The 72,089-nt window shown below is 40.6% G+C and overlaps 2 protein-coding genes across 2 annotated transcripts; one reads left to right on the plus strand and one right to left on the minus strand.

Moving 5' to 3' along the window:
• Positions 1–2,949: 2,949 nt before the first annotated feature.
• Positions 2,950–8,945, minus strand: LOC140232252 (alpha-2A adrenergic receptor-like). The gene is made up of 4 exons (XM_072312385.1): positions 8,840–8,945; positions 6,093–6,490; positions 4,373–5,084; positions 2,950–3,222 (listed from the first exon to the last, which is right to left on the minus strand). Exons 1-4 carry the CDS (start codon positions 8,943–8,945, stop codon positions 2,957–2,959), a joined length of 1,482 nt encoding a protein of 493 aa, XP_072168486.1. The 3' UTR covers positions 2,950–2,956.
• Positions 8,946–9,698: 753 nt separating this feature from the next.
• LOC140231552 (enoyl-CoA delta isomerase 1, mitochondrial-like) lies at positions 9,699–32,037 on the plus strand. Its single transcript, XM_072311689.1, has 8 exons — positions 9,699–9,774; positions 18,175–18,306; positions 19,405–19,532; positions 21,110–21,256; positions 23,303–23,401; positions 24,851–24,932; positions 28,364–28,480; positions 30,306–32,037. Exons 1-8 carry the CDS (start codon positions 9,750–9,752, stop codon positions 30,464–30,466), a joined length of 891 nt encoding a protein of 296 aa, XP_072167790.1. The 5' UTR covers positions 9,699–9,749; the 3' UTR covers positions 30,467–32,037.
• Positions 32,038–72,089: the final 40,052 nt, after the last annotated feature.

Below are 72,089 nucleotides of genomic sequence, written 5' to 3' on the forward strand. Positions count from 1 at the left end.
GTCTGTGGTCACTCCTTCCCCCTTCATCGATTATCCTTCCCTGTTATCACCGAGATTAGAGCCCTTGACCATGGTATACTGGTCTGTTATGTGGTCACTCCTTCCGCCTTCATCGATTATCCTTCCCTGTTATCACCGAGATTAGAGCCCTTGACCATGGTATACTGGTCTGTGGTCACTCCTTCCCCCTTCATCGATAATCCTTCCCTGTTATCACCGAGATTAGAACCCTTGACCATGGTATACTGGTCTGTTATGTGGTCACTCCTTCCCCCTTCATCGATTATCCTTCCCTGTTATCACCGAGATTAGAACCCTTGACCATGGTATACTGGTCTGTTATGTGGTCACTCCTTCCCCCTTCATCGATTATCCTTCCCTGTTATCACCGAGATTAGAGCCCTTGACCATGGTATACTGGTCTGTTATGTGGTCACTCCTTCCCCTTTCATCGATTATCCTTCCCTGTTATCACCGAGATTAGAGCCCTTGACCATGGTATACTGGTCTGTGGTCACTCCTTCCCCCTTCATCGATAATCCTTCCCTGTTATCACCGAGATTAGAACCCTTGACCATGGTATACTGGTCTGTTATGTGGTCACTCCTTCCCCTTTCATCGATTATCCTTCCCTGTTATCACCGAGATTAGAACCCTTGACCATGGTATACTGGTCTGTTATGTGGTCACTCCTTCCCCCTTCATCGATTATCCTTCCCTGTTATCACCGAGATTAGAGCCCTTGACCATATGGTATACTGGTCTGTTATGTGGTCACTAATTCCCCCTTCATCGATTATCCTTCCCTGTTATCACCGAGATTAGAGCCCTTGACCATGGTATACTGGTCTGTTATGTGGTCACTCCTTCCCCTTTCATCGATTATCCTTCCCTGTTATCACCGAGATTAGAACCCTTGACCATGGTATACTGGTCTGTTATGTGGTCACTCCTTCCCCCTTCATCGATTATCCTTCCCTGTTATCACCGAGATTAGAGCCCTTGACCATGGTATACTGGTCTGTTATGTGGTCACTAATTCCCCCTTCATCGATTATCCTTCCCTGTTATCACCGAGATTAGAGCCCTTGACCATGGTATACTGGTCTGTTATGTGGTCACTCCTTCCCCTTTCATCGATTATCCTTCCCTGTTATCACCGAGATTAGAACCCTTGACCATGGTATACTGGTCTGTTATGTGGTCACTCCTTCCCCCTTCATCGATTATCCTTCCCTGTTATCACCGAGATTAGAGCCCTTGACCATGGTATACTGGTCTGTTATGTGGTCACTCCTTCCCCCTTCATCGATTATCCTTCCCTGTTATCACCGAGATTAGAGCCCTTGACCATGGTATACTGGTCTGTTATGTGGTTACTCCTTCCCCCTTCATCGATTATCCTTCCCTGTTATCACCGAGATTAGAGCCCTTGACCATGGTATACTGGTCTGTTATGTGGTCACTCCTTCCCCTTTCATCGATTATCCTTCCCTGTTATCACCGAGATTAGAGCCCTTGACCATGGTATACTGGTCTGTGGTCACTCCTTCCACCTTCATCGATAATCCTTCCCTGTTATCACCGAGATTAGAACCCTTGACCATGGTATACTGGTCTGTTATGTGGTCACTCCTTCCCCCTTCATCGATTATCCTTCCCTGTTATCACCGAGATTAGAGCCCTTGACCATGGTATACTGGTCTGTGGTCGCCAGTCGTTTCTTTATGAAATCATAAAAAGTGCCGCAAAGCTTGTCAATAAAAAGGGTATTCGAAACAAGTTATTCATACTTTTGACCATGGAATAGGCACTGAGCTGAGCTGAGCTGAGCTGAGCTGAGCTGAGCTGAGCTGATAACGTTCTATTCATTTTTTATTTTACGAAAAGCAAACGAACACTGGAAATAGCAACAATCTTAACCTAGTAAAACAAATAAATGAATTTGAAACTAATCAGAACACTCATCGACATTAAAGTGTGCTAAGCATTAAATTAGTGTTGTATCAGTCTGTTATAGGCAACCTGTCTGGAGTATAGGTACGCAACATTGAAAGGTATTGATAGAGGTGGAGCTCCAGAGACATTGAAACAGTTAAAAAAAACAACAACAACAAAAGCAAAAATAAAAATAAAGAGAGGAACCATTTCATCATTGCAACATGGGGAAACTTGAGCAAAATGAACTGTAACACTCGAAGAGAGAGAGAGAGAGAGAGAGGGAGAGAAAAAAATATCGAAATCAAACCAGACCAAAGCTAATCTTTATAGCTTTTCATCTTTAAATTCTATATAAAATGATTATGTTCCCAGTATATGTACATTACAAATATATAATAACCTATATGTATAACTTGTTATTGAGATGGCACGTATTTGTTCATTAAACAGGTTAAACTAATTTAGTTAGCATAATAGTTAAAATCAGCATCTTGGTATATTTAATCAACATAAATTCGCAGTTAATATCTTATGCACTGATGCCTTCATTTCTATACTTCAATATCTATACAATTCCAAGCAACGTTTACACAATATGAGTAATAATAACACACAACGACAGTAATAAAGCAATTCATCACAGCTTTTTTGTTATTCCAAAATTATAATTAAAAAAAAATTAATAATAATTTCTTTCTCTCTTATACACATCTGATGGATGAGCCGCGTCGCTAGTGACAGAAATCAAGCAAACAAACAAAACAACTCAGCAAACACGTTCACGGGCAGAAAATATACTTTTTTGCCAGAGGCTGTATATTACATGCGAACAGATTCACACAGCTTTGTACTTTGTTGATGATCATAACCATTCGCAGAAAATGGAATTTTTTTCAATCCAAAGTATAAAGGAATATTATATGGGTCTTCTGCAATTATCTGAGATTATGAGCCTCAGTTCTTATTTGGCGGATTCACCGCAAGGAAACAGCCTCGTGGTTTGTGGGCTCAGTCCTCAGTTGGTGGATCTATCACTGGAAACCAGCCGACTGGGCGCGCGTGAAGTGCAGTCCACGCGGCAGCAGCCGATGAGAGCTCGGTAACGGGCGCGGACCTGGCGATTCATGAAGGAGTAGATGAGTGGGTCGAGGAGGGAATCGACGTAGCCCAACCACATGCTCGCCACGCCCAACCAGTGCGGGATGCAGATGGTGATAAAGCAAGAGTGGATGATGGAGTACGGTGCCCAGCATACGATGGTCGTCATAACCAAGAGAAGTCCTGCAAATGGAATCGGATAATTATTCGTGACTTTGATAAAGGAACATTACATGCTGCTTTGTGTAGGAAAGTGGATCAGGGATAATAAAACATTTAATGCATGAAATAAAGTTATGGTTTTATAGTGTTAGACGAATTAGTAACTCTGTGTGATCTTGGTGGTGAGCAGCTCAGAATTTACTAATTTTCATTTTTCTCCAGAAAAAAAAAAAATCTTCAAACTTGTTCTTGGCATGAGAATATACGTTTTGTCTGAGAGGATGAGTTTTGTCCGTGTCAAAGTACATGAGAAGTTTGATAAAAATATAGAAATCTATGTGCAGGACGGTAAAGCTGCTCAACACCAAAAATGCACAGAGCTGCCAATTAGTCTTACTCTATAGACGCTCACAATTCTTGATTTTTCTATGTGTCTGATTTTCCCACATTTTTACTGATCTTCTCTGATTTTTCTGATTTCATACAAAAGCAACTTAACTTCAGGATGAAATTTACCCTTTAACCTTCAATAATAATTATTGATATGCAACAATGTGCATGCGTGCGTTAAAATGTGTGAGAGTGTTGTTGGATTATAAATTGATATTTCCATGTAGACAAAGGTTCTTTTACACACTTCCTTCAATATTTTATGATAAATTATTCTTTTTATGTACATCTGTGCAATTCGACTGTAACGTTAGTCGCCAAATCAGATTTTGATAAAGACCTTTCAATCAATCAATTACTCAAACATAAGAATTGGGTAAAACTTTGTACGAAGTAAATTATAGTAATATGAAATATTTATATTATTTGATTATTATCTAAACTTTTTCTAGACATTATGGTCAGACATAAAATTTGGAAAGATTGTGCCACAATTTATAAATCATATATACTCATATGTTTTCTGACGGTGATCAAGAAATGTCCATTCCGAAGTGGCATGAATTTGTTGATTAGAAACAAAAGAATGTGGATTTATTTTCAAGATTATAAGGCCCGCTCTATTCCAAAGTTTTGAAAGGCTGACAGAGAACCATGTGGAGCGGAATACCACACGATATGACAGGTTATGCACGTCACAGCGTTTCAGAATCTCCCCATTTCTATTCAAAGACAAAATCAATATTCGAAATTCATGTATATAGGCCTATAACCATCTTACCAATGAGTGTGACTCTCTTCTCCGCGCTCAGCCGGTCGAGGCTCGTCGACGACAGCTTCGACCTGATCCTCTCGCTCTTCCGTCGACTGTTGACCCTCTCACCAATACTCTTCTTCTTCACCTTTACAGATGCTTCTTCCTCCGCGGGAGCGTTCTGCGACAAACTGCAGCCACCGATCCAGACTCCGTCCGAAGTGTAGCTGCTTGGCTGAGTCGTGGTCTTAGCAGCTGTCCTTTTCGAAAAGCCGACCCCGTCGGCCATGGCGAGGTTGATGATTCCCCCGAGCGACATTCGCCTGCCCGACGCCGACGCGGAACCGACGCTCTTGTCGTTAGCATCTCCGACGTAGCGATTGAGTTGAGCCTCCCTCTGTCTAATAGCGCGAATGACGCAGACGTAACACATCGTCATTATGGGGACTGTGATGCAGAAGATGAATACGAACCAAACGAGGAAGTAGACACGGTGGCCCCAGTCAGGAGAACAGTGGTGAGTGTTGTAACTGAATTCGAAGCCGGACACGAGATCGAAGGTTGCCGGGGTTACATAGAGAGCCGGGACAACCCAACAGAAGACGATGAAGCCAATAATACGACGTCGCGAGGAAGGAAACCGCGTGGAGTGCACGACGGTCAGAAAGCGATCGAACGAAATCACCATTATAGTCGTGAAGTTTCCGAAAGTGAAGAATAGTGCGCCTGAACCATTTATCTGAGATATCAAGCAAAATGCATCAATATTGATATCTTTAGTACAGTGAACATCGCTCGTTGGGTTGGTAACTTATCTGATTTTATAATGAACTTCATCCCCCATCCCCCCCCCAAAAAAAAAAAAAAAAAATGTGCCGACGATCCTAACTTGGACGCTAATGTTATAGTAACAGTAGTATTTCCTACTTAATGATTTTATGTAAAGCACAATATTCAGTATCATTTAGTCTATATCAATGGTTCCATGTCATTTGCCCCTGCAACAATATTGCTCCAGTGAAATATCTGCACGCTATTAAAAGCAAAACATAAGTTTTACCCACAAATGTAGGCCTAACCCTAACCCCCAATCCTAATCCTCACATTGAACAACAACTCTAACCCTATAAGTCCTCGGAAAAAATAAGACCGTAGCAGTTGTCGCAGGAGCCAATAAAAAAAAAATGTCGCCTCACCATTATTAATATCTGTCACGTTGGCTGTTTAAAACGGATACAAAAATTATTCATTAATCCTGAAACAGAGAGTATAAACTTATTCATGTGTTTGGAAATCTCTCTCTTGAGAAATATATGATGGTATGATAAGTGAACGTTCCACTTGCCTTGATAAGCAAGGCCCCATTGATCATTTTTTGTCTTTAACCCTCCCTTTCTTTGATTTCCTCTTCAATCTTGATTTCTTGATGTCTTTATCATCCAGAGATCCTACACTATGAATCCTTTCATAATAACTATTACTTCACTAGGTCGTTCTTGCCCATTAAAAATCATATCGGAAAGATATGTTTAGGCCTAAATAAGTGTTCAAAGATATTTAAGAAAGAAACATTGGCATGAAATAAATATAAATCAGTGACACAAGGCTTATATCAAACCTGACGAACATTACTTGGCGAGATTTTGAAATAAACTACGGGTTTTTGTTTAGATGACGCAACAGGACACGAACACAATATTCATAGAAAAAGAAAAACACAAGACTGCATCCACAGTGAACATCTTACTTTGCACAAGAGTTGGTTATTCGAAAGGAGGATACCGTTGTCGTAGATAGACCAGATGGAGAAAGGCATACTCGAGATCGTCACGCCCATGTCCATGATCGTCAGGTTCAAGATGAGGAGGTTATGACAGTTGGATCTCAGTCCCCTGTCTCCCAGGATCGTAGTCATCGCCATGAGATTGGCGAAGAAAGCACCGACGAATATGATGGCCAGAGCCACACCGTCCACCATGACGGAAAGAGACGTCGGGTCGTGGTCATCGTGATATAGACTCGACGAGCACAACGGTGTTGACGTATTGGAGGTGGTGATGAAGTCCGATGTCGTTGCTGCAGATGCCACTGACATGTTCTCCACGTGTGAGCCAAGAGACGTCGTCATGGGTTTATAGTTCGAGGCTGCGGAAAAGAAACACAAACATGAAAGTAAGAACATCTCATCTTGCATGTCTTGTTTTCTTAAATTCAGTGTGGTTTCCTTTTGTTTTCGGCAAATGGATATCACTAACAAGCCTATAATTATACCAATCTCACTAGTTATTAATCACAGAATGAGGTGTATACCTTAAACGCTGAAAATTCACACTCCCATGTCAAGGATAACAATAATTGAGTGTTCAGGACTTTGTGCTGATGTGCTAAATGCTTGAAAACAGCACTGTCCCTCCCAGTGAGATAAAAAGGGAACCTCTTTTCCCATCAGTTATTGTAGAAAGGGACAGACATACGCAATTCAAGCGATGGAGCGTCTTTAGTAAGGCTTGGATGTGAAACAGTACTGTTGTGACTCATCGCACAAATACTAATGTTGTTGCACTTACATGCAGGAAAAACACAAAACACCAAAACGTGAAATGTACGATGAGTGTAGGAGTTTTTCGTCCCAAAACACCGAGTCCTCTGCTCACGGAAGAGCTATGTCGAATCATAAATATAGTGATTGTGGTTATGCCGTAAATTTTTACAGATGAGCTTTCATTGTCATCACTGTGGTAATGATTTATAAGGATCGAGTCGTATGATTTCGTTATAATAATCTGTTTGTGCCTTTCATTCGCGAGGGCGCTATATTTTGATAGTTACTTTCGATTCCATTTCATTGCAATGAATCAGTAACAGGGGCGGATCCAGAGAGGACAGCAACCGGCGCACGCCCCCCCCTTTATTTTTTGTTGAAACAAAAGAAATAAAAAGAAAACATGGGGAGGAGTGCGTGCGCCCCCCTTTAATTTTGTAAACACGCCCCCTCTTTACGGAATTCCTGGATCCGCCCCTGAGTAATCATAACTTGTAACTGTCTCGCGCCGAACCCTTTGACATACATCATAAAGGCTTAGACCTGACTGACAAATATGAATCATAACTCACCGGAAAGAACGTTTATCTCTCTTTAAAAACGATGGCATCATTCTCGTGTCGTCGTGTTTCAATACTAACTTGACGGTTAAAAGAAAAGAAAAAAAAACACACACTTTATTTTCACGGGTATTAAAAAAGGAGCCAGACGCCCCAAGACAAGTAAATAACATCTTAAAACAGCCAGAAACATTTTTAAAATGTTATTTGCTTCTCCCAACTATAATCACGCGTTGAATGATCAAAATTATGTTATATCATTTCGCTTCTATCCAAAGCCCCTAATTCAGAGTATGGATTGTAATAAGATGAAAACTTACGGCGACATGGAAAGGTAGATAAGAAGTAGCCTGGGGTATTGGACAAAATATGTGAAATAGAATTAAGGCGGCAGATGGGATGAGAAGAAAAAGAAACTGAAGAATATGAAAAAGGCGATGATGAAGGAGAGAAAGAAGTGAAATATCAGAAGGAGCTCAAAAAGAAGAGGAAGATTAAGACGAAGAATAGGAAGAAGACGAAGAAGAATTGAAGAAGAAGAAGAAGAAGAAGATGATGATGATAATGAGGAGGAGGAGGAGGAAGAAGAAGCAGAAGAAGAAAGCGAAGCTGAAGAAGGTGACGACGTTAAAGCAGAAGGGGAGAGAAGAAACTTTGTGATAGTATGATTATATCAGTGTATTCTCTCAAAATATGAAAAAGAAGTGAGCGAATAAGACAGGTAGTAGGACTTCGGACATCAGGCCTCCCACCAAAAACAAAACAAAACGAAACAAAACTATTTCATCTATTCATTCATTCATTTATTTATTTTATGATTATAATTATTATCAGTAATAATAATAATAATAATATTATTATTATCATTATTATTGTTATTATTAATTAATAATAATAATAATGAAATTATTGATAATAATAATAATAATAATAATAATAATAATAATAATAATAATATTATTATTATTATTATTATTATTATTATTATTATTATTATTATATACAATGACCCACAAAAGAGGAATGGATCGAGAGGGAGAAAAAAAAAGGGGGGGGGGGGAGGGGGTTCTTACGTATCAAAAGACCAGCTTTTGTTGACACAACATTTAGGCTACCTACGTGCAAAGATCCGAATGATGATACTGAAGTAAGACGATTTTGGTTGTGATACCGTCCTGGTTGTGACAAGTTCGGCTGCTTTATCTCGTTTAGATCTTGAAAATCATTTTGTCTTTTGAAGGAGACATGAAGGTTACTAGTGCTCAGCAAAGCTGTGTCATCATTGAAAATGATTTACTAGTACCCTGTTTTTGCTTGATAGTTTCCTACGACCCAAGATCGCTGAAAGTCGTGACGTCACGAAATGCATATGCATACTGGTAGCTCGCTCACTCCCTGGGCCAGCGCTCACCTCCCTGCTCCCAGCCAGGGAGGCGTGTAGAACTTCCCTGATCCAACTGGGTGTTGTGCACGGTGATTTCGACCGATTTCGAGGCATTCTTACTTGCTTCTTCGCTTTAATATTTTCTGTCTGTCTGACAAGTAATACCTGCTTTATTCAATGTCACACTCCATGACCGCGATAACATTGAGACCACATAGACGACGAAGAAGAAACTGGCGCTAATGCTGGTGATGATGATGATGATGACATAAATGATATCTAAGGTTGACTGCGGACAGAGGATGGAGACATTATCAACAGGCCCAATGTTTCATTTACTAATGAAGCTTATATTCATTGGATCATATCTATTGCTACAGTCATCGTCATGATGATTGTATAATCTTAAATTAACAGTCATCATATAAGCTCCGTATCGTCCTATCATCAGCTTGACTGATCAATCCAGGGGCAGACGCAGGATTTCCGTAAAGGGGATCGAGGTGCCTTTACAAAATTAAAGGGTAAGAGCCCCCCCCCCCCCATATTTTTCTCTTTTTTTATTTTGTATTAACAAATATACGCCCCCGTGCGCCCCCTCTGGTTCTGCCACTGCAATCTATGCTCAAATAGGGGAAAGTTTAGAGAAAAGAATTAATGATGTTGATGTTGATAGGTCATGTACATACATACATTCATTAATTTGACCCGATCTGTTGGGAAACCATGGAAAATTCAAGGGTAGGCACCCAACTTTTTTTTTTTCTCCCTCATTTCTTTCGCCCCGTTTCCGAACACAGAACTGACTGGGGGCGGGGCTAACTACTGAATATTCAGTTTTTATACATCCGATTTCGCGAGGTAGGAAAAAAGATCGACGGGTACGTAGTGTGGTGTGAAAGGATCAAGGGGCCAAATATGTCGCGCATTCTTCGTTTTTTAAGTAAGTTTGTATTCTTTTATGTATGTCTTTTTTTATGTATGTAGTCACATACTGTCCTACAGAATTTTGTCTATGTCTTTGATATCCTGTATCTGACAGATTGTTTCGCAAGTACAAGTGGAAGTATGACTGTTGATGTTGTGCAACTCGAGGCGACGAAAGACGTCGGCCCCACGTGTTAATTTTTGTGTTCGTGACTGCTACCTGTGTGTAGCGTGCATGCATTTGTATGTCTAAACCCTATGTGCACTTTTCTCGCAACGACCCTTCTTCTTCTTCTTCTTCTTCTTCGTCTGATCCTTCTAAGTTCTATTAAGAATTGAAATTTACATCTAGTAAGTCCGAAAAAGATAGAGCGCAGACGTCCTAGCTGTGGTATTCCCATTTTAGTATCTCTATTTTCAGTCACTCGGCTCTGCTCTGCTCTGAGGTCTGTAGAGATCTTGTTCTAATCTCCAACTCTTGGACATACAGATGACCAATACAGAAGTAATGTTGAGTTACTCATGCTGTGGCATAGCTGTTTATTCTGTAGCATTGTGCTACACGTCTGCTCATGTCTGCAGTCTGCTTGCAACTGAGTGGTCATGGTGTGTGTGTGTACACACTGCATGCATTACTACATAAGTGATGGCAATACATTAATAAACACATGTATGCATTGATCACAATGTACTAGGTTGCTGTAGTCTTACAAATTCAGACCTACATCACTACATCTCCCTTTCCACCAAAGAAGTAGCATTGATTGATCATTGTCTACTGATCTAAAAAACTTTTCTTTGTATCCGTTATTACAGTACAACTGCTTCACCATGTTCATACTGTCGCACGTGGGTAATGAGTTTTGTTGTTGCCATGCCTCATATTGTCGATAACCCTTCGTATAACTCAAAACTCTATGGAAACTTTCCAACCTCAACTTACATAACAGTAGCCAACGCATGCAACTTGGCTTGGCTTATTATGAGCCATGTTTAAATTCAACTTGTCTTGTTACACTGTCACTTCAATCAATACAAACATGCCCTAATAAAACTGTACTCACATTAACCTTCGAAACTTCTTACACACTGTCGCTTAACCCCACAAAACTACATCATAACTGATTGAACGAAATGTGCACTTGTCAATATTGATATACCGGTACATTAATACACATTATGTCTGTGAAACTGCTACTTGATGTGTTTCCATTTGTACCATATCAGTAATGCTATCCAATTCTTGTCCCCCATTCACCATATACACAATACTTGTATAAAACTCCAAAAATTTGCAAACCAATGTAAAAGGCTGTAGGCCCCTGCCTTTCCTAATAATTCAAAATAATCTACGACAAGAGTATCCGTGTACCAAATACGAATAACACGATACAATAAATCATGAGCTATCTATCTGATTTACTGTTACTTTATATCATACCCATTTTTTTTTTTTTTAATCAAACTGTTGCCATCATAGTGTCTTTATGATGGGCGTAATGCTTACCATTCATACAAAACTGGCAAGTATAACAATAAACGTTTCAAAACCAAGCAAACATGCATGCATCTGCCGTATACACAGAGTACATATCTGCATGTTAACCAGATAAAAAAAGAACATTCATCACTATTTTGCACAAGACCATGAACACATCTTTCTTGTCTTTTTTTTTTTAAACACACACACAAAAAAAAAAACAAAAACAAAATCTCTGAAACTCTTTTCATTGTTCATCGAGTCTCATAAGATTCATAACTGTGAGTCTTTGCAGTTCATCATCATAACAGCTCAAATAAGAGGGGAGAGGTTCCAGAACATACACCCTCATCCTAGGTCTTTACCACCTAGGTTCCCTATTCCCCTATTCTATAGCTGGTGTCATCCACCCTCGACTGGCTGGCCTTTGCGGAATAGTGCTGTATTGAGTGTGTTGTCGCGAAGTCCGCTTCAGGATTGCTGGCGGTTGAATGATGTGACGTGCTCAATACAGATGAAGCATGCTCCTTCGTCATTCACATATTATGGTACAATGTCAAATACGCTCAATACATGTATGTCACGTAATTGTCACATAATCATGTAACATACACATCATGTCAAATGTTAGATTGATCTATAAAGACTCATTTGTGTACATATGCACATATCAAACGCAACTGGCTTTCTATCCAAATAATGATCCCTCAACTCTAATCATGCGACCATATTATGCGAAAACATTTCCCAGACTCCTCACAATTATTGTTTCTTTCACGAAAAAACTTTCTTATTCATTTGGAACATGTCTGAAAATAAAATTCCTGTGTTAACAATTTGGGTGATGCATATCGACTCACTTCTGCACATCTTCATAAAAAAAAAGAAAAACTACTCAGGAATCCATGTGTGACTTAACACATTTGGAAACACCATGTTACACATAATGCTTTGATTTCTGAATCCTGCATAGATCACTATTTCAAATCATGACATGGTTACATCATAATATGGATCACCTAGCTTAGATCCTCGCATGAATTTTACATTTTGTAATCCTTGAACCTGGCTGGTAGACGGGTTTCACGCTGTGGGCGGGTTTGCTGTTGCCATGACGATGGTTTGTCAGCTCCTGCGGTCACAGCTGCTGGGCTGGTTGCACCATGGCGATGAGATGATGCTGCATGGCCAACTTCTGGTTGACGTTGTCTCCTTGGACTGCGAGCTGCACTCGCAGGGATCTGGTTGCCAGGCAACGGGGTACTTGCTTCTGCGCTGGATCTGCTTATGGTCACAGGCCTGCTATCAGTCTGGTTAGTGTAGTCTGGCCTGATATGCTGCCTGTTACGTCTGAATAATCTTCCGTTGGGGCTCTGGAGGACGTATGAGCGTGGTTCTTCTGCTCTGGAATGCACTGTTGCTGGCTCCCAGCATTTGTTTACTGGATGCTGTACCCTCACTGGTTGACCATTGTACAGCGGTGGGAGTCCCACTGGCCTGGCATGCTGATCGAACTGCTGTTTCTGCTCTTTCTGGCGTTGCTGGAGATGCTGCCGTATGTTGTCAGCATTGGGGTTACTGTTCACGGCTCTGGTAGGAAGGTCACATTGGAGCTTGCGACCCATTAGCAGCTCTGCTGGGCTAGGCAGGTTTTCGTTGATCGGCGTCATTCTCCAGTGTAGGAGGGCTAGAGGTAGATTGGTTTTTTTTTCATCATGTTTTTCACTGTTCGTATCTGCCTTTCGATGAAGCCATTTCCTTGGGGGCGTCGTGGAGAAGATGTTTTGTGGTTGAAATTCCACGTCCTGGCAAACTCCTGGAACTGGTGGCTGGCATAGTGTGGTCCATTATCGCTCACTACCACACGTGGAACGCCATGTTCTGAGAATATGCCTTTCATCTTTGTTACAACCGCACTGCTTGGGGCTGGTTCAGGTAGTGTCCTGATGATAGGAAATTTGCTGTAGTAGTCTGCTACGATAAGGTACTGGGTGTTGTTGAACTCAAACAAATCAGTCGCCACGATTTCCCATGGCTTGGAGGGGATTTCATGCTGCATCAGAGGCTCAGATGTCTGCGATGCTTGATACTGACACTTTTCACATGACTGGACCAGTTTGTCAATGTCCCTGTTGATGTTGACCCAATACACACTGTTTCTCGCGAGTAATTTAGTCTTCTGCTGACCTAGGTGACTGATGTGCAGTTTCGCTAAGATGTATGGCTGCATGTGCTTGGGAATAAGCACGCGGTTGTCCTTGAAGATAAGGCCGTCTCCCACGGTGAGATCATTACGGATGTTCCAGTACGGTCTCAGGTCTGTTGGCAGGTCCTGGATGGTGTTCGGCCATCCAGTGATCATCACTTCCATCAGGCTGCTTAGGATTGGATCCTGTCGTGTTGCTTGTTTCAGCTCGTCTGCTCTCTCTGTGGAGAATTGAACCAGGTCCACCCGCACATCTAGGTTGATGGTTTCTGCGTTCTGTTCGTTTGGCATACGTGAGAGCCCATCTGCGAGGGTGTTGTCCTGTCCTCGTTGGTATGCTACATCAAAGTTGTAGCCCTGAAGACGAATAAGCATTCGTTGGAGACGTGCTGGTGCCACTGTTAGTGGTTTCTGTGTCACTTGGATCAAGGGTTTGTGATCTGTTATGATGTGGAATCCTCGTCCATACAGGTAAGTATGAAACCTTTCCACACCAAACACTATGGCTAGCAGCTCTCTCTCAATACAGGAGTACCTTTGCTCGGTTGGTGAGAGTGTCTTGCTTGCAAAGGCAATTGGTCGTAGGTGCTGTTGATCATCGCGTTGTAGGAGTGCTGCCCCTAGACCACGCATACTAGCATCACACTGCAGATATACTGGGGCTTGGGTATCATAATACTGCAGAACTGAAGTCGTTGATACTTCATCCTTCAGGCTCTCGAAGGCTTGTTGATGGTGAACTTCCCACAGAAAGTCTGCGTTCTTCTTCAGCAGGTCTCTTAGCTCGGCTGACTTAGTGCTGAAGTCCTTGATGAACGGCGACAGATACGTCATCATGCCTAGGAAGTGCTGGAGTTCAGTCTTGCACGTCGGTGCTGGCACGGACTGAAGATCAGAGACCTTTTCCGGGTCTGGTTTGATGCCATCCTTGGTGTACACATTACCAAAGAAGGTGACCCTATTTTGCTTGATGTTGCACTTCGACGAGTTGAATGTCAGGCCATGCTTCTTGGCTGCGTTCATGAGGTGTAGCAGGTTGCGATCATGTTCTGCTTCAGTGGCTCCGTATACCACAATGTCGTCTGCAATACACACAGTACCAGGACATCCTTCTAGGACACGGTCCATCTCAAGCTGGAAGATGTCTTGGCTTACGTTGAGTCCAAATGGTAGTCTCATGAATGCATATCGTCCGAATGGTGTTTGAAAGGTCGTCAGTTTTTGACTTTCAACGTCCAACTTCACCGACCAGTACCCTGACTTCGCATCAAGTTTTGAGAATGTCTGTGCTCCGTGGAATTTGTGGTTCAGCTCCTCTAATGTTGCGTGAGGATAGTTTGGTCTGATCAGCGCCTTGTTTAGGTGTCGTGGATCAAGGCATATCCGGATTGACCCATCTTTCTTCGTCACATACGTCAAGGAGTTGACCCACTCTGTTGGCTCGGTGATCTTTCTGATTACACTTTGTGCCACCATTCTGTGGAGTTCATGCTTGACCTTGTCTGCTAGTGCGATAGGCATCTTTCTCGGAGCATCTTTATGGCTTGGGATGTTAGGGTCGACGACTAAATGTTGCTCTCCTTCGAATTCTCCTACACGGTCAAATTGCTCTGGGTAGGCTGTTTTCAATGAGTTGACATCTGCTACAGGCGTATCAATGCTCACGGGGCAGTGGAGCGTGATAAGACCAAAGTGCAGTGAGGTGTGAAGGCCAAAAATCACAGGTCCGTCTGATTCTACGACATAAAATGTTGTCTCCACCCACGGTCCATTCGCATGTTGGCATGGAATTGTTGTTGTTCCATACTGTTTGATTGGGGTGCCATTGTAGGCCGTCAAATTTGATGTGCATGTGGTGAGGCATCCTAAATCTGGTGTTCCTGCAGCTGTCATTTTCTCAGGAAACATCCTGCTGAAGGTTCGTAGTGGCAAGGTGTTGACTTGTGCGCCAGTGTCAACTTTACCGTTTAGTGTGCAGCAAACTCCAGGGTGGTTGTGGAGTCTAATGTTCAAGCTTGTGATGACTTCATCTTGCTTAGATGCATTTGAATTCGTCTTTGGTTTGTTGATCACGTCAAACGTCTTGTCATCAAGCTGTCGAGTATCCTGAGCAGAAGCAAATTCATCATATTCACTCATGTTATGTACTGCTTGTCCACGGCGATCATCTCGACGATCATCACGACGCACGTTGTTAGCTCCACCACGTGATGAACTACGCTTGTAATTGCCTCTGAATTTCACTTTGTTTGCAGTAGGTTTCTTTGACGACAGGCACATTTTGGCGTAATGCCCCACTTTTCCACAGCTATAACAGGTGATGTGTGCCGCTGGACAGTGTTGTTTGTCTTTAATGTGGCTACCTCCACAGTTCTTGCATGTGGTAGCTGGGACTGTTTCCCTCTGAACCTGCTTGTGTTTCAGGCCCATCGACGCAATGTTTGCTGCTGTCAGCGTTGAAGAGGCTTCAGCTTCCAGTGACTGCAATGCTTGAATATGCGCCTGTGATGCCTCATACGTGCGCCCAAGCTGTAATGCCTGGTGCAATGTGAACTGCTTGCTCTTAGTCAATAGCTCTTTTTGATATTCTGGGATTGGCGTGCTGTTAATAATCAGTTCAATCAAGCGCTCATTCATTTCAGGCTCAGCAAAGTCACACTTCGACGCAACAACTCTGCATCTATTCACAAAGTCATCCAGCTTTTCGTTCAGATTTTGCTTCAATTTCGATAATTTCAGTCTACACACACGAAAGTTCTCTTGTGGCTCAAGTTGCTCCTCAAACTTACCAAGTATGGTGTTGATGTCAGCTTGCTGCTGTTCGGATAAATTCCAGCAATTGAAGCGTTTCAAACCTTGCTCGCCGACTGATAACAGCAATGTGGGCACTCTGTCCCTTTCAGGAGTGTGTTTCACTTGAAAGTACAGTTGCAGCCTTTGTTTGAACAGTCTAAAGTTCTCTGCTACATTTGGGCCTTCCCAATCCATCCTGGGCATTTGATCAGCCATGTTTGTTAGTTGAGATCCCACTTGTTGCCACCATGTAGAGATCTTGTTCTAATCTCCAACTCTTGGACATACAGATGACCAATACAGAAGTAATGTTGAGTTACTCATGCTGTGGCATAGCTGTTTATTCTGTAGCATTGTGCTACACGTCTGCTCATGTCTGCAGTCTGCTTGCAACTGAGTGGTCATGGTGTGTGTGTGTACACACTGCATGCATTACTACATAAGTGATGGCAATACATTAATAAACACATGTATGCATTGATCACAATGTACTAGGTTGCTGTAGTCTTACAAATTCAGACCTACATCACTACAAGGTCGTGAGCTGCTGTGCTGTGGCTTCATGGAAGTTTTGTTGTTGTTGTTGTTGTTCATTTTCCATCTGTGAAGATGGCTGGATAGCCCATATTCAGCTACACTAAGATGGTCTTCCAGGGGGTCCAGTTGGATGTGGGGTACGACCACTTCACCGGGTTAGCAGACACCCTGCTCTTTGCGATGAATGAATGAAGCGGGATCTTTTACGTGCATGAGCTGTGACTCTCTCACACACGGGACCTCCATTTTATGTCCTATCCGAGTTACAGAGTGTTTTGCCTCTTGCTAGAGGGGACGGTATGATTACACACAACATTGCTCAGTCCAGACTCGGGGTCGAACCCGGGCCGCGTGATCGTGAGGCAGACGCGCTACCGACTGAGCCAACTCACTGCCCTCGTTCATTCACAACTAGAATTCTAGATGATATCTGATTCATGATTATTGATACCAAGATCTACTCCTGCTGCCTGATGATGGACTTTTCGTCCGTTTTGCATCGCATCGTATTTTTAATTCTGCTTTGTTTAATTAGGCCTAAATTAACTAAACTGAAGAAAGTCACACAAGGCTGAGAACAAGAACTTCAATTTGTTTTCTACAGTTACGATATGATTTGTTCAAACCATAAAAGGCATGCATGCAACTTATATCTATAATAATGCTAATAATCTCTCTAAAACTTGATGTTTTGACCGTGGTAGGTCCCCAAACATTAAAATTTTGTTAATAGACCTCAATTATAATCTAGGCTGAGCTTCTTAGGGTGGTCCATGACCATCAATCACTATTATATATTGTCATGAATGTATAAGCTTGCATGTATTACAATCTTGATCACATCAAACTGTAATTCAACATTTGTTCATGATTGTTACTTTGAATTACACAAAGTCAACAAATGATTTGTTCAAATAAGCTGAATTGAACTTGAACTTGAAATTGAAATTGAATTCAACATTGATACTTCGTGACCATTCTCCTGACGGACACATTCTGTTGTACTATGCTCTCGCTCTCAAAGAGAATCAATGAAAGTGCTAAAGGTAAAGATTCAAACACTAAAAGAAAGAGTAGGACAAATGACATTTGCATTTTAGACTAATATAGAGTTTGCTTATTATCACTTACCTGGAAAAGACAAATTCCTTATGTCTTGTCTGTGCTATCTGTGCTGTTGTTGATTCATGTCATGATACGTGTATATGATTGTTGTATTGTATGTGCCATCATTGAGTAATTAATGAAACTTCAGCATGCCAAATGAGTTACATGCATGTGGTGTATTGAGTGTAGAGCAGTACTTTTTACAGACAAGACTCAGACTACTGATGCGTGGACAGGGAAATGTTCATGCTTGCTTCAGTTAATTAACATTTCCTGTCCCTCTGCAATACTAGGGCCATGTGTTCAGCATGCAAAGGGTTGCACAGCAACTATCCCTGCTACTCAGAGGGCGCTGCCAGCAATTCAAGCATTCTCTCGGCTTTTCAGTGACAGCGCCGGACTTGTGAAAGTGGATAAGGAGGAAGGTACATGTAATTCTGTTTCATTCTTTTTGAAAGTCTTGTATGATTTATCGTTATACTGAATGTGAATTTGATTTTTTGAAGGGCATGAGCTTTGCATTTATGTGGCAGCAATTTTAGGTTTCATTGATTTTGTGTCTAATTAAAAGTCATATGGAAAGAGAAGACACAAAGACTTGAATCTTAAATGACAAGCTACTATGATTATTATCTTATCTTTTCATACAGGCACAGTATACGGTTGAGGCTTGTAATGTAGATTGGTGCTCAAAGAAATTCAAAACCATGGTAAACTTGTTTGTGTCTTAAGCTATATTATGTCAGCAGTCTTCTCATAAAAGAAACAATCAAACTATATCTCTGTCTTACAAGTTCCCAAACATTTCTTTTTAGCCATGAGCTCTCAATATTTATGTGTGTTTCTGAAATAAGGGAAAATCTCACAGTTCATTGCAGAGAAAGACAATGACCCGAATGATCATTTCAAAAGGTCCGTTTAACAGGTTAAAAAAAAATAAAAAATAAAAAATAAATAAATAAATAAATCCTCCCAGGTGGATCATTCAATAGTAAGAGGTGTATACTGGTATACTGGGGTATTAACAGTGGCAAAACCTTGTCGAAGGGTAGTGCCAATAGTAAGGTGGCTACCATTACTCGAAGGAGAAGACCATGTGAAGGTCATGATGATCTTTATTATTAGCATTAATATGAGTTTAATTGCTATCATTATCATCATCATCATTATCATCATCATCATTATTGTTATGACCATCACTCTTACTGGTATTATTATGCAGTCAACCTGTACAACAAGCATTGATGTGTATATCATGTCAATAAATGAAAAGAAAAAAAAACATAATAAATGAAAAAAAAAATCTGAAGTGGAATACATTGTACCAGCAAAGCTGGTGTTATGGTGATGATTTAATGGGAATTAAAAACAAACAAACATCATCATCATCATCATCATTACATGTGATGATGATGATGATGATGATGATGTAATTCACTGTACCAGCGTAGCTGGTGTTATGGTAATAATTTAATTGGGATTTAAAAACAAATAAACATGGTTTGTCATGTCCTCCAACTAAGGTTATGCTGTGATGCACCTGAACAGTCCGCCAGTCAACAGTCTCAACACGCCAATGCTTCAGGCGATCACAGAAACCATTCAAGACCTGGAAGATGATAATCGCATGCAGGGTCTCATCCTCACCTCGGTGAGTTCATCAAAGTCCTCTTGATCTCTCACTTAAGTGATACCTCTTTGGGTTTTCTTGGTTTTTTTTTTCTTTGGTTTATCTATTTTGCTACATGGCATTCTATGTTGCATTGTTTTTGCTTTGTTCTTGTTTTTTCTTTAGGCCATTTTGAATTTTGTAACGCCTAATTTCCAGCTCCATTGATGAAAATCCCCACATCAAAGATATGAATCTTGTTTTCTTACTGCAAAGATAATGGATGAAAGATAGTGTTATTCTATAGAAGGGTTTGTTCATATTCTTTCTCAATAACACAGGCCACTGTCCTATGAGTGATAGGTTGTAAATCCATCTTAAAATTAACTTGAATTCCTGTTATGCAGGGAAACTAGAAGAATGTCTCCAAATAACGATCGTATTCATCAACAACAATAATCCCGACATTTTGTAATATTCATCCGAACATGGTGGAGAACCTAGCTTAATTGGAACAATAATATTCATTCCAACAATATTTAACATGTAGGTAGTTTGTTCACTTTCACTTTATGATCTGCAATTGGTGTGTGTGTCTGTGTGTGTGTTTTTATGCCTCCGCCAATGAAGTGGTCGGAGGCGTTATGTTTTCGGGTCGTACGTCCGTCCCGTTTTGTTTTTGGCGATATCTCAAGAACTGTGTGGTGGCTTTACATCAAACTTGGTATGAGGGTATATCCTGGGGGGATGATACTTTGTTTGGATTTTAGGGTCACGGGGTCAAAGGTCAAGGGTCAAAGGTCAAGTGAAAATGTTAAAATTTAACTTTTTTCTCCTTATCACAAATATTTCAAGATATATCTTCATGGAACTTAATATATATGCATGTACTGACTGACAGTGATCATTTAGGGTATATATAGGTCATGGGTCAAAGGTCAAGGTCAAGTCATCAAATTGTCATTATTTCCCTCTCATCTATGCAATGCCTGTAGAATTTTTCCTTGAAACTTAGTGTATGCATGTATTACCCAATACAGATTCTCTTGGAAGTTTCTTGTCAAAAGGTCAAATGCCAAAAGGTCAAAGGTCAAGAGAAAGTGCTAAATTTCACTTCTTCCTTATTAAGTTATAAAACGGTCAAAAGTTGGGTACAAATCCCTAAATACCTGCACTCTTATTAGACAGTATAGCCATTCATCCAAATAAACCTAGTTCAAGGAAAGTGAACATTCAATGCATTTGTGACAAACCTGTCATTTTTAATATTTTGCCAGTTATGTGAAACTGTCATGACACATTGTTAAGACATTGTACTATAGGCCTATTCGGAGAACCATGCATTATGGCGGAGGCATACCAGTCGTCATAGTGACATTTCTAGTTTTTTTTATTTTTTTTTAATTTCTCTCTCTGTCTTTCTCTATAGCACATACTTTCACAGATTTTGGTTTCACTTTCATGCAATCATTCTGTTAACAAATGAGAATGCTATATAGGAAGTGAAATATGCTCGGAGAACCTGTAAACATTAATGATGCTGATTTACTTGTTGGTTTATCTTTCTTATTAAATGTTTCATTTTCATATTCTCCAACTTCCAACTATCTCCTCCTCAGGCCTGTCCAAAGATCTTCTCGGCTGGCCTAGACATCATGGAGATGTACCAGAAGAGCAATGAGTCCACTGACAGATTCTGGAGGAGCCTCCAGGATATGTGGCTGACCCTCTATGGCACCCGATTGGCCACCATTGCGGCAGTGAATGTACGTCAGCTAGCTCCATATCCTAATCTGTTGCCTATCCCCATCTCCCCTGCCAACTTCCTCTCCCCCCAAACTAATTTGTGTCTTGCTTGTATATATTGCTCACCTTACCTGAAGCACTGTTAACTTTGTGTGTGCTTTGAGTGCTGGTTGAAGCAGAAAGCACCATAGCATTGTACACACTGTCCCAGGTCCCTGGCATAGGAAAGGTTAACTTGATTAAATGTGACCCACTGCAACTAAAGGATCCGAAAGTCGGGGAGGACAATTTTCTTAAAATGACATGCCATTATGCCCTTACTCTTCCACTTTAATGCCATATAACATGACTCATGAAAGTAGTCTGTTGCGGAGATATTGAGGATTTTATTAGCTTATGTCGAGTGGTTTAGGAAATTAGCGTTTTGAGAAAACCGCCTTCAAAGTTTTCCTTCCGACGCTATCAGGATCAAGGGGAAGCAAGACAGTTTTCACCGTTAGACAATAGAAGGTACGCTCCTAGCAACCTCCTCAATGTTCATTCAAGCTTAGCGCCAGTGGCCTACGCACAACCAATCAGTAACCAGGATGCCACGCACTGACCAACTAGATCACTCCCTCATTGCTAGGGGCGGAGTCTAGCTGTGGCGCTACAACATGTAAATCCAAATCTTCGGACACGTTTCTGTTCCGTTCAAAGTCGGAAAATCATGGCCCAGAAAACACTATTTTCTTGCCTTTCCTTTGATCATTTAGCTTCGAAATTTCGGCAGATGATAGAAGATATATTAGACTACAAAATTATGTCAAAAACACAAATCCGAATGTTTTGACGGATTTTGATGATCTAACTTCAAACTCGATTTTCTCCTCTCACCCGTCAGTGACTTTAGGATCCTTTTGTTGTAGTGGGTCACAAATTTATGCAGATACCACTTGCTTATGCAAGACTGTCTTAGTTTTGCCATTTTTTTTTTCACATACTACTACATAAATCTCAATAATTGATGTGTCTTGTTCAGACATAAATGTCCAATGCCTTCAATTTATGAACATAGTGGATTAACTTCAGCCAGGGCCATTCAAAATTACTTTCCCAAATACCCAAGAGTCATTCAGTATGTTAATGCAGCTTGGTGCAACTAACAGAAAATATAGTGTATTGTTAGGTTGGCCAAGTTCTCTGCATGTGTGTGTGCAGAATTCCATGTTTTTGTTTTAAATATGTAGTGGTATGTATCATCTGTGAGATGAGGTCATTATTTTAAGTCAGTATAGATCCTTGCACTTGTGCAATGCATTCTGCCATTTTCATATGCAGCATACTGGTTCAGAAGTTGACAGTGGGTTCAATTTGTCACCATCAGGATTTGTGAGATATGTGACTGCCCAAAAGTAATCCTTTGCTGAAATGGAAAGTTTCCCCACATGTGGATTCAAGAAATGCAGAGTGATTTGTGACAACTTTGTGGGCATTTGAGGAAAATCAGACAATTTGTTCAAAATCCCAAAGATTTAGGAAACATTTTCCATGCCTTTGTAAGGAGCTAGGTCAAATACATACTCTTTTGATGTTCTTGAAATTAACTTTAGTGAGATTCCCTTTAAATATTCTCTGTATTATTCCACTATCATGTCATTTCAATTTTATAGAGTGCCAATCTAGACTGAGCATCATGGATTTCAATGAAACTTTAAACTTCCTAACTTTGGAATGGATTGTCCAAATTTCCTTAAGCTTTCAATGAGTGTTTCACAGTTTCACTAATCGCTCAGCATCCATATAGTCACAGACTTTTACAGGGAAACATCCCCTTTGAATCTATAGCCAGATACAGTAATTTTCAGCACTCTAAATTAGGCCTAATTATTTTATGTTGTTGTATGCAGTATTTACATCAGAAATGTTTGAAAATAGTGATTCTTTGTAAAGAAAAAGAAGAGCATTGTAAAAGGTAAACTACCCAGGACCAACCAGGCTAGGATTCCAGCTCAGATCTAGTCCAGGTTCAAGAAACATTCTCTGCTCATGGAATAATTCCCCCTCCCCCTTCTTCAACTCCACAGGGTCATTCGCCTGCTGGTGGTTGTTTGATGGCAACATCATGTGATTACCGCATCATGGCGGATGGTGCGTACACCATCGGCCTCAACGAAGTCCATCTGGTAAGATGAAGTTCAGAGAAAGTGTAAAGTAACAAAGTGGCAAGCACTCCAGTAGGAAATTGTAAAAAAAAGACCAACAACAACAACCACAACAAAAATAAACATAAATCAATTGCATTCACAATTGACAAGAGAGTGATCAAATTATGCTGGTGCATTAGGAGACAGTTTGTTTTGTATGGAAATGTTAGTCCTTCAAATAGTTGGCTTTATAGAAATATTTGTCCTTCTAATGATATGTATATTTTTTTTTTTGGTGTGTGTGTGTTTTCTTTTTTGGCTGTGGCTTTTAGTGAGACTGTAGAAACAAGTACTTACAGAAGGGTACTATAACTTGTCAAAAGTTCAATTCATGAACACCCACAATCATCGACACACACCTTTTCACCTGTGTTGAAAAATTTCACTAATGTAGAACTCATCGCGGGATCTGCTGGTAGGTGGAAGCACAAATTGATTAAACCCTTAAATGTGCTGAAATCACACTTCATAGCTGTATCGAACTCCATCAAAGCCATTTTATCTTCCTATGAGCTGGAAAAAAAGAATGTATCTCTACCCACTCAAATAACAACAAAATTATGTTTAATTGCGAGTCTCCATCTAAGTAGCAATATATAAATAATTTATGAACAAACAAAAACAAAATCCCAGATACAACAGCAACAACAAACTCATGTCAAGCAGTCGGAATGTGTGTTGTGCCAGACCTACTGGACAGAAATTGGGAGTATTTCCAGTGGCAGTAGGATTCTGGTATCTATAGTAGACAAACGGTGCATAGGATGTACCAGCGGTCGTGCGCATTGTAAGGCTTAAAGCATCTTGATATCTATTATCTTGCATTATTTATTACATTTTTATAACTTTATTTCATTTCAGTGGAGTTGTAGTGGCCATTTTTAGTCAGTCGTTCTTATTGCTCCTACTGTCATGATAACTTTGATAGCCTGAATTTGCATTTTTTTGTACTTCAAAATAATGATTGTTTTTAAACATGATGTATAGTTATCTATTATGTTTTTGAATGATCCATACATTAAAAGCCTCGCTTTTTAGTGGACCATACTTTCTTTCCTGTCAACCTTCAAAGCATGCATAGATGTTATATACCAGTGGCAGATCTGGGGGGGGGGGGGGGGGGGGGGCACCGGGCACGCGCCCCCTCTTTATTTTTTGTTTAAACAAAATAAATAAAAAGAACAAATGGGGGGGGGGCATGTGCCCCCCTTTAATTTTGTAAAGGCGCCTCCCCTTTACAGAATTCCTGGATCTGCCCCTGTATACTCTGTGATTCACATTTCATTGTTTTTTGTTTTTTGTTTTTTTTTTTAATTGATCAAACAATATGATTGTTTCATACATGCTTTGTATTCTGTTGTAGTTTTTTTGTTGCATGGAAAATAAGTTGAAATAAATTGGATCAAATGATGTGGATCTCTTCTTCAGGGAATCGTGGCTCCATTCTGGTTTAAAGATGTAATGCAAAGTACTGTAGGCCAGAGGGAAACGGAACGAGCCCTGGGACTTGGTGAGTCAACCTCAGCCTAATTCTCTTTATTCTATTTTTAATTCTTCTCAGACAAGAGACTTTTACTATTTTGGATTATGTTACGACCAAAATCACTCTGAGAATGATCGCACAAAAGAAACAATCAACTAATGTTCAGGCGGTTTATTAACGGTGATATTGTGGGTACAGACTCGTAATCGGTTTTCACATCAGTACAATAATGATCAATAGAAACAATTACAAATCAGTAATGAAATCACTTACACGTAGTACAGCCAAATTTGCAAGCAAGTAATCCTTTGACAGTGTCCAGATACGATGTTCGATGCACAGATGAATGATCCGCGATGCACCGATGAATGATACCTCAGACATAAATCCAGAGGCACGGGTTGTGATAATCCTCAGTATTAATCCGGGGTAAAAATCCAGGATATACGTCCACAGCGAAACGTGTAAAATCCAGACGTTATGACGACCACGTCCAGTTGATGCGTTGAATGATGATTCACTTTATAATGTCCAGCGAGGAATCCAGCCCGTCACAGCTTTGCCGTAACAATACCCGTTGACATTAAAATATGGAGTCTCTCTCAAATGTAGGCAAATTAATTCTCTGCAGGCAAAATGTCTCCCAGGCCTTATCTCCACAAACACAGTTTGTATAGCAGGTCAGCAGGTAACACAGGACTGACTATAACAAGTCGCTTCAGAGCCAGAAGTGACGTAACTCTCAGAGCAGAGGTGTTGGGTACTCTGCCTACCTCAGAATTTCTCCTGCTTATATACTATCCATTCACCCCTTTCTAGTACATTCTGTAATTTTCTCCAACCTGGGGCCACATACCTGAACATACTAGCAAGTCCAAATTCCAGGAACCCTGGATGACTCACTGCCTAATATGTGCATAACATCATTGCCAAAATTAACTACCAATCACATTGGGTTACAAGGGCAGTGCCTCACTCAGCCAGCACTTCCTAGAATTTTCTGGAATGGGTTAAATCATTCTAGATTGAGTGAGCTATAATGTATTTCCTGTCACATGCATACATGTACTGTAGCTACATTATATACCACATAGAAAATTCTCCACTGATCTGGTCAGCCTGTATGTACTATATCTATATCATATAGAATGTTCTCCATTAATCTGGTCACCCTGTGTACATACACATTAAAACAACCATGCATACAGCCTTGATACACTGTATGTACATACTTGTGTGTACATTTGTGACAATTATGTGTGGCTTTTAAATGAAACATGCGTTGTAAATTTCCTCTCCTGATCTTGATTAATTTGTAGCTCTTCACATCTCTTCATTTTTATGTCTTAGATGTCTTCTTAAAGGACAAGTTCACCTTCAGAGACATGTAGACTGAGTGAATGCATCAACATTAATAGAACACATCAGCAATAGTTTGAGGAAAATTGGACCATCCATTGAAAAGTCATGAATTTTTGAAGTTTCTGCTTAGTCACTGCTGGATGACAAGACTTCAACACGTTGTGATGTCACATGTGTACAACGATATAAAGAAAGTATAAGGAAAATTCAAGATATTTTCACTCTTCTTGCATAATAAAAGAACGCTTGAACGCTCAGGCTGATTCCTTCCATTATGTAATGTATTAACCCAGAAGGTACTGCTGTACAATGTGATATTTAGTACAGACTCCCTACAGTAGAGCTGCCAATTGCCTGCATATTTTTGTGCATTTCAACATGGTTCTTATTGATTGGAAATCTATTTTTTCTAAAGTAGATGAAGAAATCTGTTTCTTGTCTAAACTTGCAGGCACTGTAAATTGTTAAACTAGAATAATTCTGACAGCCCTCGTAACATGTTATTTACTGTGCATCAGAATGTTTTTTGGATTTGATCAGGGGACTCTGTTATAATGTTTATGCATTATGTGCAAATATGCCTTACTTTTTATGTACTGGTGGAGGCTATACAGTATGTCCCCAAAAAGAAATTATGGTTGGCTTTCTGCATTAACTTTCAAATTTGAATGCTATTTCAGGGAATGAAAGTACATGTATAACTTCTTATCTACTTTTTGCAGAAAACTCCATTCAGTTTGGTAAAGTGGTCACAAAGAAATGTGGATCGTTGTAAAGCATGTCATGAGTCTGTTTCTTCCAAGTTCAGCACTTGGATGCGCGTAGAACTGTGAACACAATGGACAAAACATGAAGGGAAGGGATTCCTGAACTTCACTACAAACATCTTCATTTGTCTTTTACCACTAAAGCAAATCTGATTGAGTTTTCTGTAAGATGAAGGTAATAAGTTAATAGTTTCTTACCTTGAAATTGCATTCGGATTGTTTCACTCTTTTTAAAGTTATCGTTGCAGAAAGATGGATTGTAATTCTTTTGGGGACATACTGTACAGCTATTTGATGAGCTAGTTCAGGGTTCCACTTTGAGCATGAGCAGAAAAAGGTCATTTGTAACCAGCAGAGCATGTTGATTTTTAAATTCACTTAGATAAGCAACAGTGATGTAATGATTATGCAAGTGATCCTTATATGTGGTGCTTGCCAGCACATCCTACTGACAGCAAAAGCGGTATCTGACAATGTCAATAGAAAGAGATAGTTAATACATTCAATACAATATAATGAAATAGATGCTTTCCAAAGTACCAATGGAAGGATCATTCTGGCCATGTGGTCTACGCAAGTTCATCCTTTTAACAGGACTGATGAATTCCATAAATTGTTACATTGGGCAAGCTCGTGCCTTCTGTTGCTTGAAACTTATGGAGTGCCTAATCAACTGAGAAAGAAGAAAGGTCATTTGTACCCATGAGCTAACCCCGAACTGGCTTATAGTAATGATAATAATGGCGTCTTTTAATATGCCATGTCTGTCACACAGTGGCACTCCTGGCGCAGAAAGGTAACACCTCCTCTGACGTTGCTTCATTCAGGAAAAGATCCTAATTGAAAGAAAACACACAGTTACTGGAACAAAAAAGGTTTTTTCCCACTTGAACAGAGGGAATGAGGTCTCCATTCTCAGTTTCAAAGGTAATGAGTTCCAGAGAGAAGAGCTAGACTGGGTGAAAGCTCTGTTGCCCCATGAATGATGGGTGCAGGGAACTCACATGGTATGAGCAGTGGATGAACAAGGAAATCTAGTTGGTTTGTACTTATGGAATACTGTACAAGCTGAAATTTTCATGGTGGTTTTATTTTCGCGGATTTTGCGAATCGCCTTTGAACTGGGAAAATAACAACTCGTGAAAATAACAACGCGCGAATAACTAAATTCTGTTAGACTCTCGCAACCACGAAATTAACAACACGCGAAAATGTCCTCCAAGTAGCAATTCGCGAAAATATCTGTACGCGAAAATTTCAGTTTGTACAGTAGTTCCTGAAGGTAGCTTGGTGCGGTGCCGTGTAAAGAAGGTTTTTCTCATCCTTCAGGTCTCCTCTACAAGCCCCAGGAAGCACTGGACATTGGTCTCATCGATGAGATCTCCCCCGAGGACCAGATCCTTGACCGGGCCAAAGAGCAATTACTTAAGTGGACCAAGATACCAGGTGAGGTATACTTTCATTATCGAGTGAAAAAAAGGAAAAATAGAAAGAAGAAATAATGAAATGAGGCATTATACACATTTTTAACACGTTTAGGACAGACTGATTTTGGTATAACGCACATTTCCCATAGACACCTGCTGGAGTATACTCAGGACTAGTCTTCAACAGGTTAATCCTAACTTACCTGGGCTATTTAGCGAGCTTGAATTCCTGGGGGGGGGGGGGGGCATTATGGCCCCCCTTCAGATCTCGGCCGTTGATCGCGCGATCGCCGCAAAATTTTGCATGAATATAAAGCCGGATGTAATCTACAAGACTGTTAAGTTAAATTTCCAAAAAAATTGCATTTTCTATTTTAAATTAATTAATTATGCAAATATATGCAAAAAACCTAATTTTTGTCTGTAATTGGCTTATAAAAGCTTATGGAATGCTGATTTTTGTTGTAAATATTCCTAGTGACATTCCGAACATTTGTGCGTAAAAAAAAAATTCAGTATCAAAATTAATTTCTTATGTTTTTATTGTTTTATCAATTTTTTAATGTATTTCCTTGTTTTTTCAAACTTTTGTTTTTGTTGTTTTTTTCAGCAGAAATTGTCATACACATTTTTGGAAGCATAATTATACTAAAATAAATTGATTTCAGCCATTAGAATTGAAAATATGAATCTTTATATGAATCAATTGAAAAAACACAATTTGTATTGACTTTGTACACAAAATCACGTTTTTGAGCAATTTTGGGGTTGACAAAAATTATTTGAAGGGGCGTGGCTTCGGAACGGTATGCCCGGGCGCGACAAATTTGGTCTCAAAAGTTGCGCGAGACTTGAAAGTAAAAAGTCAGCGAGTGGCACGGTCAAAATTTTTTGCGCGCCGGAATGGTCGTGGAATTCGTCGAGGGGGGGGGGGGCCATTATGCCCCCCCCCCCCCCCCCCCCCCCAGGTAAGTTAGGGTTAAGGCAGTGAAGTATTAGACAAAATGAGGGTTACTGTCTCACATAGTGTACAAGGCAGGATGGTATTATACATTGCTGTAAGTTAGACAACCAAACCCATTGAAGACTACTCTTTAGCAGACCCAAGCTGGTGTGTATTGGACTTGCATGTCATAGTAATATCAGCTCATCCTCAATGGGTTAAGATCTGTCAATAAGCATCCTACAGAAAGAGTCTGGAAAACAGAAAAAAAATTGCATGTGGTTAGATAGGAAAGAGGAGATGGATAGAGCAAGTGAAGACCATTGTAAAAAGAGGAAAACCAAAGCAAAAATTTATGTCTTAATATTAAATTGGTAGTGGAATTGACAAATTGGTATTCTTTGTTTCATCCCTGCTACTGCCCCACACGTTCCTTTGCTGCCCTGCCTGTCCCTTGCTGCCCTGCCCGTCCCTTGCTGCCCCGCCTGTCCCTTGCTGCCCCACCCATTCCTTGCTGCCCCGCCCGTCCCTTGCTGCCCTGCCCGTCCCTTGCTGCCCCACCCATTCCTTGCTGCCCTGCCCGTACCTTGCTGCCCCGCCCATCCCTTGCTGCCTCACCCGTCCCTTGTTGACCCGCCCGTCCCTTGCTGCCCCGCCCGTCCCTTTGCTTCCCCACCCTTCCCTTGCTGCCCCGCCCATCCCTTGCTGCCTCACCCATCCCTTGTTGACCCGCCCGTCCCTTGCTGCCCCGCCCGTCCCTTGCTGCCCTGCCCGTCCCTTGCTGCCCCGCCCATCCCTTGCTGCCTCACCCATCCCTTGTTGACCCGCCCGTCCCTTGCTGCCCCACCCATCCCTTTGCTGCCCCGCCCTTCCCTTGCTGCCCCACCCATTTCTATTTCAGGCTTTGCTCGGATGACGACCAAGCGCCTCATCCGGGACGCTAACATGCAGAAGCTCTCAGAGGTACGGGAGGACGACATCAACATGTTCACCAGCTTCATCCAGATGGAGGCGACTCAGAAGCACCTCGGGCGGTATCTTGCCAGTCTCAAGAAGAAATAGGTTATATATCAAGGCCGCACCCTCAAATAGCACAGTCTCCACATCTTTCATCCGTCTAGATAAAAGTTGCCAGGGAATGATGAAGACTGGGTGCCATTAACTGTAACAGTTCAGTTTCATTTTTATTGTTTTTAAGTGGTTAGTGAATGAGCTAAAACTACAGCCATGTTGTTGTTTTATTGTATTTCCATTTTATTTACCGGATATCTGTTCCTGTTTTATGAAGAATTTTCCAGTACACTAGTATGTTAGCTGTGCATGGTTAGGCATCATTCGAAAATGGTGCCAGTAGCTGCAAGGCATTTTCTTGTTTAAAGTGCGATCAGAGGAGACATACCTGGTGAAAGTGCAGAAAACACCATTTTTCTCAGGGAATGGCTGAAGAACAAGATGAGGATCTTCAGGGAGATAAGTAATACCTTCGCTGACAATAGTTTGCCTGAATATTCAAATAATATTCCTGCACTGGCACACAACACTCATTATTGTAAGAGAAAAGTGGAGAAATGTGGGAATATTTTTCCTAGCGACCGAACTCAGGTAGGGGAATTGATGCTGCTTCTCATGAGAGACAGTAATGATGAATGATTATTGTCATCTAGTATTCGAATTTTCTACTGATGCCTGATATTGCACAGATGACGTATGATATACTTGTTCGTGACTGTATCATGCATAAGTGTTTTTACTGCTGATGCACAAAAATGACAAAGAAATGCCTTTCTATACAGAGATAAAAAGACATTCCCGCAGTGCTCAAGCAATTGCAACAGTGTCTGTTTTCTTTGAGTATCTATGGTGACAGAAATAAATGTGTCCCTCGTCTTAGAGGATATTTTAAGTCCTACTTTATGAATGACTGAACGAAGCATGCTGGGTGTTAGCCATTGAAAAGTAATTCATTATCAGGACATTATCAATGTGATTTTGGTACCAGAAGGACACTTCCAACAAGGTACCACTGATTACATTGTCTAAAGTTTGCTGTAAAGTTAGCTTGTGGTGGGAATTCTACAAACTTTGTATTTTCTTGTTATCCCTGAAATGGCCTGATTTTGATATCTTTTGTGACATTTATCAGGCAGTTAATGGCATTTTTGTGATTTGGGAGTACATCACAATAACATCTGTGCATAAATCAGCTTGTGATGAGGCCCCTCACAGAAAACTGGTGACCTTTAAAGCTAGCAACTTCCATAGCAACAGCCAATCAGTTTTCAGGATTTCTTCTTGTTGCTAAGGCAGTTGGTTCAACGATTCTACTGTCATGATAAATCATTCCTGCAGTGGAAACAAGACATGAGTCACTGAAATTGTATTACAGAGTTGAGGAGAATTGTTAGAGTATTGTATAAAGAGGGAAGCATGTGTTTAACACTTGCTCTACGTTATTGCTCTAGAAATATAGAGTGAACAGATTTAAGAGATCTATTCAAAGAGGTAAGAATTGAAAAGGATATTTGGCACTATGTGTATTCGAACATGTTATGTGTATGGTTCAGCTAGGATGTACACAAGGAGGAATGTTTACAACTTGTTGATTGCCATCTGTAATAAAAAAACTGAAATAAGATGATTTGTCCATTTGAATTCTTGACTGGACGTACGTTTGTGTTGGCATGCAATTTTATAGTTAAAAAAAGATTCTACTGCATTGTTGGTTAGTAAATAATGTGTGTTAATTGCTTTCATTTGAATTCTAACTTGTTTATCTGCAGGTCGACCTTCGAGTGCATAGAGAATCATGTATGTATGTGTGTGTGTGTGTGTGTGTGTATAAACACATGTACATATATATGTATATATATATATATTTAAAGAGTTTGATTGCAAATTGTAAAACAGATTAAGTGCCATTTTCAAACAATTCACTGAAAGTCTATTATCAGAGCAAAATAATGTAGAACCCAAGAGTTATACATTGCTTATTACATAAAAAAGATATGTTCTTAAAATGTCTTTTTAAAAGAATAGAGTCAAATGGCTTTGCAATCACATTCTTCAGATATATGTATATATATATATATATATACATATATATGTATAATATATGTATATGTGAATATATATATATATTTATATATAAGATGTATAATGCAACTGACAACTTTCATCAAATAACAAATACATGCAAGTTACAAATATATTCAGAGCAATGGTACTTCTGCTCTTCTTAGAAGAAAGTGTATTTGAAAAGAATGTACAGTTTTTGCAGGATGACAAATGAACGCTGAAATTTCACTTGAAATAATTTACGAGAATTATTTAAAAGCATTATTTTGCAAATACCTATCCCGTTATCACCGTTTTGCTGTTAGTCTGTTGAAAAGGCCACTTAGCTCATGAAGTGGAAATACGTCTGTGAGTTACTTTAATTGCCGGTATCACATGCTATTGGATATGCTCGTTCCCTGTGGTCGAAATAGTGTCACACGCATATAGAGAACTAAATATTCAAATTGGCAATACCTTTCAGAACACGAGATGTTTGATAATCGTGCAAAAGTTTGGAGATCGACAATTACCTCATAAGGAAGAAAGCTAAATCAGGCGGAGAAGGTAGAAAATAAAAAGCGGTAGAAAGTGTTGAGCGAGATGGTTCACTCAAATAAAGCTCACCAAATACAAGATTCAGTTATGGTGTAGGTTCACGGACCTTGCTGTGATTTATTGTACCGTCTGCTGTGGACCGCCATGTTCGGTATCCAAGCACCGTGCGCATGCGCGCAACACATACATGGTATGACATCCCCCTTTCTTTACAAAGAAAAGTAATGCAATATACGTGTCTGTTACTAATACCAATCTTGTCACTACTGACCTGTCTGCAACAATATCTCAGATCCACTTCCTAATTCAGACTTACAAGAAGTATGTTTTTTCAATTTAAATGAACATGTCTCTTTCCAACAATCTGTACACTTTGCGTACACATGCATTCTCGATATGCCCGTTTGTAATGTTACTTTGCAAATAACCTCAACTTTGCTCAGTAAAGAACCTAGCTGTTTGTGTTTTTCTTTATCTCACATCTTCTTCAACACAGAGTATGTGTGTAACCTACATTAACTTTGGTCAACAAACATTAATGTTCTTGCATGTTAATATTGAAGAAATCTATACTGTAACACCTTGTCATCTGGCATGGTGACAATGTATGTATAACACATAACACTATGAGCTGCAAATTCACCCCTTTTTCTTTTTCTTTCTTTTTGTAGCAACACCAATAAACAAAATGTCTTCGAAGTAGACATTCAAAAGTCATCGTTAAATTTTGGAAGGTAACAACTGCAACTCTTCAAACACTATACACTTAGTATACACATGTACATTCTACCTCAAAGTTCAACCTGGTTACATGAATAAATTATACCAATAATTGAAAGTTGGCTACTTTCTGAACATGAATGTTGTTATTGAACCTTTCATTGTGTGATCAATTTGTCTGACAGGTATATTGACGGAAGACCACTGTTAAGTCTTAATATTGCTCAATCAGTCGTTTTGGTCTGTTTACTACTCTGCCAGATCTTGTGTGGTATGTCTGTGTCTCTCTACCACTATCACGTTGCAAAGCGTTTGGCTGCGTCTGTCTGTCATTGTCATCATGTCTGTGGTTCTGTTGTGGTAGTGAAGTTCTGATACCTCCATCTTTTGGCATCTCATCTTCGAAGCGGACCTGTTTTGGTAGTGGGGTCAGGCTGCGTAAGTGTCTCCTATTTCTGCGGAAGACACTCCCATTAGGTGTCTGGATCTTGTAAGACCTTGGTTCTGGGCACTTCTCTATCACCGTTGCTGGTGTCCACGTCCCAGTCTTGTAGTCAAGTGTAGTCACTTTCTGGCCTTTCATTAAAGGTGGTAGTGCGTGTACACCTTTTCCATCATACTCTTCCTTCTGTTTCTCTTGGCGCTTCTGAAGCTTGTCTGTGACTTCCTCATCACGTGATGTGCTGCTTCCCATCATTGGCAAGTCACTCCTGAATTTTCTGCTCTGCAGAAGTTCGGCAGGCGAAGGCAATTGTTGCTTGCTAGTGGAGTTGTACGTAAGCATAGCATTGTACTGTGTGGATCTTGTCCTGTCTGCTTCACCTTAGTCAGTGTCAATTTCACTGCGCCAGTGTTGTTAATGATTATCAATGTTACAAGTCAAGCTTGTTACATAGCGCCACCTCATGGTGACTGTAGGGTTAGTCTCTGCTACACACTGCTGGGTATATGGTCTGAAGCTGGGTTCTATTAAATGCCTTCAAGGTGACTGTTTACTCGGAAACTCGATTTGTGTTTTTGTTTGTTTGTTTGTTTGTTTTTTATTTAAACACGGGTAAAAAATACTTGCACTCAGCCGTTAGGCTGTTTTTCAGCAAGTCCGTATGATATACACTGTACAAAAAACATTATGTGGTACAATCAACGTATAGAATAATACATAGACAATAATCGGTATAACCAAACAAAAAGATGAAAAAAAAAATACATATATACACAGCATTCTTAACAAAACAGTCAGACAGTAGAATGCAGTAAGAAGAACAAAAAAAAAAATCTCGGAAAGGAAGTGATTAAAAAAAAAATATTACTCAGAAATAGAAAAACTCATAAATCAAGGAAGAAAACAGAATCGATATCCTTCAGAAATTGTGCTAACCTTGTACATGTTCTCGTGGCTTCCGGTAATTGATTGAATAATTGAGCTGCTATGTAAATAGTACTACTTTTGCAGAAATTGGTCTTTGGTTTTGGTAACAATACTTTAAACGCCGAGTTCCTCAGATTGTAATTAGATACTTTTACGTTCACTTGATAAGTCAGAAAATCAGGCAAGAGGTTATTTAAAACTTTGTAAATAAAAACAAGATCTTTTTTCACTTTGGCACTGAGGCAGTCAATAGGCAGTCTCCCATACAAATCTCGTCTATTGTGACGATGATCCACTTTCAGAACAGTTCGCAAGGCTCTGTTCTGAAGTATTTGCAGTCTTTTTATATTACCAGAATTTGGTTTCATCCAGATGGTGTTTCAGTACTCAAAGTGAGGACGAATCATTGTATTATACAGGGTTAATGCGGTGTCTTGGTCAATGTATGGTCTTGCCCTTCTTAAAGCGTACAAATTACGTAACACTTTACTTTTTACGCTGTCAACCTGTGGTTTCCAAGAAAATTCTGTGTCAATGACAACACCAAGATATTTACAACTTTCTACCTTTTCTAACTGAGTACCATCAATTCTTATACTAACATTTTCACATTTTTTACGATTACGCTTAGTACCTATAAACATACATTTACATTTTTTAACATTCAACATAAGCTTATTATGAAGTAACCATTCATGCACAGCACGCAAATCATCATTAACAATTCTTTCAAGTTCAATAGGATCAGTGGATGCATAATAAATACAGGTATCATCCGCATAAAGCGACACTTGACAATTTCTAACTACCCGAGGCAAATCATTCATATACATGATGAACAACAAAGGTCCCAAAATACTTCCCTGAGGGACCCCACAGAGCACCTCACCCTCCTTTGAAACATTACCATTGATTACAGTTTGTTGTTTTCTTTGGCTGAAATAATTTACAAACCAGCGTATAGTATCCTCGCAAAATCCGAAAAATCGTAATTTTTCAATCAAAATATCAAAGGATACCATATCAAAAGCCTTTAAAAGATCGAGGGTAACCACAACAACAACTTGTCCAACATCTATAACTTTATTTACATTTTCAGTGAGGTTTAGTAATGCCATTTCTGAAGAAAATTTTGGGCGAAAGCCATATTGTTTTTTTTGTCAATAAATCATTTTCTTTAAGATAAGCATACACTTGTTTAAACACCAACTTTTCTAAAATCTTTGAAGCTACAGGCAAAACAGATATTGGCCTATAATTTGAGGGATCAGTTGTATCACCACCCTTGAATAGAGGTGTTATTTTAGCACACGTTTCCACTCGTTCGGGATAACACCATCTTTTAATGATAAATTTACTATGTGGGTAAAAGATTTAAGGATAACTGACACAGTGTCCCGTAGGATACAAGCTGGTATGGTGTCAAGCCCAGTAGCCTTATTTCGGGGCGTTTTATCAATACACTTCTTTACCTCATCAGCTGACACTGAAGTGAATTCAAAAGTTGTACATGCTTTCGGTACATATTGCATAGGATTATTTTTGAAATGTACATTTTCTCTGTTTCGCAAAACCAAATTAGTAAAGTGGTTGTTCAGTGCATTTGCAACATCTTTGTACCCTGTATACTCGTTTCCATCATATGTAATTTTATGAACTTTCATGGAGGATTTAGCGCTCGGTATAAGCTCTCTTAAGACTTTCCACATGAGGGTGGAGTTTCCTACATTTTCCCTAATATTATCAATAACATATTTCCTTTTAGCTTTTCTCACAGATGATGTTACCAAATTACGTAGACTTCTATATTTCTGCCACTCATAATCATTATTCATGCGTTTAGCGGCCTGTTTTGCTTTGTCTCTTTCTCTTATCAAAGCCATGACACCCCTAGTCATCCAAGGTGACCTCTTTTGTCGAAGTCTTTTCTTTTTGACTGGGGCATGCCTATCCAACAGAGATCTTAGTTTATGAACCCAGATGTGATATGCTTTCTCTGTTGATGTTTCTTGTAATATTTCATCCACTGAAGAGTCATTTAATTCATTTACAAATTTTTCAATATCAAGCTTTCTCATGTTGCGTGATGAAATATAACAGTGGTTACCACCTGATTTCGGTTTACACTTACGCCATGAGAAAAGAACCATTTCATGGTCACTTAGGCTGAAAGGCAAGACTTTGCATTGTGTAATATTTTCACTCTTTGATGTATAAACATGATCAATGAGTGTTTTAGAGTGCTTTGTTACTCTCGTTGCCATGGAAACACATTGAGTTAATGAGTATTCTTCTGCTATACTTTGCATACGAGAAGTATGACACGAGGGTTTCTTGTTCAACAGATCACAATTCACATCTCCTACCAGAACATAATCACAATAACGAGCTTCAACACTCTGGAGTATATTTTCAAGACCATGAAATATATTGATAGACGAATCTGGCGGTCTATACCACGACATTAGGATAAAAGGCTTTTGTTTATTAAGAGTTACCTGTATACACGCTAATTCTAAGCCTTGATTATGATACTCTTCAAGGGCCACGTAATCTAAAGAACTGCGCACGTAGAAAATAACGCCCCCACCATTTCGATTCCGGTCATTACGAACTGTCTTGTACCCATCAATACATATTTCATGGTCAGATACTGACTCATCCAGACGAGTTTCACAAAAGGTTATTAAATCAATACTAACTTTACTCAGAAGTAATCGAATTTCGTCCATATTTTTCAGAAGAGAGCAAATATTCAAGTGTGCAATACTTATTCCACCAATTGTTTTGAACTCATTAACAATCTGTTCATGATCACTTATTTCTATTTCTGTATGACTATCAACTAGAACATTCTGTTCAAAATCTACATCCGAAACATTATAAGGAAGTTCAAACATTAAACATTTAGTACACATATAATCAGAATTTGACTGAAAAAAGTTGTAAGTAACAGACGAACACATCAAATGAATCCATTCGTTACATCTAACACACATAAGAGCATTTTCATCATACTTTACAGATCTATTACATGAAATGCATGGAAATGTCCGGCCCATAGGAAAAATCATGCATGTGATAAGATGCTATTTTCTGTCATACCGGTTCTAGAGCTTTTCTAGATCTTTGATTGATCTGATTTTTACCTTCTTGTCATCCCTGGTCAGTACTGAGATTCGTCCATCGGTAGTCCACACTCTCATCACCTTCTCATGCTTCCTCGCCATGTAGACCAGGTTGCTCCTCTCTTGTGTGAGATCCTCGTGGATGTACACATTGGAGCCTTTCAGTTTCTGTCTTGCCGTGTACACCTGTTGTCGCACGTTATACCTAGCAAACTTGACGATGATGGGCTTCGAAGCAGGATGCCGTTGCCTCTGTGCTCGGTCGTACGCACGAAGCGGGATACGATGAGATCGATCCAAGTCCGCCGGCTGGATATCGACGTCCAGTTTCTCGCGAATGATCTTGATGATGACATCGTCAGTTTGTTCCTCGCCGTTCTCTGCAACACCGTGGAATCGTAGGCAGTTTCTCCTGCTGTACTGCTCGTGTTCTTCCAAGGCACTCTGGTATGAAGAGAGCTTCTTTTCCAGATCCTCTATTTTGGCTTCGAGGGCGACAAGTTTGTCGGAGTCCAAATGGAAGTCCATGTTGATGGCGTTGTAGACGTCGTTGGTGACATTTTCTACGATGGCTTTTGACACGGCCTGTACAATGGCGGAGATTACCTCTTCAGATAAAAGAGCGTCCTGAATTCTTCTCTGTAAGGTAACTGGGTTAATTCCATTGTCCTCATTCGCGCCTTCCAGCTCTGTGATGAAGGAATCGCTTGGGTGGCCAGCTGACACGGTCTCAGCATCTTTCGGGGAAGTGTCCGAAATTGCGCCGGCTTCACTCCCGAGGGCTTTGGCTTGCTGACCGATGAGTTGTTTGCTGTTCTTAGTAACAAGTTTGTCAGCCGGATTCCTGCTCCTTTTTCGAGTTTCCATGGTCAGATACAGTCCCTCTTGTATACCAGGCACAAGTGAAGATACGTATATAAGATAATATGATAGCTGTGACAAATGACTTGAAGCTCTGGAAAGATCAATATATCACAAATTCAGAACACAATCTCAGACTCAGAGCACAGCTTCAGCACAGCACGCCATAAAAGTCATAAAAGTCTGCTTCTCATTTACGTGGTGGCAGCTCTGGAAACGTTACCTACTCCCGAGGATTTGTTTTCACCTGCACAAGCAGACGTTAAGCTTGCTGAGCTCCAAATCGGCCAACGATCCAGAGCTGGTGTAAGTTCCTTGTTTTTCTCTTACATTACGGTCCCACCTATAGGCTTTAGTGATGGCCTCAGCTCCAAGAGCACCCAAGCAATGGTGTCTCACCAAACGTGAAACAGTCAATTCATTCGAAAATTGGCGACAAAACTTAGTGTACACTCCAACCCTAGACTCAAATTTTGCGCCGTTCCTAGATGACGATTGCTCATGGGCTCAAAAATCTAAATCTTGCCCACTCCGTGGCTTTGTTGATGACCCAGAAAGCGTCCCGACTGGGTCTCGAAAATCAGCACACCAGAAAGCCAGTATGCTTGAGCTTATGCTCGGACAGATTGCTAATTATTGTCCCATTATCTCACGCAATTCCATAGTCAAGACTTCCACCTCCCTCAACGATATTTGGGGGAAGATCAGGCTTCATTATGGGTTTCAAAGTACCGGCGCTCACTTTCTTGATTTCAGTGACATCAAACTAGAGCCGGATGAGCGTCCTGAGGACCTCTACCAAAGGGTGGTGGCCTTTATCGAAGACAACCTGCTCACATCCGCAGGTGGCATAACTCACCATGGTAAGCGTGTTAGCGAAGATGAGGAGCTTACTCCCACCTTGGAAAGCCTTATCGTCCTCACTTGGCTCCATTTCATTCATTCAGATCTTCCTCGCCTGGTCAAGCAGCGCTACAGGACAGAATTACGCTCTCGTACCTTAGCTTCACTGAAACCCGAAATCTCTCAGGCATTAGATAGTCTTTTGGATGAAATCCACACCACAGAGAGTTCTCGTGCTATGCGCACCCTGACCTCCCCTTCCCCGCGCCCTGTAGGCCTACGCCCCCAGCGTGCTCCAATGCCCCGCAGTCGCCGCAATCTGCAGACTCGCACTCCCCAGCGCAACAGTAAATACTGTCCTCTCTGTCGTGAAGCGCGCCGGCCAGACACTCATTATTTAAGTGAGTGTACGTACTTACCCGAAGCAGACAGGCGATTCATTGCTAAGGCCCGCCAGGTTGCACATATTTTAGAGTCTGATGATGAGATTGATGATTTGTGCCAAGTTGAACAGGTCCACCCATCTGAGCCTGTCCCTCTGAAGGATGATACGGCTACCAGCGACTCTTCATCGGCCCTCAGAGTCCAGGTCCGTCAGTCTCCATATTTTGATGCGTTTTGCGGGCACCAGGTCGTTCGCATCACTGTCGACAGTGGTGCTACTGGAAACATGATCAGAGCTTCTACTGTCCAGTCCCTCCAGGGTGTCATAAAACCCAGCTCGCAGTCTGCTCATCAAGCCGATGGGTCTTCCCTCCTTGATGTTGTTGGGGAGACCACTCTGTCCTTCACTCGTGACGGCAAGTCATTTGTGTTTGAGGGTTTGGTCATTGATAATCTTGATGTAGAAGTACTCGCAGGTACCCCATTCATGGAGCACAATGATGTGTCGGTTCGTCCTGCTAAACGCCAGGTGTGTGTGGGTGATGACATGATCATTTCATATGGTTCTCGCAGGCCTTCGGACAATGTGACACATGCAGTTCGCCGTGCTCATGTCCTTCGTGCCCCATCTCAGTCTACTGTGCTTTTGCCTGGTGAATTCGTCGAGATGTCAGTTCCTGATGAGCTACTGTCTCATGACACACTTGCCCTTGAGCCCAGGATTGTCCCTCAGAAGGGTGTTCCCCCAACTGATCCATCTTGGCCTGAACCGTGCATGGTCTCCAGTGTAGCAGGCAAAGTGCGTATCCCTAATCTTACGCCTCAACCCCGCCTGATCCGTAAACATGAACATTTCTGCCAGGTTCGTCCGGTCTACGTTCTTTCAGAGCCTCAGTCTGATGACCACCCCTCTGTACCCAATAGGCCCGTCCCCAGTGGTGTCTCACGTGATACTGAGCATCGTTTTTCTGACCCAATATTGCTCGATCCTGATTGCATTATCCCCATTGGTACGAAACATGACTTTCAGTCTCTCCATGCGGAGTTCGATGATGTTTTTGACCCTGCCTTCACTGGGTATAATGGTGCTGTTGGCCAGTTTGAGGCTGTTGTCAACATGGGCCCGGTTCAGCCTCCCCAACGCAAGGGTCGCTTGCCACTTTACTCCCGTAACTCTTTGGTTGATCTCCAAGAGAAATTCGATGAACTAGAACAACAGGGTGTCTTTGCTCTCCCAGAAGATGTGGGCATCTCTGTTGAGTACCTGAATCCATCCTTCCTTGTGAAGAAGGCCAACGGCGGCTTCCGCCTTGTTACAGCTTTTGCCGATGTAGGCCGTTATGCCAAGCCTCAGCCCTCCCTTATGCCTGATGTGGATTCCACCCTCAGAAAAATTGGTCAATTGAAACATCTCATTGCCACAGATCTCACCAATGCTTTTTATCAAATTCCCCTGTCCAAGGCCTCGATGAAGTATTGTGGTGATGCAACCCCCTATCGTGGAGTCCATGTGTATACACGCTGTGCCATGGGCATGCCAGGCTCAGAAACTGCTCTTGAAGAGCTGATGTGTGGCGTGCTTGGGGATCTACTTGTGGAAGGTATTGTTGTGAAACTTGCAGACGACTTGTTCATTGGTGGTGATACCCCCGAGGAGCTCCTCCAGAATTGGTCATGTGTCCTGCATGCCCTCCGAAAGTCAGGCCTTCATCTCTCAGCCCGTAAGACTGTGATTTGCCCAAAGTCTACCACGGTCCTGGGCTGGATCTGGTCCCAAGGGACCCTACAAGTGAGCCCTCATCGCATTGCGGCGCTTGCCTCATGCCCCCCTCCTACTACCGTGAAAGGAATGCGTTCCTTCATTGGGGCATATAAGATGCTCGCCCGTGTTCTCCCACATTGCGCTATCTTCCTCACAAGACTGGACGCCGCAATTGCTGGTGGTCAGTCGAGTGATCGCGTTGATTGGTCCGATGACCTGCGTTCATTTTTCAAGACCACTCAGGAAGCCTTAGCCTCCCCCCGTGCCATTACCCTTCCCCGACCATCCGACCAGCTCTGGATTGTTACTGATGGTGCTGTCAGAGATCATGGTATTGGTGCCACATTGTACATAACACGACAAGGAAAGCCACAGGTAGCTGGTTTCTTTTGCTCCAAACTTCGTGATCGGCAGGTTACTTGGCTCCCATGTGAGATAGAGGCCCTTTCTATTGCAGCATCCTGCAAGTATTTCAGCCCGTACATTGTGCAGTCCAAGCACCGGCCATGCATTCTCACAGATAGCAAGCCCTGTGTACAGGCTTTTGAAAAACTCTGTCGTGGTGAGTTCTCTGCCAGCCCACGTGTGTCAACCTTCCTGTCAAAAGTTAGCCGGTTCCAATGTGCCGTGCTCCATCTGGCCGGATCCGCCAATGTTCCATCAGATTTTGCTAGCAGGAATGCCCCAGAGTGCACTGATTCCTCTTGTCAGGTATGCCTCTTCATTCGTCAGACAGAGGATTCAATTGTTCACAGAGTGTCCCCTACGGACGTGCTCACAGGGAAACGGAAGTTACCCTTCACTTCCCGGCCAGCGTGGGTCAGCATACAATCTGAGTGCCCAGACTTGCGACGCACCCACGCTCACCTTCTCCAGGGCACCCGACCTTCTAAGAAACTGACCAATATCAAAGACGTCAAACGCTATCTCCGTGTTGCTACCATAGCTAGAGATGGGCTGTTGGTTGTCCGCCGTGAACAGGCTCTCCTGTCACCTCGCGAGTGCATCATCATCCCCCGTAGCGTTCTTGATGGCCTGCTTACTTCACTACATCTCCAACTTGATCATCCCACCCACCACCAACTCAAGACCGTTGTCAACCAGCATTTTTTTGCCTTGGACATGGACTCTGCCATCACACGTGTCACCGACACTTGCCATCAGTGTGCATCCCTGCGGAATGCTCCACACACGGTTGTCCCTCAGACCACTGGCGATCCCCCCGCGGCCGTAGGTACGTCGTTCGCCGCTGATGTCATCAAGCGCTCGAAACAACTGATTTTACTTCTCCGCGAATGTGTCACTTCCTACACCGCCACTTGTTTCCTTCCAGATGAGCGCAGAGATACTCTTTGCGATGCCTTGATCTGTCTCTGTGTGGAACTTCGCCCGCTCGATGGGCCCCCTGCTGTCATCCGCACCGACCCCGCCCCTGGTTTCGCCTCCTTGCAAGATGATGCCCTGCTCGCCCAGTTTCACCTTTTAATTGAAGTAGGTCACGCCAAAAATCCCAATAAGAACCCGGTTGCTGAGAAGGCCATTCGTGAACTCGAAGATGAAATCCTGCGGCATGAGCCCTCCGGAGGACCACTGACATCCTTGTCCCTGTCCCTCGCCACTGCCCTTTCAGCACGTGAAATGTGGACTCAGCGCGACCAATTCACGCACAGCCAAATTCCACTGTCGGATGCGGACCTCGTCTCTTCACAACATGAACAGCGCCTTTCGAACCATCCCCACAGCGAGCGTTCCAAGGCTCCCTCCCGCATCCTCCCCAATGATGACCCTCTCGCAGTTGGGGACCCTGTTTATCTCCGGTCAGATCGCAGCAAGTTCTCCACACGCCCTCGATACCTTGTAACATCAATAGATGGCAGGTGGTGTAACATTCGCAAATTCATTGGCTCTCAGCTCAGAAAATCGTCATATCGTGTAAAGACATCGCAATGCATGAGGGTCCCTGTTCCCCTTGTGGCTCCTCCCCAGCACCAGATGTCGGACGAAGATGAGACAGACTTGCTTTCCCCAGACGACGAGCGAGATTTGCTCCCCCCCCCCAGACACCTGCAGAGACATTCCACAGGAACTCTCATTGCCTCCTGGGCCAGATGTCCCGTGTGTCCCCCTGCAGGAGCCCCCTCCTGAAGCCCCCCTTCCCCCTCTGCCCCAGGAACCTGCCCCCACTGCTCCGACTATTAACGGTCCAGGTTGTCCCCCCACCCATGTGACCCCCACTGGGCGCCCTCAGCGCTCCCGACGCCTCCCACCTAGGTTTGATGATTATTTGATGTATTAATCAATGATATACAAGGTACATGTATTTTGTTTTCTGTGTGAACTGCTGGCTACCTCAGACTAATGCCCCCCCCCCTCACTCACTGTGTATCCTTACAATGTACCTCTCTTATAGCCATGTTATCCTGGTGCCACATATGTTATTTCATTTCCCCCATCTGGTTTATTACATTATGTCCCTTAACATCACTTTTTTTCTGAGGTGTCCCAAACTGGCGTTTTTCTTCTTTTTTAATCTGTACTTGTATCATGTTTATTCTTCATTTCTACCAATCCGTCTTTGTATGACATCCTTGTTTATCTTTATTGTCTCTCACCTAGCTGTCTTGGTATGTTCTGCGTATAATTTAGTCATGGGTATGTTCTATAGGTGTATTATTTTTCAGTCACCCCGCTTATGTCTCAATGATTTGCCCCTTTGTGCTGTGTATAACATATGATGTTTATATCCTTATTGGGTGCATACGCCTTCTTGTTTCTGAGTGTAATACCAGGTTTATTTTTACCACATACCCTCATCTTCTTAATATTTTCCAGTTACCTTTATGTATTTACATCTTTGGTGTCTGTTTGGTGCCTGCCCCTAATTGCACCTTTACTCGTACATATCAATGTTTTCTGCTACGTGCATATGTAATTCTATTTTCATATAGATATGTATATTTCCTGTGTCCCCACATGAACATTTTGTACATCATTTCATATTTTTGTTTATACTCTGTAAGTCTATGCCTTTGTAGGAGCTACTTATTTCATGCCATCCTAGCTTGCCCCATCAGGTCGTACATGATTGTCAAACCTGTTGTTTTTGCTGAACGGTATGTTTCATGTCAATCAGGACTGTATGACTCAGTGTCAGCATGTCTGAGAGAGGTATTGGTATGATGTGATGGTTATATACTTGTAACAATTCGTGATTGTTTTTGTTTTCTTTAACGTTGACGAGAAGAATTGATGGTAGAATGCGTATCTGGTGTTATTGTTAAACGTACGGTACCCAATAAGTTTTTATGATTACACTCTTGGTGTCTAAGTCAGGTGTTAGTGTAACTGTTATTTTCAGGTGTTAGCTTAGTGTTTTTATAAGCCAGCCTATTATAGTTCATGGCAGTTTACTCCTGAAAGTATCATAGGTCATGAACAGTGCAATTACTTGTATGTTATAATAGTTTACACCCTTATTCATTTTAAAGGTAATGGTTTGTGAAGCTCAAGTAGAGCTTTTTTTATTTTCTTTATCATTCAGGTGAAAAATGAAAGAGTTAAGAGGAAAGGCAATCACGCCAATGTTGTTAATGATTATCAATGTTACAAGTCAAGCTTGTTACATAGCGCCACCTCATGGTGACTGTAGGGTTAGTCTCTGCTACACACTGCTGGGTATCTGGTCTGAAGCTGGGTTCTATTAAATGCCTTCAAGGTGACTGTTTACTCGGAAACTCGATTTGTTTCTGCATCTCATTTACGCTGTCTGAATGGTTCTGGCTAGCAAACTGTGGGCCATTGTCACTCATGACTGTCATCGGAATGCCATGTTCGCTGAAGATTCCTTTCATAGCCTCGATTACTTTGGCGCTGGAACATGTACCACCCATCTTCCGAATGAAGGGGAACTTCGACCAGTAGTCGACGACGATGAGATATTCATCTCCATTCCAGCTGAAGAGATCAGTACCAACATATTCCCAAGGGCGGTGTGGTAATTCATGTTGGAGAAGTGGTTCTTTGGGTTGTGCATGGTGAAATTCATTGCATGTAGGACATGAGCTGATCATTCGTTCGATGTCTTTTGAAATTCCTTCCCAGTACACGCAGTTCTTTGCCCTAAGCTGGGTCTTTGTGACACCCTGGTGTCCTTCATGTAGCTTGTGAAGTATCTCCTGCTTTACTGGTTTTGGTATGACGACCCTTTCGCCTTTCAAGATGATCCCATCTTCTACAGTCAGCGAGTCTCTGCTTGACCAGTACTGCCGTACTTCTTTTGGCACCTTCTTTGCTGTCGCTGGCCAACCTTTATGAATCACTTCCTTGAGTGTTCTTAGTTCTGGACAGTTCTCCGTTTCCTCCTGGAGCTGTCTCAACCTGTCTGGTGCGACAGAGATCACATGGATAGTCTCGTCAAACTCGATGCTTGGCTGTTCCTCTGGATTTAGTCGCGACAAGCCATCGGCGAGAGTCACTTCTGATCCTGGTCTGTAAACCAGATTGAAGTCATATGATTGGAGGCGAAGAAGCATTCTCTGCAACCTTGGAGGTGTACTGGCCAGATTTTTCCGGTGGATGTTTTCCAGCGGTTTGTGGTCTGATTCCACTGTGAATTTCGAGCCATAGATGTATGTGTGAAATCTTGTACATCCGAAGACGACCGCAAGCATTTCTCGCTCGATGTTGGCATACCTCCTTTCCGTGTCAGTGAGTGCCTTGCTGGCAAAGGCTACAGGCTTCCCTTCCTGTAGAAGTACTGCTCCCATTCCTCGAGTAGAAGCATCAACTTGGATTGTTGAGTGTTTCATGGGATCGAAGTAGGTGAGAGTGCAGAGTGACGATACAACACTCTTCAGCTCCTCGAACGCATTTCGGTGCGATGCAGACCATTGAAAGTCACTATCTTTTCTGGTGAGGGCCCGTAGCGTCTTTGTCTTGTCTGACAAACTTGGTGTGAATGGAGCCAAGTACTGAACCATTCCCAGAAACTGCTGCAGTTCACGAATGTTGGTTGGTTCAGGCAGGCTGACGATGTCCCTCACTTTTGCTGGATCTGGGTGGATCCCGTCTTTGTCGTAGACGCATCCAAAGAAAGTGATCTGCGGTTGCTTGATACTGCACTTCTCAGCATTAAACACCAGACCATACTTCCTGGCGACTGTCATCAAGTTGTGCAAAGCCTTCTCGTGCTCAGCTTCGTTGTGTCTGAAGACAACAATGTCATCAGCAATGCCTATTGTTCCAGGGCATTGTTCGAGGATCTGGTCCATTCTTTCCTGGAACACGTCTTGCGCGACCTTGATCCCAAATGGCAAGCGTCTGAATCTGTACCTTCCAAATGGCGAATTGAAGGTTGTCAAGAGACTAGACTCTTCATCCAGCACAATACTCCAATATCCACTCCTGGCATCCAACTTGGAAAACACCTGTGCACCATTGAGTTTATGAGTGGTCTCTTCTATTGTAGGTGTCTTATGGTATGTGCGCTTGCATGCTATGTTAAGGTCCTTCGGGTCCAAGCATACCCGAAGTTTGCCGTTGGACTTCCTGCTGAAAGCCAGAGAAGAAACCCAGTCTGTTGGTTCTGTGACTTTGGCAATTACCTCAGCTGCTTCCATCCTATCAAGCTCCTGTTTCATTTCATCCTTGAGCTTTATAGGGAATTTCCTTGGCGGATGGACTACCGGTACAGCATCTTCCATCAAGGTGATGTGGCATTCACCTGGAAGCCTCCCAAGTCCTTGGAATCCGTCCGGGTACGTCGACTCGAGGTCTCCTATGCTCCTAATTGGGCACGCCTCTTGATGAATTTCACAGTGAACTTGGACGAGTTTCATCTTCACTGCACTCTGTAATCTGAGAAGGGCAGGACCCGCAGTTTCCACAATGAAAAATCCAGTGCAAAACCATTTTCCATCTGCATACTGGCATTGAAAATCAATGTTTCCATACTGCGGTATGATGGAGCCATTGTACGCGTAGAGCTTGGTTTGACTTGGTGTGACAGAGGACTCTAGTGGATAGCCTTTCTCATCAACGAGATCAGGAAACGCAATCTTAAAGATGCGAAGAGGCAGTACATTGCTTTGCGCTCCAGTGTCAACTTTCACCCTCAACGTGTGGTTACCTGGTTTCCTCTTCAGGCTGATGTTCAGCGTTGCAAACAACTCATCACATTCTACATCAGGTACCTGGTTACTGTGTACATCTCCAACAGTGATTGTTCCTAATGCCAGGTTTTCAAAGGTTGGAACTGGGTTATCTTGTCTATCCGAACCTATTGGATGGAGATGTTGTTCCTTTGAGTCACGGCGATTATTCCTGGAGTTCTGTTGCTGACCCTTCTGGTTGGGGTGGCTATACCCTCGACCACGACTGCGGCTACGACTATGGCCACGTGCTTGTTTCTCCTGCGAACGACCTCTTGACGATGATCGGTCCCTGCGCTGCGACCTGCAGCACTGTTTCCAATGTCCCTTTCGTCTGCACTTATGACAAACGGAATGATATGCAGGGCACTGTTTCGGTTTGTGTGTCGTTCCACAGTTCATGCATTGCTGCCCAGTGTGCATGGCATGCACAGAAGTTTTGTCCAGGGAGCTCAGTTGATTCATGTGCGCTGCACTAGCTTCATTAATACGTGTGATCTTCAGTGCTTCATCCAGCGTGAGCTGTTCGTCCCGGCTTAGAAGAATTTTCTGTACTTCTGGGTGTCTAACGCCTGCAATGAGGACTTCAATTACTCTTTCCTCGATAATGGCGTCTGACTGGAATCTGCACTTCACAGCTTTGGTTTTACACCTGAGCATAAAATCATCGATTGGTTCATTTACACCTTGCCGGTAACGCTGGAATTCGAGACGATGGATCCGGAAATTCTCTTGCGGTTCTATCTGACTGGAGAACGCCTTCCAAATGTTTGCTGGATCCTTCACTTCGTCGTCTGTCAGCTTCCATGTATTGAACATCCTCAACCGCTCTCTCCCAGACCACATAATGATGTAGGTATGTTGCTCTACCTCTGCGACTCTCTTAATCGTGAACCACATATTGGCAAGCTGTTTGAATTCACGAAGAGCTTGTGCCCTGTCTGGGTTAGACCAATCCATGGCTGGGGTTGGTAATGAAGCTGATGCCATCGTGTTTGCCTTGCTATTCAGGGAAATGAAACAAAAGCTGTATAAGTGCAATCAAGATATATGCTATAGATGTATTACACTCTATACAAACATGTATTAATGTATGCAGTCATATGACTTTACAATGCTTGCAAACCTGAATGTGCACAGTATTATACACTTACACTTGCAGAAGTTAAACATACACACTGTTGTATATGTACATTTGCATACAAGCTGTATGAATTGGCACTGTCTACAATCAATACCTATATATGTGTACTGTCAAGACGCAGTTCACACACTCAAAATAGACAGTAGTGCTCAATACATTCTCATGTACGTGACATGTATGAATACGTAATTGATACACATTTCATTCCACACCTTATTGTGTGACACAGATGCACATTGCCCGTACGGGAACCACTGGTGAATATCCTAAACTCTGCTTCATGCACAAAAGCAAACTAATTGTTCTCTGAAACCTAGACCATCCACTTGTATATGCACATGTAGGCATCCGTAACTACAGGTGTTTGTGGAGAATGTGCTATTCAACTCAGATGTCTCTCACCATAAGTCAATGTCACTGATAACACAGTACTATGTACACATGTAGATGTGTACTGCTTTATACATTCACTGTTCTAGAAGATACCACAGGGTATTGAAACCAACATGTGTACTGTACATTCACACTGTTATAGTCTCATAATACTGACCTGTAGTACTGTGCATTCACATCTAACATAGACGTATACAGTCTCACAATACTGACCTGTAACAGTTAGACCATGTCTACTGTGCATTCACACTTCTAATAGCCTCTTATAGTGGTAAGCTAGTAATACACCTATGAGGCCTAGGGCTGACTCAAAACTAGGCTAGGCTCATAGTAAAAGTACATCTATGATCTAACGACTCATGTGTACATCAGTTGAGAAACTTCTCAGCTTAGCCTTAGCACTGCTTAGTGTTTATGTTATGACACATCATTCAACTCAAGTTGTCGTGTGAAAAGGTAATGTCTAGTGTTTATCATCTCAAGACATCAGACTAGGCATGCGGTGCTCTTGATGCTACGCTCGACTTGTGTAGCGTCCAGCTCCGCTCACAGTCGACAGGCGGGTTGAAGATTCATGGTTGAATCACATCACTTGTGTAGCACTCTGCATGGCAGCGAAGTAGCAAATAGAAGAGCCTGCGCGTTCAGCATCAATCCGAAGACTCCAAATGATGGTTGAATCGCGTCTCTTGGAGACCGTAGCGCACGTAGAACCTCAGTGTCAGTAGAGCTCTTTGACGAAGACTTATCACGCCAGGGTAGAACTGCCTGCCTATTCAGCCTCTTTCAATCCGAAGAAAACTCCCAGCGGCCAGGTTGCATCACTTATTTTGTGAAAGCACATGATTTACAACAGCATAGCAGTGTATGTGTATGAGAGTTTTTAGCGCGGAGAGGAGCAGAGTTCAGATGACAAAAACAACACTACACCTTTTTTTTTTTTCATCCAACAGGTAGATACACGGTACGTTTCGCAAGTGACATGGTGCAGGAACTGGAGTTTGAAGATGCTCCTTTATTCGTCAGAGGTTCAACCACTGGACCCATGAGCATCTCTAGTGTGCCACCCGATATCATGAATACAGACATCTTTCCACCGAGCAGAATTCTCGACCTCCGTGTGACTTCGACATCCGTTGAAAACCTCACTGCTGTGTTGATATGGACTGCACCGGGGGACGATCTCGACTCAGGAGCAGGTAAGTATTTTCATTGACGTCAATGCCATGCGTGATGATAATTTAGCGGTGGAATGTTTTTACTACTTCTGATCATGACCGTACTCAGGAATACTTTTTAAAAAACAGACAAAATAAAAGATTCGACGAGACCAATAAATCAGATGATCCATTCAATCCGAAAATGAGATGATTGGCCACGCATTTCATGACATGAACATCATGAACAGGGATTCGAACTTGGTGTCTTGTAGACGATACGCTACAAGTTATGCCCGTACGAGATAGGCCTACATATTGCACAAAATATCCCCCACCAGGAGCCCAAGTTATTTTCAACTCAATTTTCAAACGTGATTCCTACATCAAATGAAAAGGCAAACGGCCTATCACGCTTCACCAAAAGTCAGCTACAACGTATCAACATCTTCGAGAAATTCGTTAGTGAGATATTTTTCAAGGAATAAAGTATCTTACTTGCTATTTCGCAAAAACATACCTGCCATAGAGATAACACATAAAATGGTGAAATTTCACAGTGATGACGTCACCAAATCTAAAAACTTTAATGTAAATTCGAAAGACAATTAGATAAGCCCCAATGTAATAAAAACATACATGTAGGTGAAAATTGGTAAATTATAAATGAGTGAATTTATTTATTCATTTATTTATTTATCTATCTACTTATTTATCTATTTATTTATTTATGTTTTCTTAAAAGGAGGGTTGTCCTGTTCAGAGCCACAATGGCCTGTTTTGCAAGGGAGCCCTCTGCGTCAAGCATGAAAATTACAAATGGAATACGGACTCACAAAAATATCGAGTAACATGTATCAATATGAATGGAAAATAAATCACAAACATATGAAAACATACAACATAATATAAGTGTTGGTCATACGAAATAATATCTAAATCAAAAGGTAGACTGGTGATCGATGCCGGAGGCGTTTCTTGAAAATTTGTAATGAAGGGGATAACTGAACGGGAATCGTTGGATTCACTTTTTGGAATGGAAAATAATCAGATTGAGTTGAGTGATTGAAGATGTGAGTTAAAGGGATGGTACAGTATTGGTGGAGATGAGAATTGGGCTTTTAACTTTTTGCGAGATACCATGAAAACACTTATGATATAGTACAGAGCATACCATTTTAAGAGGAATTCAAAGTTCATTTAATGGAAATCGAGTTTGGAATGACTCAAACATCAAAAAATAAAAGAAGAAAAGAAGTAAAACAAAGCGATCGTAATAAAGTGTGGGCCCCACACTTTATTAGAATCGCTCTTTTTGGATATCTCTGCCATTTCAAAACCAATTTTCATCAAATAAACGTTGAATTCCTCATAGAATTACATGCTCTTTCATGTTTCATAAGAGGTTTCTCATTATCTCACCAAAAAAAAAAAAAAAAATGTTAGAAACCTGAAATTAAGTCTCAACCAAAACTGTACCACCCCTTTAAGAGTTCATACTGAAATTGCACTTTTTTTTTTGTTTCACACGAGAATTTCACAACTTTATATCATTTTACCCGCCTCAGTGACTCATCACTGCATATCCAGAACTCATCAGCTATTGGTCATTGTTCATCCTGACCAGCTGCTAACGAGCAGTTGTATCGCATATTTGCACTGTAATGCTTTTGACGCACACATGGACCCGAATTCACGAAAGTGGTACAATCTTGTCCATGGGTTAAACCATGGACAATGACCGTGTTTGTTTGTTTGTTTGTTTTTTTATGGGGCGCCAAGCGTCGCATGGCCTATTTCGATACGAAATGACTTCGACGTGCAAACATATATCATAATTATGAAGTCAGATTGACCTGCAACTAGGAAAACTATTCCCGGAAGTTTTAAAGGGCCCCTGAAATCCAAATGCACGTTGATTTGTGTTGATTTATGATACCCTCAACATCACTTTTGCGGTGAAACGAATTTCTGTTATATTAATGTGACTAACAAAAGACATGGCGAGGAAACATGCAAGTTATGCTGAGTCGAAGGGGAAGGTGCATTCCAATGTCTTTTGTTAAACATTTCAGTACTTTAGCAATGATTGACAGATGAGGTCATCTGATTTGTTTGAAAGGATTTTTTGTAGGCGTTCCCAAGTAATCTGAAGAAAAATAGAAGAAAAAACTGTTTAAAATATATGGAATGTTTCTAGATATTCGTTTCACCGCAAAAGTGATGTTACAGTGATTTTACAACGAAGCTTAAACACCCACAAGCAAAAATCTAACAAGCTTCAACAAACTGACATCTATAGATAAAAATTTATTAAGGATAAGTGAGATGCGCTCAAATAAATTTGAAATCTAACGCCGTCAATATGAAATTTGACTTTTTTAAAAATATACACAAACATTTCATAACTTTTAATCACTTTTCAAGCTCGTTGACCATTAAAAAATATCCACAAGTCATCATCTTTCGGAATATGTAAATGAGATAGGCGTCATTGTACTACATCCTAATGAGTTAGAATAGATTTAATATGAGCATTTTCGGGGGGGGGGGGCATATTTGCACTGTTTATCGCCATTGACGAGTTAGATTTAGTCGAATTCGTTTTCAACATGTTTTCTAGTTAATGAAAGTCTTGCGTCGATCTTTTTTGTTATTGCAACTGATTGACAAGTTTCCCAATATCGACGTGGATTAATTTGAATGAATACATAGTACCCGTTGCACGCTATAACGATTAGAACCAGTACTGGGTGTCGGGCAGAAGCTCTGTGGTCAAGTGCATGGATAAGGCACCTGTCTGGTGATCAGGGGGTCGTCGATTCAAATCCAGCTCGAATACATATGGCCATCTTTCACTAAAACACTGACTAAGTTAGTGCTTGTTCACGTCGATGTAGGGTATATCTTAATCAGCTGCAATAAAGAGATTATGTTATTTTCTTTATTTTAGCGGCGTCATATGACATCCGTGTGTCAGACTCCATGGATATGTTGATGTCTGACTTTGAGGGTGCTGCCAGGGTGAACGGTTCAGATCTACTGGTCCCGCAGCCATTCGGGTCGCCTGAAGAATTCGTTGCCTCTGTCGAGAACGTGGAGCAGGTGGCTGCTTTCTCCTATTTGTACGCCATTCGTGCCTTTGACGAAAGCAACAAAAGTGGAGACGTGTCTAACATCGCTGTTGCAACATTCAGGCGAATTATTCAAGTCCCAGATCCTACAACCACAGCAGAACCAACAACAACAAAAGAGCCAATAACTACACAAGAGCCAACATCAACGCAAGAACAAACAACTACACAAGAGCCAACAACTACACAAAAACCAACAACAACACTAGAGCCAACAACAACACAAGAGCCAACAATAACACAAGAGGCTACAACAACACAAGAACCAACAACTACACTAGAGCCAACAACAATACAAGAGCCAACAACAACACAACCAGCAACAACACAAAAGCCAGCAACTACACAAGAGGCAACAACAACACTAGAGCCAACAACAATACAAGAGCGAACAACTACACAAGTGTCAACAGCAACACCAGAGCCAACAACAAAAGAGTCAACTGCACAAAAGCCAACTACTCCGGAGCAAAAAACAACACTAAAGCCATCAACACGAAAACCAACAACGACACAAGACCCAACGACAGCAACAGAACCAACAACGACACCTCAGCAATCAACAACACTAGAGCCAAAAACAACTCCAGAGTCAACACCGCAAGAGCCAACAACTTCCGAAAAGAAGACAACAACGATAGAACCAACAACGACAACACATGAGACAACGCCACCAGAGCCAACAACAGCACAAGAACCAACAGCGAGAGAGTCAACCACAACTCAAGAGTCAACAGCAAAAACACGAGCGTCAAGATCGGTACAAGAATCAATAACAACACAAGAGCCGACACATGAGCCAACAACACAAGAGGCAATGATACTAGAGAGAACAACCATACAGCAAACAATAACACCAGAACCAACAAGATCACCAGAGTCAACTACATTCGAACTGACAACACAAGAGACAACAAAACCAGAGCCAACACCAAAGCCATTAGCAATACAAAAGGCAACAACACCACAACCAAGAACAACATTCGAGCTGACAACACAAGAGCCAACCAGAACACAAGAGGCAACAACACCAGAGTCAACAACAACGGTACAAGAATCAACCACAACACTTGAGCCAATAACATCAAGGCCATTAAGAACACAAGAGCCATCAACAACACAAGAGTCAACAATAACACCAGAACCTGAAACCTCACTGAAGTCAACTACATTCGAACTGACAACACAAGAGACATCAAAATCAGAACCAACAATGACACAAGAACCAACGACAACACAAGAGCCAGAAACACCAGAGTCAACAAAGACACCAGAGACAACACCAGAAGAGGCAACAACACATAGACCTTATAAGCCAACAGAGTCAACAACGACAACAGAGCCAAGAGCTACACAAGAGCCAACAGCAACGACAGAAACAACAAAGACACACAAGCTAGTAACAATATTCGAACTGAAAACAACTAAAAAGTCCACAACGTCTGTAAAATCATCCACAACACCGGAACCAAAAACTACACTAGAACCAACAACAAGGGCGGAACAAACAACCATGCAAGGGAAAACAACTACGTCGGAACCAACCATTTCACAAGAGCTTAGCACATCCTTTGAAAGAACCACCACGACCACAGGATTAGAACGAACGACGCTAGACGCTACGAAAGTAAAAAATCAGACAATTTGTCCCATCCATATCTGCGAAAATGGCGGCATTTTTAACCCAGAAGCATGTGTATGCAACTGTCCAACACGATTCCAAGGAGAAAATTGTCAATGTAAGTACTTATGTGAATAATTGACAACATAGAGATGGAAGAATATACAAACGTTTGCTTATCACGATTATATTGATACGATTACTCACGAGGAAACGATGTTTCAAGCTTGAGTCAAATAATATGATTACCAGTTTATATGATTATTTAAAAAGCTAAGGGTGTATTCACAATGACTCCGGGATAACATTAATTTTACGTCTGCTTAATAGTTGCTTTAACATGGAGAATGGTAGCGATTTTAACGGGGAACTGGACATTCTGTAGAATGTTTGAATTCGCAGCAACCAGGCACTTTTAGAGAAACCAACTGTAATTGATTACGTAAATAAGACAGTCGATATGAAAAAAAAAATGAAATGATATTTTAAAACCAAATTTTGTGGAGTGTACCATGGTTAACTTATCATTAATTCGCAAGACACTTTCGTAATGAAGCGAGGTCTAGGCTATAGCATAAAACGTATTGTTAAATTTGGGCGTATATTCCCCTATTGTGTAATGCTCTCTCGTGTTTCACTTTTGTCTACTTGTACGTGATTTCGTATTTTAACACGACGTTTGCGCTTTGACTTCAGGAACATTTGTTTTGTGCATACATATATAGTTTCAACTCCTGTCAGCATTATACATATGTATATGTAACAAAATATGAATTGAATAGATTGTATAAATTAGCCACTATGAATGTTTACAGGGGCGGATCCAGGAATTCCGTAAAGAGGGGGCGTGTTTACAAAATTAAAGGGGGGCGCACGCACCCCTCCCCCATTTTTTTTCTTTTTATTTCTTTTGTTTCAACAAAAAATAAAGGGGGGGGGGGCGTGCGCCGGTTGCGGTCCTCCCTGGATCCGCCCCTGGTTTACAAGGTATGTTCCCCCCCAAAAAAAAAAAAAAAAAAAAAATTAAAAATACCACGGGACCCTCCGCAATGATAACTTTCAAAATAGTGAATCAATCGAAATACAACTTGAGTACGAAACTATGCCTCATTGCCTACATCTTACAGAAAACCCTCATTCGATTTGCTTCATTGGTCAAAGAGAAATGAGGTATTTTGTATAGCAAGTCAGGAATCTCTTCCCTCCAAGTTCTGTCTATTATGTTCACACACAAGAGCATCCAAGTGCTAAACTTGGAAGAATGAGACTCATCATGCTCATGACATGCTTTACAACAATCCACATTTCTCTGTGACCGCTTAACCAAATTGAATGGGTTTTTTTTTTTGCAAAATAGAGCTAAGATGTTATATTCTAAGACCCTGAAGTAGCATTTAGACAATTAAATCATATTGGGTGTTATCAATGCGAAAATCTATAATTTTTGGGGACATACTGTATAGTGTGTTTGTGTTGAAGATAAAACGTGTGTGCTTAACACCTATTTGAATCTGCAGTTGAAAAGCAACAGCTTTCAAGTGGAGTGCAGCTGTTCCTTGGCGTCACACTTGGTGTAGTATAATAATAATTTAATAATAATAATTGCATTTATATGGCGCTTCATACTGACGTATGTCTCGTGTTTCATACCTTTTGCTGTTTGCAACAAATTAACCAAAACTTATTCGTAACACTCATATTATTATTACATAATAAGACAAATAGAATCAACGTGTGGATTCAAAATGAGTCAAAGAATCAAACCTAGGAATTTATTTGAAGGGTCTTCTCCTGTAACTGTATCTTCCAAAAAAAAAAAAATATTCCTTGACCACATTTTCTAGGAAGTTAATAGTAGACATAGTAGACATTAGCTCTTATCCACCTAAGCAGCCTATTTCTATTAATTCGGAGTATTAAATCAATTGATATATCGAGATTGGAATAGTAATAATTACCTGAGAATGACAAGAAAAGAATACTTGATGAATTAGGCTTATCGTTTAAATGAAAAAAAAAGAAGAATGTATAAAGGAGGTGAAAGCAAGCTAGCTTTTAATAAAATTGTCCACAATTGGCATTTTGCGTAGTATATTGTGACCATTTAATGCAAATTGCTTGCAACTAGCTAGGTAACTTCCGAACCAATCCAAGGTTCTTCCTGGGATACTTTAATCAGATAATAGAATTGCAGTTATCGACTCAAAAGCATTGCGAAATGTTCATTGACAAAGATAGAGACCATTTTATACCTCATAATCTGGGGGATGAAATAATCGCCTTTCAATGTTGCGATGATGGTGATAGTGATAATGGCACAACGGGCCGGCGGGAGATAACGCTCAAAGCAGACTTTGTTGGGTAAATTTAACTCCCTCATGTTTAAAGTATAATGATATAAAAGAATAAACTTCAGAGGGCGTAGTACTGTATTTGTTGTTTCTAGATTAAGTAGTTAATGGGAGAAGTACATCGATGGAATGGTTAAAGGCATTATGCCCCTGTCATACTTTACCGGATAGGCCCACCGTACAAGAAAAGAGCGATATGTTGCTCATCCGTTGTTCAAATTGTCAATCGGGTGGGCAAAGTATATCAAGTTTCCGTTTTAGAGGGGCGTACATGAACGGTCTAGAGGCCAAACCAAACGAACAAACAACACACTTGGGGCGATTATGTACAGGACAGTGGAACGTGAGCAAACGCATGAGAAACGAATATAAACCGCATGCCCACAGGACCAAACGCACATGGAACAAATGGGTGACGCTATCAGCAGAGACGTACATCGAACTTAAGAGAACAACATCTTTGCAGGGATAGTCATTTGCAGCAAGGCCGGTACATATTCGTTAAACATTAGCTTCATGTCATGTTCATATACTGTGGATGTGCATTAGATATCCTGTAGATATGCTGTAGTTATTACTTGTGGCCGTCCTGTCCGTTTGTCATCCGTAACAACATGCGGTTTGTTTGGTAGTCCTGTGACTATGCCGTGCGTATGCGTTTGAGTTGGTGTCCATCTCTTGCAGCAACGGATTCTGCAGAAGGCCTAGCGTATGGAAACGCATGAAAAACGAAAAGTACAATAGGGGCCTACCGATACAGGATAAAACATACTACTATCATACAAGGGTCAGATCGCGCTATCCGATGTTTTTTTTTTCTTTTTTTGCGAGAAAAATAAAACTCTGTGTATGCACGGAGTTTTGTGGAAGATAAACAACCACCCAACACGTCCAAAGGATAAAAAAAAGACATGAAACGCATTTTAACGGATATAAACGGATGTCAAAAATCAACATTCGTTTCTCATGATTGTGTTTGCCTTATTCGGCAAAGTGCAGGCAGGGGCCTTTAATGGTATTGAAAAAGGGGAAAAAACGGGAATGTAGGCTTATTCAATTTTTATTCCAAGATTTTTGTCTAAGTACATTATGGAAACTAGCAGTATAACATATTTTTGAGCAAATTTTTATTTGAATTTTTATCTAGTTTTCGTCAAAGAACAGATAGATTTAGAAATGTCGCTATCGCCAATTTCCGAATTATGAAGATAAACGTGAAATGTTATCATTTTCACTTGACCTTTCAAATTTGACCCAATCGCCCAAAAAACTTTCCCTAGATTATCTTTATCTGGTAATACATGTATACCCAGTTTCATGATAATACCTGCATTGCAGAGATATGGGAAAATATTGATATTTTATTAATTTAACCTTGAATTCTGACCTTTGACCTTGAACATGTGCATCCATAGGTTAATAGGCACAATGTCGTGTACTCACTCTTCGGCCGTACGTATGTCAAATTCATTTGGATACCTCGAAGTGTTCTTCGAGTTACGCTGTCCACAAAAATCGATCACAGGCGGATCGAAGGACGGATGCACGGAAAGGCTGAAGGAAAACATGCACTATTCAGAGCAACACTCATACAAAAACGAATCAAACTGGCACAAAAACGATGAGAAGTATAGTAAATTCGTGATTATGCACTCCTGCAGTATGATCTCTCTTATCCTCTCCCTGTATTGCCATGATCACAGTGCATAAATCTCTTGTCACCACTCCGCGGAAGTATTGCCGTTGCCATTAACAACTACTGTAACAAAGAATTTTCAACGTGTTGTCCAAATCAAGCACCACGACTCGAGTACGTAAAACATTTTGGTTTGATGGCATTTTTATTTTCTATGAATTTCGTAGGAAAACAAAATCCCTACAGCACAGTATTATAGTGATAAAAAATCTGATAAGCAATAATTCATTCAATTTCATGAATTTGAAGAAATAATGACATACTGAAATTTTGTAATTTTCGGAAAAGACTTCTTGGCCACTCGTTATAAATATTCAAATGAGCAAGTTGATAGCAAACGCTCACAATTTCTTTGTATTCATTTCATATACAGAATGGCAAAAATGTCCTATTTCAGTTGCATGGTTTGCAGTATTAACCACCCAAAATAGAACAAATGTTAACACGAATATATTTTGGTATGTGAACATAATTCTCTCTGTATTTGCTAAAAGTAACGATTTTCTGAATTTCATAATATTATATAAGATACGTACAGGAAATGGCATCATCAACTCATTTGAATATTCATTTAGGACCGGCCAAGAAATGTTTTCCGGAAAGGTGAAATTTCAATATGGCATATCTTCTTTATTTCTTATCCGGTTTTCTGTCATTTTTGCTACGTTCTGTAGGATGTTTTTCTCTTCATTTTGAAATTTATCTGTTTCTTGGGTGGATTTCCCATTTAATAAAATCACTGAAAGTTGAAGTTGAAATAACTTTGTATCGGAGAGATGTTTTACGTGTTTACAAGAAGCGTTGATATCAGTCACATTCATAGACTGTAATGAAAGTATTGATATCAGTGCCTTCCTAGGCAAGCAAACATATCAATCTTTGATAAACATAAATCATTTTTTAGTTGACAGTTAAAAGTACGCATGTATAAGATTACATCAGTGATGTATATTCTTCCAATAACCGTTGCTAAACTTTGTGAGTTGCATCAATGAATTGCATTATGGAATTACTGTATCGAAGTGTCGAATGAGTGTGCTTTTTGGATTTCTCAATATTTTGTGTTTATGTTTTTTAAGCACTGCAGATTTGAACTTTGTCACGATGGCTCACGTTCAAGTTGCGGACGGCTTCCCAGTGGGGTCGAGGCATGCAGACTGGATGTTACGTCACGATCGTCGCACTTTCTCCAGAAAATCCCGATCTCTGTGCAAATGAAGAATCAATTGGAAGACGACGTCGACGAAATGTCAATCGAGAACTGATTCATGTCTATGACCGGATTAAACGCGAAACAGGTTAGTGAGGCAGTAATACTAACTGTTTGTGTTTGTGAGCAATCATAAGAATAAAACCAAAGTTTCGAAATATTTCGTTATAGATTTTCTCCTTCCGATGTATAGACTTCTCAATCAAAGCATTCTGGGAATATTTCCTTTTTTCAATGAATTTGAATGAATGAATGAATGAATGAATAAATGAATGAATGAATGAATAAATGAATGGTGAATGAATGAATGAATTAATAAATAAATGAATGAATGAATGAATGAATGAATGAATAAATGAATGAATGAATGAATGAATGAATGAATGAATGAATGAATGAATAAATGAATGGTGAATGAATGAATGAATGGTGTGAATGAATGCAAGGTTTATTGATCATCAAACTTCGCAGCCGAATGGCTGAATTGCGTCTGATTTACATCGATAAAAATGCAGTGACACAAGATAACTTACATATACAAAACATGAACATAATACAATCATTACGACAACAACAACAAATCATCAGTACATTAGTAGTGGCAATACACTCAGTATATGAATCATTATTATTATTACTATTATTATTTATTCGACCAGGTAAAGAATATAGGATACATATCATTAACATCACAAACATGAAACAAAAACCAGAATGAACTTTACAAAGGATACACTGTACTGTACACGTTACACAAAATGAGAATGAAATGAATGGAGACTACATGAGGGTCAGGGCACACAAAAGTAAATACATTTACTATTGCCCGTAGGCATGTGAACCCACACATGTTACCCCTAAGAAACATTTAACAATCATTAAAAAATTGTCTCTCAACCCCTGATCCCCATCCCTTAACTCCACAATCCTTATCAAACTTCAAAACATAAAAAACACTATACAATTCCAATATAATCATCCAACCCTTGACTTCATTTATAAATATATTCATGCATTAATTTCAAAAACTGAGAAAAATACGTCAACATAAATGTAGGAGATTCCTGGATTTCCACCCGACCCCCAACCCTAAGCCTCTAAACTCTTAAAACATAATCATCATTGTCGTCAGCATAAAAATAAAAATGAATTGCCCAAAAATCTGGGAATCATAGTACAACAAAAACAGAGTTGAGTGAAAAAAATCAAACCCGGTTTACATATATATGTATCTTATATCCTCCGTCAGTTAATTTACTAAAATTTAGTGAAATCAACGTTTTCAAGAAACTCTTGCATATTTGGTTGTGTTTAGAAGAAACGTACATCCCTCAATCCCTACTCCACGAATCAATTCAACGGAATGTGGAGACCATAGAAGCAGCTCTCGATGTCTCAATCCTAGCCATCACCCTACCTACCATTGATGGTGTCGAACCACCAACGACGCCTTCAGCGACAGGCAGGGAAAATCCCACATACCTGGTTGTTGTCATTTCAGTGATCGTGGTATTATCTGCTGCGATCTTCCTGTCGTTATGTTTGCTTTACATGCGCAGGTAAGTGTGACGAAATCGTACGTTAGTCTTGTATAAATCTTGAGGTGTAATTTGTCTCCCTCAGCAAATTAAATTTACAAGAACGCAACTGCTCCTGTAATTTAACAAACATGTCGGAAAAAAGGAGCCGCGGGTCTTGAAACTGCCATCTTCTGCTTTCCGGGCAGCGACACTACCACCAGGCCATCCCTGGTTGCCGGCAGTGACGCAATGAATTTGGAACAAATACCCAAGCTCTAAAATTCCGACATGGACACATACTAAAGAAATTTCACACCTCAACCGCGTCAACCTTAAGCACCCCTCTGCTAATACATGGCTCGACACTAACTTTTTTGTTTGGTGGCCCGATGGGGCCACCAAAATCCTAAATTTCAAATTTTTGGTGGCCCGAGAGAAAAATTTGGTGTCCCGAAAAAAAACAAACAATAAAAAACATTAAAAGTCCTTTTTTTTTTAATGAGTCAAATATTTAAGATTTATGAGAGTAAGAATTAGAAGTTGGACATATCTACTCATAAATAAACTTCAACAAACTTGCAGCACTCAATCTCAGGCATTCATTCAGTCCTTTTCATCCATCCTTTGAACAAATTTAACTGCTTATTTCCGGCGCAAAAAGTTACGAATTTATTGACATACTTTTCAAAAAATTTTGGTGGCCCGAGGCGGGCCACCAAATTTGCCCTTTTTTTGAAATTTGGTGGCCCGACTTTCAGTTTTGGTGGCCCCGGGCCACCGGGCCACCGTTAGTGTCGAGCCCTGGCTAATATTTTCTTGCTGTCAATCATGGATAAGTTTTTCAGAAATAGTTTCAAACTCGCTTGTTTTGTGAACAGCTTAATGGGTACTCGTACAAGAAAAAAACAACAAAAAACAAACTGTTAACAAACACACTCAGATTTCTAATAAACCTTCCAGCCCATGAAGACAAATTGAGACTACATGTGAATAGGAAGCCTAATCAATCCAATATTTTTGTTTTAACCAAAGCAAGAAAACTAGGAACAGTGAGTTATCTTTAACTCTTACTATGCATGCAGATGTGACGAGAATGTGCCAGTCCATATTCAAATTACTGTAAAAGAGTGTTATGTCCCGGTAATTAATGACCAAAGAGAACATAATGTGATCATAACATTATCATAATACTCTGATTGACTGAACACCTTATGAGGCTCCAAGTATACATGTCCAAATCAATTTGACAAGGCTCTAATATCCATCTGCTCCTCACGGTTTTGTTTTAATCACGATCGATTCACAATGATTATTGCTCACAAGATCGTGATTGCTTTCCTTTCCGTTATAATTGATTATCAACTCTGATGAAGCAATGAGAAAAAAAAAATAACAATATTAATAAGGCTAATTGATTTGTTCTTTACGTAATTCCAATTGAAATAACTCTACCGCCATTTGCATACCAAACTTGGGAAATAGAATATTGACCGTGTTGTATCTCCGTGGTAATGCTTTCAGCTCTGTTTCGAAGGAGGGGGAACATCGTGCATAGACGACTGTACTGTGGAACCACGTATTTGTATAGTTACAAACTGACATAGGCCTGATCATATCTTCACGGGCAAACTTCAATGTGCCTTTTTTTTTTAACCGCATAATATGAATACTACGGTCAAAGGCGTTTTTTACCAATACTTTCGTTTTCATAATCTCATTTGATTCGATGAAACCGTGGATAGATTTTAAAGCGAACAAACTAACATCTGTCCAGAATTCCGACGGGACTATCCTTCAGGACGGGCTGACGCCGTGCATTTCTCACTGAGACATTAAAACGTTCAGGAAATGTGTACTACTATCCAGCGTCAAACACACTCTCGAGCGTGGAGAGAAAATCCAGGAAAATGCTTCTTTTGAAGCTTGCAACTCAACACCATCAAAGAATTTGGAAAATCCAATCCGGACTGGAAAAGAGTTACTACAACAACGATGATGACGCTGATAATCATCGATAAGGCCTGCAGTGGCTATCATCGACAAAATAAAGGATAATTGATAATAAATAGAAGAAACATCGTTAATATTTTTGTTATTTTTGTTTTTCCTTTTTGCTCATGTTCAGTGGAATCTTTGGGTGGAACAATGAAATCATGAATTGTACCCAGATGTTATAGCCAAATCGTAGCAGATAAAGTAGTTTAAATCAATAGCAATGGAGTGCATGAAATTATGACTGCGAAGGCAGTATATACATGTAGTAACAAACTAAAACAGTGTAGATGGATTGGTCTTGCCGATTTTGTTGACGATCAAGATGTGCTTTACTTCTATTCTGGGAAGCAAATTAGTATAGGCAGATGGTCTTGAAACCAGACTATGAAGTGGCATATTGGTATTTTGAGCCTGTTGTTATTGTCTTAGTATTACCTGTATACGCATCTTATTCCTCATCTTTCAGACTCTGACTCTTTTCAATTCTGACTATTGTAAATGAAATATGTAAGCAGGGGATTAGAAGTATCAAAACAGAATATAAAACTTAGATTTTAAGCATGTATTCAGTGAGTTCGCAAATATGTCATTGATGGGCGTCGCGGAATTTTTAGTTAGTTTGTAGGTGGATTGGTTCAGAGTACATTTAACATGAAAAGCATGATTTCTTTTGTAGATCGTAAATGTTACATTATATAGAGCGATTACTTGCACTGATTGAAAGAATATTAGAAAATAATTGTTTAAACGAAAAGTCCAACTTTGATAACGAACAGAGTTATGGGTACTGCGGAACTGAATATATTTTGTCATAATTACATTACGAGAAAACGGTTGATAATCACTGCAATTATCATAGTTATACGCACATTTATGCAGTTATGTGTCTTTTGCTCTTCTTTTCCGTTCCAACAGCCCTCTTAATTACCTATTCTTTAATACAACGTTAATTAATTCTATGTGACGCAATTTAAAGTTTATTATCATATGGCATAATGATTCACATGCAAATGCATATGTAATTGAAATACCTAGTGTTTAGACAATCATGTAGCGATTCCTATTATATATATTGATTTCCTGGAATCGGAAAAATAACACATGACTTTTAGGTTATCTTTTGTGTTTATGTCTGTTGCGCTTATATACTCAAATGTATTTTGATTTCATGGGGACATTACAATTTGTGTAAATAAATTATGTTAATTTTGAAGACATGATATCACACAGTATAGTTGCTTGATAAGTTACGACAGTAAAGTATTCACGTATGGAGGAATCAGGAAAAAAAAAAGTATATTCGTAACATGGTATGAAAGTTAACAACTCAAAGGCTTTGCGCTCATGTACCCATCACCTAAAACGTAATAGAAATGAATATGAATAAGCCTCTGATATAAGGAGATATCACTGTTTTTCTCACTAAACCATAACTGTAGATGGTTTAATCTAGAAACAATCTTTATTTATTTATTTATTGAAACATATTTATTCAGGATAGCTCGATCAGCATGAGCTGTTTTTCATCAAGGTCCTGAGATAGAACATAAAAATACAAACAAAAATTCAGTCATTACAATGAATTGTCATCAGTATAAAATCCAAATCAGCTGCAGTAATTAAAATATCAAATCAGATGAATAGTTAATTATTCACAATATAAAATTCATGTTCTAAAATTCACTTTGCAACTCCTTTGGCGAGAAGACTGCAGAGAAAGACAAAGAAAAACACATCTGGACTAAGCATTAGAATCCATATTGGCATAAATGCCGGCATTCATGTCATGACCTTTTCAAAGGGAGCACTAAAAATCTTATTATAAATATTGTTCTCATTTTCTATATTTAACAGTTAACAATGAATATTTTTTTTTAAATTGGTTGTTTCTATCCCTAACTCACATTTTAGAACTATTTTGAAGCACTAAAGCTGGGATTATTGATTTTTGTTTCGTCTGCAAGTGGTAAATTAATGCCTTTGAGCTCTTTACACAGTCTGTTACATGGCCCTCATTCTGTTCATAGGGTACTAGTAATTGGTTTGGTTATAATCATGCTATATGTCATTGTTAATTCGGGTCACCTGAGGAGTAAACGATACCAACGTCACCATAGACAACTTACTTGGATTTACTGGTGTTATACCGGGTGTCCCCCAAAAAAGAGGAACGGTGGATTTTCAGTAACTTGCATTCTAAAAGTGATATAGTTTTGACATCATTAAAAAGAACAGTTTTAATACGCAGAAGGCAATGATACTAAAATCAGTAGATTTGGTGCAGAACTTTTTATTCTACGCCCAGTTCTGTAAATGCAGTCATTTTCAGATTTCGCTGGATTTTAGTGACGTATGAGCGAAGAATTTGGGTGCGACACGCGTTCCATACGGTGTATTGTGTAAGCCCATTAATCCATGTCAACAAAAGATACAGTTTTCACATTGGGCGTTGGCCATGAAAAACAGTGTGTGTGTGTGTGCGCGCCCAATGTGAAAGCTGTATCTTTTTGTTCTGGACCAAATCTAATGATTTTGGTATCATTGTCTTCTGCGGAAAATGATATACATATATATCTATCTATCTATATATATATATATATATATATATATTATATTTTATTCATACTGCGTGTTTGTATACATCAGTGAACACATCAAAAAGTGACAGGATCTGAAAGTACTCTCTGTTCAATCTACATGTCTGCATTATTAAAGAGAGTAAACTGGTAAAAGTGGAATTTGACTTTTCACACCATACAGTAACAGCCAAATGGGGAAACGATAAGGTGGTGATTTCATTACCTATCGTACCACAAATCTTTACTATTGCATAGTCAAAAAAGAGTTTAAACATATTAAAGTCTATCCTTCTAAACAAATGATTATAAGGTGCTGGCGTTATCGTGTTTTGCAGTTTGCAAATGAATGAGGAAAATACAAAATAAAGATGAAAAATCCATGCTGTTTATACAGGAACATATGAAAAATAATTGTCATTAAGTCCTTTTCTATTATTACTTCGAAAGTGGGGGGATTAGGGAGACCTTGAACTGGAGTCACATAGCTACAAATATTGTGAATAATGTTTGTACAAAGAGAAATCAAAATATCGCACCCAGAAGGACGCTATTGTGCGGTTAGAGAAATGGACGCGGGGAGTATATTCCATGGCAACATGGGTGCATTCACCATGTTCACGTCACCTCTATTTGCACCAAACTGCTATGAAATTCGGCATTCACCATGAAGTAGGGTTTGCCTGTTTTCTCTTGTTCAGTGTGTATGTTGTCGTCATTGCGTGGGTAGTTTGAACCTTTATGAGGAGACGAACCGTAAATTTATGAACAAGGCTGTTGATCGTGTCCTCTTTCCTTTGTATTTTGGGTTTAAGTTTGCATGCACTTGCGCTTGAACACAAAATTGCTACCTGTTGCCTGTCCTTCCTATAATTGATGCCAAAAAGAGGGTGAAGGCTTGAAATTTAAACGGTCTCGAACAAAATAAAACATCGACCTTAAAGGGAAAGGACCGAATCGTATTTTTTAAGCACATCTCTCTGGCTACGTTTGCAATGTGTGGAGAATGGCCGCGAGTTGAATTTGAACAGCACTCGCATTGACTCGTGAAGAGCTCATTATGCGAATTGGAAAACTCGCCACTTCATTCCTGCACTCGTAACTCCATAGTTACCATCTATTTTCATTATACTTGCAAGTTCGGGCCAACAAAAGATACACCCCCACCCCCCACCCTTACCCCCGACAGCGATTTTTAGTGGCCTCGGGCCAAGGGACCACCGCTAATGCCGAACCTTAGCATATAACCGACGAGAATGTGATTATGTTATTTATGCACAAATGTTCGTACGAAATTTTGGTAGTCCGCTAAAGATGTTAAGTGGCCCGAAAGAAAAGCAATAGTTACAATTTATTTTGATTCATACTTGCCAGATCGGGCAAACAAAAGATACAATCCCCCTCCCCCCCCCCCTACAGTGATGTTTAGTGGCCCCTGAAAATGTCGATGTCGAATCCTACTATAACATATGATATGTATTATATACAGTATGTATATATATATATATATATTTTGTTACGACCAAAGATCGCACAAAAGAAACAATCAAGTAATGTTCAGGCGGTTTATTAACAGTGATATTGTGGGTACAGACTCGTAATCGGTTCTCACATCAGTACAATAATGATCAATAGAAACAATTACAAATCGGTCATGGAATCACTTACATATTTTGTTATCAAGTAATCCTTTGAAAATGTTCAGATACGATGTTCGATGCACCGATGAATGATCCTTGACGCACCGATGAATGATTCCTCCGACGTAACTCCAAAGGCGCAGGTTACGATAGTCCATGGTATAGATCCGGGGTAAACTCCACGATATATGTCCACAGCGAAACGTGCAGAATCCAAATGTTATGATGACCACGTCCAGTTGATGCGTTGAATGATGATTCACTTTATAATGTCCAGCAAGGAATCCAGCCCGTCGCAGCTTTGCCGTAATAATGTCCGTTGACACTAAAATATGGAGTCTCTCTCCAATGTAGGCAAATTAATTCTCTGCAGGCAAAATGTCTCCCAGGCCTTATCTCCACAAACACAGTTTGTATAGCAGGTCAGCAGGTAACACAGGACTGACTATAACAAGTCGCTTCAGAGCCAGAAGTGACGTAACTCTCAGAGCAGAGGTGTTGGGTACTCTGCCTACCTCAGAATTTCTCCAGCTTGTATACTATCCATTCACCCCTTTCTAGTACATTCTGCAATTTTCTCCAACCTGGGGCCACATACCTGAACATACCAGCAAGTCCAAATTCCAGGAATCCTGGATGACTCACTGCCTAACTATGTGCACAACATCATTGCCAAAATTAACTACCAATCACATTATTGGGCTACAGGGACAGTGCCTCACTCATCCAAATATGTAAGCACTTCCCAGAATTTTCTGGAATTGGTTAAATCATTCTAGATTGGGTGAGCTATAATGTGTTTCCTGTCACATGCATACATGTACTGTAGCTACATTTTATACCATGTAGAAAATTCTCCACTGATCTGGTCAGCCTGTATGTACTATATCTATATCATATAGAATGTTCTCCATTATTCTGGTCCACCTGTGTACATACACATTAAAACAACCATGCATACAGCCTTGATACATGTACATAACTACTTGTGTGTACATTTGTGACAATATATATATATATATATATATATATATATATATGTATGTATACATATATATGTATATATATGTATGTATATATATGTATATATATATATGTATATATATGTATGTATATATATATATATATATATGTATTCTGTAAACGATACCAACGTCACCATAGACAACTTACTTGGATTTAGTGGTGTTTCCTACCGGGTGTCCCCAAAAAGAGGAACGGTGGATTTTCAGTACCTTGCATTCTAAAAGTGATATAGTTTTTTACATCATTGGAAGGAACAGTTTTAATACGCAGAAGGCAGTGATACCAAAATCAGTAGATTTGGTGCAGAACTTTTTACTCTACGCCCAGTTCTGTAAATGCAGTCATTTTCAAATTTCGCTGGATTTTAGCGACGTATGAGCGAAGAATTTGGGTGCGACACGCGTTCCATACGGTGTATTGTGTAAGCCCGCTAATCCATGTCAACAAAAGATACAGTTTTCACATTGGAATTTGACTTTTCACACCATACAGTAAGAGCCACTTCTTTCTGCTGAACTTGTTTTGAAATTTGACTGCGGATCTGAACCCAAAGGACAACGCATATCATCGTAAGTTGTTCGACTCACGTCAGTCAAGCACTGCTTTGCACAGTCTGTCGCAGTGCGTGCACGTCCGCTGCTCTTTAGCTTCCGCCCTATACAGTTTGAGTTACCGTGATTTATACATTGTTATCACTTACTTTACTACTTTGTTGTGTTGATGTTATATACTTCGTAAGATCATTTATCATTCATTGTAGCGAACAGTATATTGTCTAATTATTATTTTTCTTTTGTCTTAGATGTGTAGGCCTATTTTCCTCTGTTTTGAGTTATAGTATCCACTATTAGTATTATCCATATATCTATATCTTTGATTGACTTCACCTGTAGTTTATTTGTGAAAGGAAAGTATTATCTGTCTGTTACTGTGTTATTATATATCCACTGTGTATTTACACCCAGGTGTCAAAATACATCTGATTCTGAGTATACTTATGTAAACTGCAGTGTTCCGTCGCTGCACGTTGCCAAAGCTATAGTGTGTAGCTACCTGTAGCTGCCATTTTGTTTCTCACCTCCTCTATACACGCGTTCTCTTTTGTAATTCCCTTTGTTCTATACTATCCCACCTATTTACTTTCTAACTGAGAGGCCTCAGACTTTCTTTAGAGTTCCTTATCGCTTGGTCTCTCTTGTCATTGCCTGTTTTTTTTTTTTCTTTTCTTCGTATTCTGTCCGGTGCGCCTTTAGTCCTCCTTTTCCCTTTGATTCATTTCGCCTCTCCCTGCCCCACTTTATTGTTTATCCCCATTCGATCCTCTCCCTACATGGCCGTCACAATGGCGGCCATGTCTGGAATTCAGGACGTCCCTCCCCTCATTGTTCCCGCTAATGACTTCGAAAAAAAAAACCAACAACCTCTCAGAGATAGAACCTGACCCCACTCCGATTCCTAGCCGCGACACTGGCTTTACTGAAGTTTCACGAAAAAGACAACGACCGAATTCCCAACCCTACTCCGATGACGAATCTGATCTGTTTAACACACCCACCCGTCCTCCCTTCAACCCGCATGTAACTATCATTGGCACAGTCAAAAACATTACTCTCATCAACCCCATCCAGATCGCACGTGAAATAAACAAGCTAGTAGGAAAAGTGTCTCAAGTCCAACGCAAACAAAAATCCTTCACTATCAAATGTTTCAATCTTAACCCAATGAGGACGGTTTGATTTTGCTACAACACGCATTCCCATAGACACCTGCCCGAGTATACTCGGGACTCGTCCTCAACGGGCTAAACAGGTTCGTACTCTTATGGAACTGAATGAATTCTGCAAAACCCCAATTCGTGTCACTAACGACAAGTCATTCTCTCCTGTTCTAAAAGGTGTCATCAAACATGTCAAACGCGTCTCGCCCGAGTTACCGGAACAAGACATCAAGGAGGCGCTGGCGGGCCAGGATGTGACCGAAGTTAAGCGCATCTCAAAGCGATCAAACGATGGTCCCACCCCAACCAATGTACTTGTTCTCTCTTTCGACTGCCCCTCACTTCCAGAATCAGTGTGCACTGGCTACGAAACTTTCCCAGTAAGTGTATATGTTCCCCCTGTTTCTCGCTGTTTTCACTGCCAGAGGTTTGGTCACACAAAAGATACATGTAGATCTAAGCAGCGTTGTGTAAGGACCTGGTGTGGAGAAAACCACGATCTCTCTTCTTGCCCGTCCAAATCCAATCCAAAATGTCTGCGATGCGGGGGCCCCCATAGCGCGGCATATGCAGGTTGCCCAAAGTTCAAACTTGGAAGTAAAGTGCAAAAGTACTCCACTTTGAATCATGTTTGTGACGCTGAAGCTGCCAAAAAGCTACAGGTTACCCAATCCAAC

Source organism: Diadema setosum, chromosome 8 (genome assembly GCF_964275005.1).
Source record: "Diadema setosum chromosome 8, eeDiaSeto1, whole genome shotgun sequence".
NCBI lineage: Eukaryota > Metazoa > Echinodermata > Echinoidea > Diadematoida > Diadematidae > Diadema > Diadema setosum.

Excerpts from the sequence above, each read along its gene's own strand:
- LOC140232252 (XM_072312385.1), bottom strand. The coding sequence starts at position 8,945 with ATGCCTCGAAATCGGTCGAAATCACCGTGCACAACACCCAGTTGGATC. Across the intron at positions 5,085-6,092 it reads ATAACCAACTCTTGTGCAAA|ATAAATGGTTCAGGCGCACT; the intron begins GTAAGATGTTCA and ends TTGATATCTCAG. Across the intron at positions 3,223-4,372 it reads GAAGAGAGTCACACTCATTG|GACTTCTCTTGGTTATGACG; the intron begins GTAAGATGGTTA and ends TTCCATTTGCAG.
- LOC140231552 (XM_072311689.1), top strand. The coding sequence starts at position 9,750 with ATGTCGCGCATTCTTCGTTTTTTAA. Across the intron at positions 19,533-21,109 it reads AGGGTCTCATCCTCACCTCG|GCCTGTCCAAAGATCTTCTC; the intron begins GTGAGTTCATCA and ends TCTCCTCCTCAG. Across the intron at positions 24,933-28,363 it reads GGAACGAGCCCTGGGACTTG|GTCTCCTCTACAAGCCCCAG; the intron begins GTGAGTCAACCT and ends CTCATCCTTCAG.